The following is a 72,089-nucleotide window of genomic DNA, read 5'->3' as shown; positions in this document are numbered from 1 at the left end:
AGAATGACCATTCCCTCAAATGGGGAGAATGCCATTCCACCAGAAATGAGAATAAGATCCCGATTCCACCCAACCAAACAATTGGACTCATTTCAATTCCGATTCTAGACCCCTATTCCCACAAATCAAATGGGCCCTTAAAATAGTAAGAATTTGAAAATATGGCTGTAAAATTAAAGAACCGAAAATCATGAAAGATGATATATGTAGCCGACCCCATATAATTTGATTTGGGACAAAGCTTAGATGATTCACAATGATATTTTGAATGTGAATACTTTGAATTGAATGATATCTTCACTGATTTTCTTGATGAGAAATAATAATATTAAATAATATTGGAAGGAAGTTTTCTAGTTAACGATTTTATCAATGTATATATGTAATAGCTAAATCGAATCCAAGTATGTCCCATCACATACTCTCATCCAAATAGTGATCAGATAAAGCTCGGATGCAGATGTCTATCCATTCCAACTCCTGAGACCTTCAACATATATACATAAAAGTCTAAAACAAATCTTGGTAAGAAATCACAGAGGGGCCTCTAATTGAATCAAAATTCAAAAAGGATTTAGACACTCAGTTCAATCAAATATGCTTGAGCCAAAAGGGATCATAATTAGTCAAAAGTCATAGAGCAATGGAAGACTGACCAATACAAGGTCGTTTCGGAATAAACCATAGTATGTCAAGCTGATGAAATAATTTGACAAACTGGAAATGAAAATGCTGACTATACAAGCTCAGTTTACACATTACTGGCTTGAAAGCTCACTAAGAACCCGATCGAATCCAGAGTCTGCTAAAAAAGGGTCCAAAACTGTTTGATTAACAAGGAAATACAAATTGCGAGTGCAAATTTTGCATAGATATGCACCACTTTCCTTCTACCTTAGTTATCTTCCATGGGGCCACATCAATTTGCTTCCTACCTCATTCGTCCAAAACAAATTACTTTCCCCCAGCCGATATTGCATAATTTTATTTCCCTTTTTAACTTTACAAAACAAATTTGAGTCCGAAAGAAAAGTAAATCAGGATTTACAATTTACTCAGTTCATTTGCACTATGAAAATCTCTAGATCTGCATTTGCATCGACCCATTTATCATGTCGGATTTTGGATCAGATTTGGATTTAATCCACAACTATTTTATTGTGTTTAAAATGATAAAAAATTAATTATTTTTAATTTATATATGCATGATAAATGTATATAATTATAAACCATTAAATTTATCAATTATAAATTTTATATAATTATACATAATATCTTTATATATACATAATTATATTTCATATATACATAAAATAATAATTTTTTATCGAACTTGATTTTAGTAAGAAGGAATTAAATTCGCAGCCGATCCAATTATTAATGGAATGCAAGTTCTAACATTCAAATCCAGGACAATTGGATTCGGAGTTGAATTGGGTATAGGCCTTAGAAATCCATTGATAACCGGCCCCATGTGCATTTGCACCAGTGCAAATGAAATTTGATCTATAAACAAAAGAAAAGCCAAGAAGAATTAAACAAACGGATTCAGACTTCAGGGTGAAATAGTGTTGAATGACGCCCTTGACTCACCAAACAAGTCATTGAACCTGTTAAACAAGGGCTTATCTTGCTGACAAAACAAAGGTGCTTTGGATTGATGGACTTGAATTTTAAGTGTTTGTTAAATTAACTATAAACAATTTTTATACACACGTTATAGGGATTTGTATGGAATTGTATTTGGAAATATGCTTATTCAGCTGGACCCAGGCCAAAGACAACTCTCCCATTATCAAAATACAAAGATTCAAATAAACCAAATACTAACGAATAGAAGCGTAAATCGGCACCATTGATGGGTAACATCATCTTATGTTCTAAGCAAGAAGCAATAATACACAAAAAGGGTATCTATTTATTTGTTCAATGGTGAGAGAACTCCAATTGGTATTGTATTCCTATTTGTTTAGATTAATCTTTGGCATGTAGTAGTAATTTTCTGAGGCTTGTCTTGGTCGAGACATAGCCTCCGCTTTAGGGATGTTAATTTCTACCTTATTCGGTCGGCAGGCTCGAAGGGATGGGTTGCCCCTACTCACTCAAAGGGATGGATTTTTTTATTTCAATGATGGATTTTGGGGCAGAAATGGGGTTTTGTGTTCTAGAACCCACACAGGTACAAGTAGAATATGTGGTATTAAGCTAAATCTAACTTTTTCCGCTTGCATATTGTGGGAAAGCATATGAATTTTATGTACTAGATGTTAAATTTTATGTAAAAAAATAATTGATAGTTTATGTGTTTTTTATATTTTAATCAAATAATTAAAAATGTGGTTGTTTGTTCATGTTGTTTTACTTTTTTATTATTTATATACAACAAGAAATAATGGGAAATTAGATGCAAATTTAAATCCAACCTGTCCTATAGGGAGGGGAGCATTGGATCCTCAAAATCCAACCTACTATGGATTTTGGCATTGTGGGGCATTGTATGGGTTAGGAGGTTTAGGGAGGCAGGTCGGGTGTAAAATTTATAAAACCCTTGCCCTAGCTATGTTTTCCAGCCTATTATATATTGGAAGAAGAATGTTATCAAGAGTTTAAGACCCAGACTTTAGGCACCTCCCTCAGCGCCCAACAGGGATGTGAGGTGGCAGTGATGTGGCACTGGATAATGGGTATTAGTGCTGAAAACGTTTCTTGAAGCATTGGTAATAAATAGAAAAAGTTGTTGCTCTAGGAAATGTCCTACCTATCGGCAACGATTCCAAATTAAAAAAAGACACCATTTTCTCAGAAAATGATGCTTCCAACCCACACATCAGCAACACCATTTTCTGATCAACAGCATCGATGCCAAACATATACTTGGTTTAAAGACAATTTTTTTTCTAAAACCACGATAACTATATTATTTTACACATAATAATTAATTCTAACATTGAATTAAGATGAGCCCTTAGAATCTAAGAAATAAGTATATTTGACAAAAGTAGAAAAGTCAGGCCAATCCGAACCTAACTTGAACCCAATCCGATCCTAACCTAAACTTGAAATTTGAGGATTATACTAGATTAGGATTGACCTCAACGTAACCTAACCCAGCCCGGCCTGCACTCTTAAATAGGACAGCAAAGGCCGGGACAGGACCCACCAGACTCACGCAGCAGGCCCATATTGTCTTTTGTTAACAAACAGGAATCTGTTGGACCTCCAAATCACAGCTCACTGAGCCTGAGCTTGTACTGAAGGCCTGGGTACCTCAGGGGAAAAAACTTTCGAGTGAAACATGAAACCTCCTCCAAATGGGTTGAAGTTGAAATAATAATCTTCCTTGAGTCTGAGTCTTGTCTTTCATCTTCTTCCTTCCAGGTATTCTCAATCCATACTGTTTTCCCAATTCGCATCTAGGCTTGTTGGGCCTATTTATTTTATACAAGCCATGGGCTTCGGGGATAATCTATTCTGCCATTTGAGGCCTAGGCCGCGCTTGGGGCTTGTAAACTATGCCAGGCTCGATGAATATGCTGGACCTGGTTTAATCACCTCTCTCTCTCTACTACTATTTTCAAAAGTTGTAACTTTTCCTCCTGCAACAGATTCATGGTATGAAGCTTCAAAGTCCATTCCCTAATAAAAGCGTGTTTGGACCTTTAAAAGATTATTTGCTTCTGCATCATTACGAATTTCGATCCCTTGTTCTTTGAATTATTACCTATTGGGCTCATCTGCTACAAACTTAATTTGGGTTTTGCCTGTGGCCGTTACCTTTTGATTATGTTAGTATAACTAGCGGTGTCAATGAATCGGTTTTGGATTGAACCCCATCCAAACCAAAATCAAATTGGATGGAATGGATGAACCAACAAGACATATTGAATTGGACTAGCACAGACTTAATGGTGCAAAGTATTTACTGAATTGGATTGAACCCGGTCTACCATAATAAATTTATATTGGATTAGGTTGAATTGAGACAATATTTGATCAATTGCTAAAAGATAAGAATATAGGTGTCAATGGACCAGGTTTGAATTAAAACCGGTCTAAATTAAAATCAATTTGAACAGATGGGACGTTGCAGACATTGATTTGAACTAGTCCAAAATAATCTAAAATATTCATTGGATTGGATTGAACATGACCCATTTGTAATGAACTTACATTAGACTGGATTGGATTGGACCAAATCTAGTCCAATTGTCACCCCTAAAAATAACTAAGTTAGGGTGGATTGGATTTGTATAAATAGATAGTCATTTTGCATGCTAGGCTAATGACTGATAGTCATTCACTCATCATCTCCAAATTAACAGAAGCATTTCAATTTTTCCCTGCAACCTTCTTTTGCTACAATGTCTCTTCCTTCTTTTCACTTTTTCCTTCTTTACTCGGTGACAATTTAACTAAAAGAATGGAATCAGGGCAGTGAGACATTAACCATATCATTTTATCTTCTATCTTTTATCTTGCTTATGTTGAAGTCTTCATATATGGTCCTTCTCTTCCTCTCATCAGCTACCCTGTGACAACCCAAGAGTTCTTCTATTATAATATTTCTGCGGTTTAAAGACTTTGCCCTCCTTACTCCTAACACAGCCCATAATCCTGCCCTTGTTGAATCACTATACTGTTTGCACTCTGGATCTGCTATCCACAAATTGTTCCCATCTCTACCTACAAAACACCATCGCCATATATTGGGAGCATATCCCTGTGAATGAAATGGTAGTTATTCTCAATATGCAGCTGTAATGTAACATGGGTAAGGATATGGGAATAACTAGTGGGCAGAAAATCCAAATCCGTTTGTTTGCCTAGTTAATAAGGCTAAAATATTCCTAACAAGTAGGACTCTGGATCTCATACCTATGAAAACTCTACTCACGCCTACCCAGAACACACTATCCCCGTGAATTGGGAACATCTCCCCCTGCATAATATTATGCAGAGGATGAGATGTTCTCCATGTATGACAGCGATAAAAAGTGGGCAGAATTCTCGTGAATAAGAAATCCGGACTCAACAAATAGCACTTATTCTTAGTCCTCCTCTAGCCATCATGATAAATTTCTTTACTCTTTGTAGTGTATAATTATTCTGGTAATGTAAATTGCTGGATGTTGACCAGAGTTCTATGTTGCAGTCAAGCTTAATATGAACCGAGTTGTGATTGGGACACTTCGTGGGTTCGACCAGTTTATGAATCTGGTGGTTGACAACATTGTAGAAATGAATGCCAATGAAAAAGATGATATAGCCATATAGGCATATGGTGGTGTGTCTCAATCAAAGATAAGCTTATTTTTTTCTTTCTATCTTTAATGCTTGAGCATGAGTGGATGATATATTCATGCTTGTGCAAATTATCAGGAGAAAATAGTGTGGTTATGATTGACGCTCTAGATCCAGTGGAGGGGTGCTCATAAAAAACCGAAAATTAAATCGAATCGACAAAATTAAATTGAAAAATCTGGCTGTCGAATTAATTAGTTCATTATTTTTGAAAAATCAAGGACCAGTTTGATTTATGGTTAATCTAAAAAATCAACGGTTAATATATATATAATAGTGAATATTATTAATTATTTATATTATTATTTATTAAAATATATATTATGAATATAAAAAACTGAGAAATTAAAGAATTAAACTGATCAAAAACTAAAACCGGTCAATCAGTTAATTTGATTTAATTTCAATTTGAGGATTTTTCAAAAACTGATAGTATCAGTTAGATTTTAAAAAATACCTTATGGCTGAACCGTGAGCACCCCTACACTGTATCATGCAATGTTTTCAAAACCGAACAGGATCAGAAAAACTAGGAACCAATCACTTGACTGGTTCCATTTTACCCCAAAACCACTATTTGGCCAAAAGCCATTGATTTGGTAAAAAAATCACTGGCTTAGGTGGTCGAACCGTCGAACTGTTTGACCCAAGAAAGGTTTTTGGCCATTTTTTAGGTTTTCTTTTATTTTTATTTTTTTGAGTTTTTGTCAGAGCAAACCGTCCATTTGAACCAAACGGCTGGACCATTCAACCTGAAAACTGCTGGACTCAGAACGATTCCCTATCCGGTCTGGTTTAAAAACCTTGGTATGATGAAGTAAGTATTGGTTTTAAATTAGATGGCTGGCTTTCCATTGATACATTCTGTGGCTCTTGCTGGCGTGATATGAGACGAAAGCATATTGCTTAAGACTATCCATTAGTTGCAGGTGCAGCCATGGGCTAAGGTTTGGAAGGAAATATGGTGAATGGTCCAAGCCTAATTAATTACTGGGACCTCTTTGGTTGCTTCTTCCATGGCCTGACTTTGTGGTTCTTGTTCAACCATTGGCCTTAAACTCTTTAGTATCGTTGTGTGACCAGCTGATATGTTTACACACTGTGCTATTCAACTTAGGAACCATATGATATAAATATAATATGGAAAATATATATTAAATGTTTGAGTATAGTGTGTTTGATTATGATATATAAACGAGTATTAATACATTAAATATATGTATATGAAAATATAAATAGAATTTAATTTTCAAAAACAATAAAGTGTAAAATTAAATGTTACTGAATTTGTGACCTATATTTGAGAGATGATTAGGCTTTAAATAGAGGATTGGCAAAACAGAGGATTCATGTACCAACCATATATAATTGGTACAAGACATGGATGATGATTATGATGATAATTTGAGGGATGGGGTACATCGGTTGTAACAAGACAAAAGGTACAGCCAGGAATTGGGGTCAAGGGTTTTTTTTTTTTTTTTTATTCAGAAGGTATGTGGGCAATTTCAATGGAATGGGATTTCCTCAAAGCAAAAACCCTCAAAACACTTTGAAAGTGGGGGCATTTAGTTGTATATTGGAAATATCGCCACTATAAATTTAAGATTATATGTATATATATATATATATATATGTATATATAAGAGATATTCCCGATGTGCAGCTGGGTGTAATTACCAATCAACTTAAGAAATGTTCACAGGGTTACATCCAGCTGAGTGATCCCTAGAAGGCTTGATGAATACATTCAGGATAAGAGTATAACCAAGAAGACTTCAACAAGGCTTGTAATTACTATTGCACCTCCTTCCACAATACGTTTGTAAAATTTGGGAGTGTTTTCCTTTTGAAAACATCACCTCTGTAAAATGAGATATGCTCTAATCACAACAGCCACAACACTTTAGGGTAAAAGACTTAAACTTCCCCTAATATTCTACTTAAATACTAAAAACCCCTCACATTTCAAATTAGACTTAGACCTCTCCACTTAGATTTATAAACCACTATCTCTAATAGAGAAAGAAAAATAACTAATATACCCTGGGTTTAATTTGGGATTAAATTGATTTGTAATTAATTTAGGAAAAAACCCATCGTCTTCAACCTTGGAACAGTGAAAAGGTTGATTGCCAATGGAGCTTCATTTCATTAGTCTATGCCTTCCTGCCTGTAAATTAATTAAACGTAATAATCAGAAATTTAGCTGTAAAAGGGTACATTTGACATTCACATTTGTTTGTGTATATTTAAACAAAATGTTTGCAAAAAAGAAAAAACAGATTTTTTTATAAACAAGGCCCTTTATTCAAGGTTGCCTTTCTCATTGGGGGAGGTTTTGTCCATGTAAGACGCCAATTAAGCAAAGAGGTAATGAAGGGCAAAGTTGGGATTTTAAAAAAATTAAGCCACACATGATGTCATGTGAAAAGTGAGAGGATGTTTGTGAAATATTAGGGAAGGTTTTAGTCTTTTACCCTATTTTTTTAAATCTAAATTATGCGTATTATATGCTTTTTCATTATTTCCATTTTCATATGTTTGAAAAACTTGTAACTTGAGATGTATATTTCTTTAAAAATGATGAATATAATTACCGTACAATGCCAATACTTGCCTTGGCCTTGGATTTGATCTTAGTCCACTTGTTTTCCCATCTGGCTCCAAGGGCTACACAGCAGGGAGTACCCATCTGGTAAGTACACTCAATGAGAGCACTGAGTAAGCACTCAATTCGTATGTTGACAGTTGTCCCACCCGCAGCCCACCCATGTGATGATTTAAGCGCACTTGCGGGGTAGGTGTCAACATAAACATACTTGTTGATGGCATACTCAGGCTGTATTTAGTGTCATTGCAGTTTCTAGCTGAGATAGGTGTTGTTGAATCATATATGAGAGTTACTTCAGCTAGAATGATTAGTACTTTGGACCTAATATTTTTACAAACAACCTTGCACACATGCATTTCAAAGTATAAACAACCTCGAATAACCTATTAGCTGGCATAAAGGATCCATTGCTGCTTGTCCAATCCACAATTCCAAGTTTTGGAATATGACAACGCCCAATTAAATAATATATCCTAAGCTTGGAAGGACTCATATGCACTATTTAGCAAAATCTGAGGTTGTACTATTTACTTTTATTTGTTAATGTTGTCTTCTTACTTAAAGCCTTGCACATTTAACATACTCTCAAGGTCTGATTTTTCTATTCATATTTGCTGTCTACTTCTGAGAGATGGAGAGAACTTAATGTCAAGAAGTTGAAGAGAGAGAGAGAAAGAAAGAGAGAGACTAGTGTCAAGAAGTTGACACCAAAGTCATGGCGTTTTCTCTTTCTTGCTGGGTCCTTAGTGAGGGCGATGACAAAGGCTATCAACTCAATGATTCCAGGATGCAAAACTAAGACAAACACCCCGTTGGAGTTCAAATTGTCTACTGTTCTACTCGTAATACTGGGCCAATTACTTGCAACACACCACATTGACGTGGGTCTTACGTTTCAGATGTGTCATATCATGATTGGCTCAGTATCCATGTGTCCTTGGGTTGAAGTAGACATGTCACATGTTTACGGATTGGCCTCCATGAACATATTACTCTGTTCTGGGCATGGGCTTCGGACTGGGCCCATTCTGATTTTGACAAAAGCTCAATCCGAGCGGCCCATGAACAGGTCTAGTTGCAGCAGAGGATTTCAAGTACAGCTGTTGGGAACAGAATGAGAGATTGGCTTAATCTGTGAGTAATTTTTGAGATTAGGAGGGCTTTTCGTAAGAGCTGAAGTGGCTGAACTAAGCAATAGTGATTTCTGTTTGCATATAGGAGATTTAGCAAATAATCACGGGCGTTTATTACAAAATACAGATTAGGGTTTATTAGGACATTAGGTAACTTTTGTGGACAGGAAAAAGAAAAGCCAAAAAAATAAAAATACATTAGGTAACTGTGAATCTGTCTATGAGCTATGTGAAGGCCAAAGCCAAGGTCTGGAACACAGGTAGCAAAGACCCAGAAAACATGCTGGGCCACATATGTAACTTGTCCATTGTCCCATATTGGGATGATTGAGATCAGCCACTCAGTGGATCCCATTGTGGATATGGAATCAGTTGGTTAAAGCTGATCTGATCTTTCTTTATTAGGTACCTAGCATGTGGGTCTGCCCATGGGTACATCATGGTTGTCTGAATATATATAGAACTTGATGAAGGAAGATTTGGCCCGACCTCACAGTTATGTGATACGTGGCAGAAGCGACAGCTTGGCAAAAGGGCCAAGCTTAGGCGTAAACAAGGGGACACCAGCGGACCGAACTCCCTACGGGGGGCCCGAACTCACCCTTGGCCCAAAACCAGAGTAATCCGAACTGGCCAACCTTATAATAGCTCGGGATATACCTCGTCGAACTGACCAACCTTGTAACATCTCGGGATATACCTCGCCGAGCTGGCCAACCTTGTAACAGTTCGGGATTCACCTCGCCGAACTGACCAACCTTGTAACAGCTCGGGATATACCTCGCCGAGCTGGCCAACCTTATAACAGTTCGGGATTCACCTCGCCGAACTGACCAACCTTGTAACAGCTCGGGATATACCTCACCGAGCTGGCCAACCTTGTAACAGTTCGGGATTCACCTCGCCGAACTGACCAACCTTGTAACAGCTCGGGATATACCTCGCCGAGCTGGCCAACCTTATAACAGTTCAGGATTCACCTCACCGAACTGACCAACCTTGTAACAGCTCGGGATATACCTCGCCGCGCTGGCCAACCTTGTGACAGTTCGGGATTCACCTCGCCAAACTGACCTGCCCTATAGATACCACCGAACTCAAGACTTTGCCTCGCTCACCACTCCGCATCACCTTCTGGGCACCAAAACCAAACAAGTCGTACCATGCCTGACACTGAGGAAGTCCGTGCCCGAGGGCGCCGCATCTGACTGACTTGGGATCTGACGCTTGGCGGCCGCACTTTAAACGGCCACCTGCCACCGCCACTGACACCGCCATCTCCAGTTAGAAAGACGGTTAGGCAGTGACGGTTCTGTCCCAGCAGAAAGGACGACGGGAAAATTGACAAGCGCAAGGGTAATCATACCCGACGTGACAAGGGCCTCGGAACGAGTGCGCGAAGTGATTATAAGAGCCCCCTGCCCCCCAACAAAGAAGGTATGCAAACTTTGCGCTATCTAGTATTATCTTGCTTTTGAAGGATTCTAACTTGAGATTCGGAGCCGCTACACCGAGTTCCCCCCCGGAGCTTCCTCATCTCCTCCGTTTCAGGTTCCCTGCTACCCCGTTCAGAAGCAAGGTCGTTGACAGCTAAGACCGGCCGGATCGCGCTCCATCAATTGGCGTCGTCTGTGGGAATGCTTCAAAAAGCCTCCCTCCAAACTTCCATAACCCCTTTTCTTCAAAAAACCCAACACTCATGGCCTCCTCCAGCAACGCCGGACGTGGCACGGAGACAAACACCACCAGGGAACAACTTCAAGTCCCCGTGGTGTGCGTTGGATAGTTCACCATCCCCTTTCGGTGGATGGGATCCCCAGCTTGAACGCGCCACAAGCAGTGGCGCCCGTAAACCTTCCTACCACAAATATCCCCTTTCCTCTCCCCATTGAGACAACCTTCACTGAACCAACTGCCATCCCCCTGGTAGCTAGCCAAAACCGATTGGAGGACCTGATGCAGTGCATGCGGGCAATGCAAGCCCAAATGCAACAATTCTACCAACACCAGCTTCACCAGCACCAAGTGCTGCACAACATCTCCCAGTATCACTATCAATAGCAGTTCCCCCAACTGCCACTGAACCAACCACTACTTCCACCTCGCCACCCCGCTCCGAGGCCAGTCAAGGCCTCCCCGCAGGATGGGCGCCCCCACCAGGCGAAGGCCTCCCGGCCCTAGAACCACCCCAATAGCCAGGCCTCGTCCCCAGGCCGAAGAGAGAAAAATGTCATCCCCGCCTCGCAACCTACATGCGGGTCGGGAACCTCGCCCGCGAGGTCGGCACCCTGGCGCTCCAAGCCCGAGCTCCCGCTCACCGAAAACCGATTCGGCGCCCTGTCGGCAGACTACCAGCATCCCGGGCCCATCGAGCTCGGTAACACGGAGGCCAGCAGCGCCAGAACAAGGCCCGCTCAACGGCAAAGGCGCCGGCGAAGTCGCAGAACCGCCACCCGCGCCTTGTCGGAATTCAGAGGCAAAGACACGAGCTCGGATGAGGTAGGGGCTGCCCCTGTTCTCTCGGTTCCTTCCCCCCTCGCATCGGAACTCCTGGCGGTCCCCTTACCTAGAGACTTCAACCTCCCACCTCTGGATAGGTACGACGGGTCCTTCGACCCCAACGACCACGTTGACGCATTTCAGTCCCAAATGCACCTCGCCAGGGCTAGCGAATCGTGCATGTGCGTGGCCTTTACCACTACCCTCAGGGGGGTAACCCGCACTTGGTACAGGAACCTGGCCCCCGGGTCGATAAAGTGCTGGGCCTAGTTCATGCAGGTCTTCACCGCACACTTTGTCACTAGCCAACGGTGCCCCAAAATAGAGGAAAGCATCTTCGGAGTAGTCCAAAGAGAAGGAGAATCCATCCGGGGCTACATCAAGCAATTCAACGAAGCATGCTTGCAGATACCGCGGTTGGACCCCGTAGTGCAACTCGTGGCGGCCAAAAGAGGGGTGACGCACAAAGAATTCAAATGGCACATGGTGGCTAACCAGCCCGCAACCGTGGCCGAATTCCTCAAGCTCGTGGATAAGTTCATGAGGACAGAGGAAGAAATCAACCAACGAACCGAAGGCGGGAACGAGAAAAGAAAGAGGGAAGGCGAGCTCTCCAACCCAGTCGACAGAAAAAACCCGGCCCGGGAGCCGAAGCTGAACCAGTCGTTCCGAGCCCCTCTAGCAGTTCGGACGGACTACACGCCGTTAAACACAAGGCGGACCGAGATCTTAATGACGATCAAAGACGCCCCGTACGTGAAGTGGCCACCTCGCCTAAAGGGAAATCCGAATGAGAGAAATAAGAATTTGTATTGTAGTTTCCATAGAGACCATGGTCATAGTACCGAGCAGCGTAATAACCTCCGGGACGAGATAGAGGGGCTCATCCGTCGCGGATACTTGAGAAACTTTGTACAGCACAACAATAATAACAATAAGGCAGGTCGGCAAGGGGAGCACGAAAAGGATGCCCCCGAGTCTAGCAGCAGACCTGTCGAACCGTTGCAACGACAGCCTCCGAAAGAGAGGCCAGTTCGGGGAACCATCCATGTAATTGTGGGAGGTTCGGTGGTAGCGGGGTGTACCTCAGTAGTGGCCCGGACTTCAGTTCGCGAAGCGACCCTCGAAGAACGGAACCCCCCAAAGAGACCAAAGACCGAAGAACCAATCTTCTTCACGGAGGACGACGCGCGAGGGGTCCGCTACCCCCATGATGACGCGCTTGTCATTAAGCTAAGGATCAGCGACTTCGAGGTCAGACGCGTACTTGTAGATTCGGACAGCTCAGCGGACATCCTCTTTAAATCAGCATTTGACCAGCTACAGCTACAGAGGAGCGAGCTGAAGCCCGCGAGCACTCCCCTGGTGGGTTTCAGTGGAGAGGAAGTCAAGCCCCTCGGAAAAATAACGGTACCTGTGGAAGTCAGCACATGGCCTTGTGCGGTCAGACTCAACCATGATTTCCTGGTGGTCGCGACCCCCTCCCCATACAATGCCATAATAGGGCGGCCGATCACGCATATTCTACGAGCGGTGGTCTCCACCTACTATTTGGCCATGAAGTTCCCTACGGACTTCGGTGTGGGGGTAGCGCGGGGCGACAAGCTCGAGTCCCGCAAGTGTTATGTTGCCGCCCTAAAGGGAAAAACCAAGGCGGCCGACGACCTCAAACTGGAGCGGCCTGCGGAGCAAGGTGAGGAACGAACTTCGCCCACGGAGGAAATAGTCGCAATCCCGACTTCAGCTACGGACCCGGCTCGCATAGTTCAGATCATAGCTTCCGTCGAGGAACCCCTACGAACCGAACTGGTGAGTTTTTTACTTCAAAATTTAGATATTTTCGCCTGGTCTGCGGCCGACATGCCCGGCATTAGCCCTGGCCTGATAACTCACAAACTTAATACTGACCTTGTAGTCAGACCCGTTAGACAGAAGAAACGCAACTTAGCCCCAGAACGCTGGAGTCAGACCCGTTAGACAGAAGAAACGCAAACTTCATAAGGGAAGTCCATTACCCGAGCTGGGTGGCCAACCCGGTGTTGGTAAAAAAGGCAAACGCAAGTGGCGCATGTGCGTCGACTACACCGACCTGAACCGAGCTTGTCCGAAAGATTGCTTCCCCCTCCCCAATATTGACCGCCTAGTGGACACGACCTCAGGAAATGAGTTGCTAAGCTTCCTGGACGCCTACTCGGGCTACAACCAAATCCGGATGGACCCATCCGATGAGGAAAAAACCAGCTTCATAACCGAGTTTGGCCTATATTGCTACAAGGTCATGCCCTTCGGACTAAAAAATGCCAGGGCGACTTTCCAAAGACTTGTAAATAGGCTGTTTCGGCCCCTGATTGGCACGAAGATAGAGTGCTATGTAGACGACATGGTCGTCAAGACTCAGTTTTCACAAGAATTAATACAAGACTTAGATTCTGTTTTCCAAGTCCTGCATCAGTTTAGCATGAAATTGAACCCCAACAAATGTGTCTTCGGCGTCACCTCGGGCAAATTTCTAGGGTACATTGTCAATCGGCGCGGTATTGAGGCCAACCCGAACAAGATAAAATCCATTCTAGATATGAGACCACCTTGGAAAGTAAAAGAAGTTCAGAGGCTAAACGGCCGCATAGCCGCTCTAAGCCGCTTCATGTCCAAATCGGCAGACCGCTGCCTACCTTTCTTCAAAGCAATCAAAGGCAAAGGGTTCGAGTGGACCCAAGACTGCCAGCTCGCATTTGACGAGCTGAAAGGTTACCTCGCTAGTGTGCCAACCTTAGCCCGGCCCGAGGAGGGCGAGGTCTTAGAACTGTACCTCTTGGCAAGCGACGAGGTGGTCAGTTCGGTACTAATAAAAGAAACAGACCGGGTCCAGCGACCCATCTATTATGTTAGTAAAATTTTGCAGGGAGCAGAGACAAGGTACCCGCAGATAGAAAAGCTAGCATACGCACTAGTGACAGCAGCTCAGAAACTCCGCCCATACTTCCAGGCTCACCCCGTCATCGTCCTGACTGAAAAACCTCTAAGACATGTTTTACTCAAACTTGAGGTTTCCGGTCGACTGACGAAATGGGCCATCGAACTCAGCGAGTACGACCTCCAGTACAAGCCAAGAACCGCTATTAAGGCCCAAGCTTTGATAGATTTCATCGCCGAGTGCACTTTCAGCCATGAAGCCCCACAGGTCGAGCCCGAGGTCCCCAGTTCGGGCAAACCCGGAGCTCCCGAGCCAATAGAGTCTGAACCCCGCGAAGTAGCAGCCAGTGTGGCATCTCTCCTGGTCAGGCGAAACGCGAACTGGGATGAGGAGCCCTGGATCCTTCACGTAGATGGTTCCTCGAACCGGAAAGGCAGCGGAACTGGAATAGTCTTATGCGGCCCGGGCGGCACGAAATTAGAATACGCACTACGCTTTGAGTTCGCAGCATCCAACAACGAGGCAGAGTACGAAGCACTGATAGCTGGGCTGGACCTAGCGCGAAAGGTAAAGGCAAAACACTTGGTCATCTGCAGCGATTCCCAGCTCGTGGTAAACCAAGTTACGGGCGAGTATGAAGCACGCGAGCTCTCCATGATCGCATATTTGGCCAAAGTAAAAGAAGCCCAGATCAACTTCCAGTCACATTTCATCAGGCAAATCCTGAGGTCAGAGAACACTGAGGCCGACACTCTATCCCGGTTAGCCAGCACAAGTCACAACAACATGAGAACTATTTACATAGAGGACCTACCTCGGCCTAGTCTTCTCAAGGGGACAAAGGAGGTCGCTCCCGTCTGGGAAGTAGAGCCGAGCTGGGTCGACCCACTCGCGAGCTTCTTGATAGACGAAACCCTCCCTGCAGAACGCAATGCGGCCAAGAGGGTGCAGCGCCAGGCAGCCAAATACGTCATAATAGATGAACGGTTATACCGACGGTCCTACACGCTCCCCTACTTGCGTTGCCTGCGACCTGCCGAAGCTGAGTTCGTACTCCGCGACACTCATGAAGGCCTGTGCGGTGGACACTTGGGGGGCAGAGCACTCGCCCAAAAAGCACTTCGACAAGGATACTACTAGCCAACGATGAAGGCAGAAGTTGTCGAGCTCGTCAGAAAATGCGACAAGTGTCAGAAGCACGCCAATATCTACCATCAACCTGCCTCCGACCTCAAATACCTCACCAGCCCGTGGCCCTTTGCACAATGGGGCATCGACCTCCTGGGGCCATTCCCACCAGCAACAAGTGGAAGAAAATTCCTAGTTGTTGCAGTAGATTACTTTACGAAGTGGATAGAAGCCGAACCTTTGGCAACTGTCACGGCCCAAAACATACAGAACTTCTTTTGGAAGAACATAGTATGTCGCTTCGGGTTACCTCGGGTACTAATCTCCGACAACGCCAAGCAGTTCTAGGATATCAAGTTCCAAGAGTGGTGCCAGAACATGGGGATTCGGCAAAACTTCACGTCAGTCGCGCACCCGCAGGCAAACGGTCAGACGGAAGTAATGAACAGAGCCATCCTGCGCGGACTGAAAGCACGTCTAGATCGAGCTAAGGGATTGTGGGCCGAAGAGCTACCAAGTGTCTTATGGGCTCACCGAACTACAGAAAAAACCGCCACGGGAGAAACCCCCTTCAACCTCACCTACGACACTGAAGTAGTGATCCCGGCGGAAATCGAAGTACCAACATTGCGACTAGAAACATACGATGATCGGACGAACGGAGACGAGTTACGTACCAACCTTGACCTATTGGACGAGGTAAGGGACCTCGCGCACATCCGAACAGTGGCATACCAGCAGCAGGTAGCTCGCTACTACAACACCAGAGTAAAGCGACGAAGCTTCCGAGTCAGTGACCTGGTCCTTCGTAAGATTATGATGCCCGAACCCGGCGTAGGCAAACTTGGACCAAACTGGGAAGGGCCCTATAAAGTAAAAAGAGCGCTCAGGGGGGCATACGAACTCGAAACCTTGGAAGGCAAACAAATACCTCGAGCGTGGAACATCGTGAACTTAAGGTGATACTACCTATAAACTGCCAAGCGAAGTGGACGAAATCAGGTCCTATGTGCCACGATGCAGAGCCAAGAAGAACCTCGGTGTAAACAAGCAAAGAAGAGCATATTATCAGGTCAACAAAAAATCAGTTCGCAGCAAAACAGGTCGCGGAAGTATAATAACCCGGGCAAGAAAGTTGCATATTCAGTTCGAAGAATCAGTTCGGGAAAAAGGAACACTTGGGCAAAAAGATTATCTATTCCGTTGCAAGAAACATGAGTACATTGGCCATTAGAAGGCGCTTAAAAAAAATTGTTACATGCCCGGAGCTACTTCTTCGCCATTAGAAGGCACTTCAACAACACCCGAAGGCCCTGCCTCTCCTTCAGAGTCCGGCTCGCCATCGGCAGCATTGGCCATCTCTTGAGTTATACGCGAAGTGGATATGGCTCTAACGTCGAGGTCGGGGTACGTATTCCAGATCATCCACCTGCTCAGTTTGAACCCCCTCCTGTAAGAATCCACCATCAGATCGTCAAAACGCGGAGAAGCAATGTTGTCTTCAACGGCCTTCTTCTTGGCGTCTTCAATGCCTTGGGAAAAAATCTGTGTTCTCTCCCTGATGTCCTCTTGAAGATATTCGACTTGATGCTGCAAATCCAACTTCAAGTCTGCCATATGCTTGACAACTACCCCCATGGCCTCGGCGTCACGCTGAGACCTTGCCTGCCTAGCCATCGCGACGCGAGCAGCCTCTTCGGCAGCATAAGCGGCCGCCTCAGCAGCCCGGGTATTCGCCTTTGCAGCGCGGAAAGCTTCTTTAGCAGCATGAGCGGCAGCCTCAGCAGCTCGCGCCTGTCGCGAGCTCCTCTCCAGTTGGGCCGCTAAGGCATGAATTGAAGAATTCACCTACCAAAAGAAACAAGTGAGCAATAACAGCAAAAGCGACAGGAAATGAAAAAGGCAGACGAAATCTAACTTACCACCATAGCATGTGTCACGATGCAGCAGGCAACCCGATTCAAAGGAAGATCGGTCCACGCCGCGATCTCCTCAGGGAAAGTAGCCTCCGTACTCTTCTGAAGAGCGTAGTTCAGCGTCAACATGCTCCTGAACTCCCCTTGAGCTCCCGAACCCGAGGGCCCAGAGTGTGCAGGAGCACTTGAGTATGCATGAGCGCCCGTATGAGTGGTCTCAGCGTAAGGCGCCCTGGCAGTTTCGTGCATCGGTGGAGTCACCACGGGCTCCCTGGGCAGATCCTCCGGCATGTGGTCTGGAACTTGGGGCTCCTCGTCCAGGGGCAGCTCGGTATGAGTTCGCTTGCCGACCCGCTTCCTCCTCTTCGTACCTTGGAACAGACGCCCCCCACGAGTTCTCTCCGCATCCATCACACTTGCAGAAATGAGTTCGACATCAGAAAAAAAAAATGAAAGAACAAAGCAAGCAAGAAACTGCATAGCTAGAAACCTACCCGAACTCAGGCCGGCCGCAATAAGCTTGGCCTCCGTTAAGTAGTGATGGCACTTTAAACCCTGCCATGCCCATTGTCGGAGGCCCTTCACCGTCTCTTTATCGAGAGTAACACCTGAATCGGGAGCAGCCTCACCCCACCCGGTCTGAAAGGGCCATCCTTGTGCACTTCGCACACCGAAGTAGTCTCGCTTCCACGCCGAGACCTTATTAGGAAGATCGTGCAGAAGCTTAAAACCCTGGCGAGGAGAAAGGTAATACGCCCGTCTTCCCCCAGGAAGAGAACCCACCTGTCTCTTGAGCATCAAGATGGAGGAGAATATCTCTAAGTCCAAGGGGAAGTTCTGCTCGCAAAAAAGGGAAACTGTCCCCACTAGGTTCCGAATAGAGTTCGGATGAAGTTGGCCAATGGTGACACCGAAATGGTTTATGACTTCGACGAGAAGGGGGTGGAAAGGAAGTCGCAACCCCGTAGCGAGCTGCTCTTGAAAAATCACGATCTCATCAGGACCGTGTTCCCAAGGAAAGCTACCCGAAGGAATAAAATATGTATACCCCCCGGGAAGGTTGTAAGACATAAGTATGGATTGAAGCCCCTCAGGCGTCATGGTCGAGGGACCAAACCTATCTAGCATCCGACCTCGACGGGAGGTAGATGCCAAACTGCCCGAGGCGGCTCGGCCTACCAGTTCATAGTCCTCGAGTTCCACCTCAGGATCACTGAGGCAATCGGGGGACACGGCTTGGTTGGTAGAACCTATGTCGGCCCTACTTGAAGAGTCGTCTAAGCTATCAAAGCTAGACATTGAGGAAAAGGTGGATTCAGGAAGGTACTCACCGGAAGAAAGTTTTGAAGGCTCTGGAGACGGGAACAAGCCAAAGAACATTGAAGGCTATGTAACCAGCCTTGACGCGAGCTGAAAATTTGGACGCGAGCTCAGTAGACACCGCAGAAGTGACAAATCGACTAGGGTCCCCCACTATTTATAGCTACAGTAACCAAGGATCAACCGTGCAGATCAAAGACGATCCGATGACCCACGTTTTCGCTGACCGCACGTCCCGTAAGGTTGAGACGTGATTGGCGCACGTCTTTCCAAAAAGAGCGAAACGTCAGCGCACGCCTTTTTGAAACCGATGTCGCGCCAACATGCGTCTTTTCCGAAACTGACCGCGCCGCACGTCTCCCTGACATCCGCCCGCGCACGTACAGTAGTGGCGCGCCTTTTTGAATGACCCGCTGTCACGTCCCAGCGGCGCAAATTTTTGAAATTTAAAATGCGCGTTGTCGCAACCATCAGCATTTATGAGTAGGCACATTTCCAGCTTTCACAAAAACCGAAGAACCCTGGCAAAAGCAACTCGCACAGTCAAGATCCAAGGGACGGGGCAAATCCACCTACTACCTCGCGAAACTCCCCGCACCAGGGGAAGACCCTTGGCGCGAGGAGTGGGGGCAATTGATGAAGGAAGATTTGGCCCGACCTCACAGTTATTAGACATGTGGCAGAAACGACAGCTCGGCAAAAGGGCCAAGCCTAGGCGTGAACAAGGGGACACCAGCGGACCGAACTCCCTACGGGGGGCCCGAACTCACCCTTGGCCCAAAACCAGAGTAATCCGAACTGGCCAACCTTATAACAGCTCGGGATATACCTCGCCGAACTGACCAACCTTGTAACAGCTCGGGATATACCTCGCCGAGCTGGCCAACCTTGTAACAGTTCGGGATTCACCTCGCCGAACTAACCAACCTTGTAACAGCTCGGGATATACCTCGCCGAGCTGGCCAACCTTATAACAGTTCGGGATTCACCTCGCCGAACTGACCAACCTTGTAACAGCTCGGGATATACCTCGCCGAGTTGGCCAACCTTGTAACAGTTCGGGATTCACCTCGCCGAACTGACCAACCTTGTAACAGCTCGGGATATACCTCGCCAAGCTGACCAACGTTGTAACAGTTCGGGATTCACCTCGCCGAACTGACCAACCTTGTAACAGCTCGGGATATACCTCACCGAGCTGGCCAACCTTGTGACAGTTCAGGATTCACCTCGCCGAACTGACCTGCCCTATAGATACCTCCGAACTCAAGACTTCGCCTCGCTCACCACTCCGCATCACCTTCTGGGCACCAAAACCAAACAAGTCGTACCATGCCTGACACTGAGGAAGTCCGTGCCCGAGGGCGCCGCACCTGACTGACTTGGGATCTGACGCTTGGCGGCCGCACTTTAAACGGCCACCTGCCATCGCCACTGACACCGCCATCTCCAGTTAGAAAGACGGTTAGGCAGTGACGGTTCTGTCCCAGCAGAAAGGACGATAGCCGAATTGACAAGTGCAAGGGTAATCATACCCGACCTGACAAGGGCCTTGGAACGAGTGTGCGAAGTGATTATAAGAGCCCCCTGCCCCCCAGCAAAGAAGGTATGCAAACTTTGCGCTATCTGGTATTATCTTGCTTTTGAAGGATTCTAACTTGAGCTTCGGAGCCGCTACACCGGGTTCCCCCCCGGAGCTTCCTCATCTCCTCCGTTTCAGGTTCCCTGCTACCCCGTTCAGAAGCAAGGTCGTTGACAGCTAAGACCGGTCGGATCGCGCTCCATCAGAACTCAATGGTTGTAAGGGTTCCCTACCCACAGACAGCCATGGGTTCTGTTCTTCTATCTCCAATTGAAGGCATTGGAAGGATTTTTGGTGAGGAAGAGGGATAATATGCAAATTTAATCCCTCAATTTGATGTGGGATCCTGTAAATCATCTATGTCCTTGCTACATAAGCCCTGAATTCCACCTTGTTTTGTACTTTTTCCTATTATTATTATTATTATAATTGAATCAATTCCCATTGCCATCAGGGTTGGAGAGTTATGGGTATGGAAATGGACTGCCACCTCCCTCCCCCGCATGGTTCAACGAACCAAGAAAACAAAAATGCAAAGATCAGAACAACGATTTTAAGAGACTTATTGGGAGTAAGGATACACATTAGATACATGTGGATATAAGGGGTGGGTATAGAGTAGGATGGATGTGAGGAGTCCGGATGGAGAACATTTCAACCTCTGTATAGTATTATAGAGGGGGAAATATTCCCAATTCACAGGGATAGTGTGTTGTGGATAGTCATGTGAGGTCCATTCACCTCACCACTGAGAACCTGCAGCCAGCCATATGGGTTTGTTCTCGCACCTCCATATTATGAGGGGTGCTGAGTGACCATCTTAATTACAGAATCATCATCCTAAATATTAGTTATAAATACATAAAAATATATATGAAGAAATAGTAAAATAAGTAAAATAATTAATCATACCTTAGCAAACTCATAAATCTCATTAATGCTAACAAAATGACTTATTTTAATAATTAAGTATCTTAAAAGTTATAAAACTTAAAAACCCTGCCTAAATTCAAAAACCATACATATCATATAATATGCGCCAATAAATTGCAATATTTTTTAACTTGTGTTCATGTTTTAACGAAATTCTTTGCCACATTAGTCGTTTGCCTTTTTATTTTTATTTTTGGATAAGATACCCTAACTGGGTCAAGTAGGAAGCTTTCCTCTACCTAACCTACCATATTTTTATTTCATGTGAGAGAATTAAATGGTCGATCAAATCCATCTATCAAGTATAGAGGATCATTTTGGTTGCTGGTCATTTGTGCAATCTTCCAGCCCCCACACTCCATGAGTCTATGACCCACCTTTTATCACTGTCTTCCACAAAGTAATATTGGTTGATGCAAATTTTAATATTTTAATATTAAATTCGTCTAAAATGGGAATTTATTGTGACCATAAGTCAATGATTTTTTGTCATATTCACCTCGTTTATAGGGAATAGAGAGGAATATTGGGGGGGCGGCAATTTTGGGCCCCAAGGTCTGGACGATTCCTTCTTGTTCAGCCTATTTCCCTAAACAAAGCAGATACCCTTTTATGTGAGAAATAACTCCAGTTACTAGTGTTTTCAAAACTCGAATCACCGGAAAAAATTGGGAATATTGGTTGATTTTATTTCATCCCAAAAACGTTTTTTGGTCAAAAACTATTGATTTAGTCAATAAATTGTTAATTTAGGTGGTCAAACCATCAATCCAAGTAATAATTTTTAGCTTTTTTCTGTTTTTTTTGTCAGAATGGGCAATTCATTCGGACCAAACAGTTAGACCATTCGACCTGTGAACTGATCCCCAGAACCACTCCCTGTCCGATCTGATTTTAAAAACCTTGCCAATTACTAACCCACTCCAACTGACTGAGTTGTGTAGCTTTGTAAGTTGAGGGCTTGAAGATTGACCCCCTAGACCCTGATAGAGTGATGGTTGTTTGACAAACCAGTTCATGCTAGGGATGAGCAAACGTTTTGTTTTGTTTAAAACCAAACCGAATAAATCTAACTTTTCAAAACCGAATTAATATAATTGAAAACTAAACCGAAACCAAAATTTGGTTAAAAAACAAACAAAACCAAATTTTTTTCGGTTAATTCGATTGTTTCAATTAAACCGAACTTCAAATAGGTGAGTCATTTACAAAGACCTGTTATATATAACTTTAAAAAATTAAACATAAATATCGATTTGCAAAGAACTATTATCATACATTACTTCATAATTTCTATAATTTCTATGATATGAGGAAACAATTACAAATTTAGGAAATTATTAATATCAATTTTTCGATTAATTCCCAGTTCGGAGAGGAAGATGAACCGACGAAGGAGAAGGGGATTTGCGTTTTTTTGAATATCCTAGTGCACCCATTCTATTGAGATTTAGGAAATTACTAATTTACCTATAGAAGTTCGGTTTTTTTTGTTAGCCGAACTGCTAAATACAATAACTGAAACTGAAACCCGAACATCGGACCAAATACCCGATTTAACCGACCCGAAAGCACCGAACCCGAAATTTCAGTTCGGTTATTCGGTTTTAATTGAAGTATGCTCACCCAAGTTCATGCATCTGTCTCTTCCCAGTTTTCAGCCTATTTCATTATCCATCTCTCTCTCTCCCTCTGCAGAAAGTAACTGACATTTGAAAGAGAGAGAGAGCCCGCCATTCTGGGTTCAAATTTGAACAGTTAAAAACCATCTAATAGTACCCACCTGAGCTGCTTTTGCAGGTTCCTGCAAAAAGAGTAAAAAGAGAACTATTTACTGAGCCTTTCCTTTCTCTGACTCAGAGAAGTTTTGAAAACTTAACACCACTTTATGATGCAAAAGCCCTAAAAATGAGCAGAACATAGAAAAAGTTGGAAAAAATATCCTTTTCCTTACCAAAACACAGAAAACCAGAGCAGAGGTGATTGATCCACATGAACATCATCTCTTCTCTTCTTCTACCCATGTCACCAGGAGAATTGAGAAATGAATAGGATTAGTTGGTGGATGCCACACACATAACCATCATCCCTTCCTCTACCCATTCCCTTGTTGGGACATTACAATTTAAAACACAATTATGATTGAGAGCTTAAGAGGAAACGTAATGAGGTTGTTTGATGGGGGCCAGAATGAACATTGACAAGTGGTTTGATACCCTTGGACTAGACAAGCCCACCTAACGCCACAAAAGGAGAGAATGTCTTTGTCTTTCTAAAATGTAGAATCTGAGTAGTCAAGTGCTTCTCTCTCTCTCCTTTTTCTCTAAAAGGGTTGATCTTATCTCTAGTAAGGACAACAGAGAATGAAATTATGATGCAATGCATCTTGTGTTATTAATTCATGTCTTGTTTTGCCTAACTACTCCATTGTCTTGGCCCCATCTCACATCATCTACTTGTTCTTCCTCTCACGTTGTCAAAAGTGGCAAGCGTCAGCTTAAAGGAATTGTTTAGAGAAATTTTTGTAAGCCAAGAATCTTACAAGTGACAGCACAGTTGGTACCAGGAAAAGAGGTTGAATCAGTTTGGAAAAAAGCTCAAGTAGTAGCTATTGAGCTGATGTGGATTGAGGAATGAGGTACACAACATGGCCAACTCAAATTGTCTCAAGGAGAAGGTGAAGAGACCTGTTTGTAAGTTGTTTTTCTTTCAATTAGGAAAATGGGTTATTTACGCTGCATTTGTTTGCGGTGTAAATATTTGTAGCCATTTGGATTTGGATGGAGTATAATTAAACACCAAAAACCAATGTAAAGCTCCACTTACATCAAGTTTTATATCAATAATTAATGTAAATTATAACTTCCATAAAAAACAATGTAAACACTTACATCAATAATCCCACTTTCCATTTACAGCGATCCATAACTTTAAACCGATCGATATACAATTTAACCGGTTTAATTGTACTTTTACACTGCATTCAAACGCAACCTTAGTGTTTGTCTAATTAATACTGGTAGTGAAAGAGAGGACAAATTGGAGATGTCATGTATTTAGAGATCTTAGCCTACATTAGTTCTATATTATACTTAATAATACTACATCTGAAATTTTCCATTGATATAGAGGATTTGTTTATCTTGATACAAATATATCATGTCTAACAAACCAGTTCATAGTATGTACCAATCAAGAGGCCTAATAATAAGAAACCAAAGATGAATTTGGCAATTGGCCCAAGACTAAGAAGCAAATTGTGTACAAAGAGATAAACCCCACCCTCCAAAACAATAAAGAAAAGGAAGAAAAAGACTTGTAATTAGAGAGTTTAAATACTTATCCTAGCTTGCCAATTTCATACATGGAATTCTTCGAATTGACTGCCCATCTCACCAATGATCATTTGGGCTTTAGAGTTCTGGTTCAAACGGTCTAACCATCCGATCAGACCGAGTGGGACATCATTACTTAGGTAGTTAATGTACTTGTATTAGTCCTATATCGCCTTAATATGGGCATTTAAATACTTTTTAACTAATCAAATTAAATATTAATAAACTATATTTAACAAAATAAAATAATATAAATAAATGAAAAAAAAAAAGCTGAAAAAGTCGCAAGGGGAACGGTTTTTGTTGACATGTTCCTTGAAATAAGTGTTTGGTTAAATTAAGGTTAATTGGTTTAAACTTTAGGGTTTAGACATTCATTCCCCTAGAAAGAATTTCCACATCCAATAGTTAAGATTTGAGAGCAGTACTTTGGGCCCCAATGACATGTCAGTCGGGTCGGATAAACGGGTAACCGGAAGGGACGTTGTTTGGTCCAGATTCCCGATTCCAGAATCCAATTGTGAAAGAAAGAAAAAGGTCAAGCTGGTCTTCAGTAGCATTGAATCGAAGGGGGCTCTTTAAGTCTTCTTATCCCTTCTTTTTGTCTTTTTTTTTACCATTTCTGGGCTGAAGTCTTCTATGCATGGTGTAAACTGAAGATGATCTACTCCACTAAAACATCAATCAAGTAAAATCCCTAGATATCAGGTGGTTAGCCACGTCAGGAGGTGGGACCCAGGGTTCTATCCATTGTCTAACTGCCACATGTACAATCTCCCCTTGGGATTTGTTTGTTTGTTGCCTCGGTAAACTGTTAAAAAGAGGAACGTTTGAATCACGCAGAGGGAAACACCTGGTTTTCAAATGAAGTAGAGAGAGAGAGAGAGAGGGTGGGAGAGGAGAGAGAGGAAAAATCCGTAGTCCGTATAAGAAGGATGAGAATTGAGAAGGAATGAGATGAAATGAAGGCGTCTCATTGAAGCAGACAAAGCACTTCACTTCATACCTTCCATGTCTATATCTACCCAACCTTCTCTCTCTACATTTTATATACACGCAGAGATAATTAAATATTGAATTTATTTCCAACAAGGCTACAAGTCTACAACTACAACTCTCTCTCTCTCTCTCTCTCAAACACATCCCCCCCCCCCCCCTCTCTCTCTCTTGCTTCTTTAAACATCCAAATCGAAGCGAGAGAGGAGAAAAAGATAAAGTAATCGTTAATGATGCTCACGTCCCACCACCCAAAACCCTTCCTTCAATCCAACTCTACTAAATTTTCAAAACCCATTTCCTCAATCTTATTGTTTCTCTAGTTCTCCCAAAAGCCCCTGCATTTCTAGTGGTTTCTAGCTGCATAATTTCTTTTTTTTTTTTATGTTTTTTTCTTATTTTTTGTTGAATTTTTTCTCCCGAGCTCCTTTTCATTTCCAGCCATGACGGAAGTCCTCCACTCCCCATCACACTTCCCTTCATCTCCAAGCTCCCTGTCTTGCGTACCCACACCCAATGATGGCGCACGCCAGACCCATCAGATGCAGACCCAGTCTCAGTCCCTTATTAACAGCAGCAGCAACAACGACCATAGCTCTTCTCCTGTAGCCGAAGACGAAGGCGACGACGGTTCGGGTACCGACGAGGACGGGGAGCGGAAGGAAAGAGACAAGGAGGGAGATCAGTTGTCTCTGTTGGCCCTTTTGGTAACTGCTTTTCGCAAGTCTTTGATTGCTTGTAGGACTGAGAGGGAGGAGCTTTGCTCGATGGAGATCGGCTGGCCGACTAACGTTCGCCATGTTGCACATGTCACCTTCGATCGGTTTAATGGGTTCCTCGGGCTGCCGGTGGAGTTCGAACCTGAGGTTCCCAGGAGGCCTCCTAGTGCCAGGTTAGCTGAATTTGTTCAACATCCTCCTTTTGACGCTTTTCTATTTGAATTTGGTAATCTTCTAATGATTTTATATGGTGGGTATGAGTTTTTTTTTTTTTTTTTAATCAGTGATTTTCTGGCGGATTCATTAGATTTTTGTTGAAATTGTTTTTGCTGAGTTCAATGGAAGGTTTAAGAATCATATTCTTTGTTGAAACTTTCTGGAATGAAAGAACAATATACATTCTTAATTATATGGAATTGCAATTTTCTTAAGAGTGGTTTGGCTGATACAAACGACTGGCCAAACAAATATTCGGTTATCTTATTTTAAAACTTTGGCCTCAGAGGAATCCTAGTGTTCATGAACTTAAATTGGTTTCATCACATATGGAATTCGTCATTACAACCTTCAATGCCTCATTACCCCATGAGTAAAAACTGCCAGATTTATTGAATTGTAATTCCGATATGTTTTTACTGAATGGAGTTAACCAGAAAATATTCTTGCATGCACAATAACTATGAATAAAATCTACCTGATATTGATAAAATGAAAAACAATTGATAGAGTCTCTGTATACCAAAGGTGGAAATCGGGAGCTTAATAGCTAAAATTTGAATTTCTGGATTGGCTTTGGATCAATGTTTTAAAACGCGGAGGCATGACGCGAGGCGTTCCACTACCTAGAGGCGTGAGGCATAGTTCAGAATGCAAGAGGCGTAAGCCTCCCGAACACAAGGAGGCGTAAGCCTCCTTAAGAGGAGGGGGTTAGGAGGAGGATGAAGAGTTAGGGGGGATCTCGTTTTTTCTTTATTTTTAATGAAAATCTTTTATATTAAAAAGAATAAAGATGCATAACATTAGTTGAAGGGGGGGTCTTGTCGAACCACTTTCTTTCCCCTTATCTTTTCTTCCCTTCCCTTTCCTTTTCTCTTTTTTTCTTCTCTTTCTTTTTCTTTCCCTTCCCTTTCTTTTCTTTTCCTTTCCTTTACTTTTTTTTTTTTTTGTCTTTTTATATAAGATGTGCATGAGGCGTATGCCTCTAGCACGCCTCAAGAAAAAGTGCAAGAGGCATCCTGAGGCATACGTCTCAGAGGTGTCAATGCCTCTGGCATATGCCTCAGGACGTTTTGGGAGCACCTCGCCTGGAGGGCCTCCCACGCCTTTTAAAACACTGCTCTGGATCTTGCTATCATCAAGCCTCACCCTTCCCTAAACCATTGAGTTTATTAAAATCTTTTCAAAATCGTGTATCATCTTAACATTAATATTTGAAGAAGGTCAAAATCATGTGTTATCTTAAAGCTACTAATAATATGAAGAAGGTTCAATTAAGAAGATTACAGTGATCCTCATGGATTTTTAATCTTTTCCCAAGATGTTCTTCATATTAAGGAAAACTTTATGGGTCAATTTGGATGATAAGAAGAATTATGGGATTGATAGATTGCATTTCATAGATTTGCAATAACTTTCGCTCTTTAGACATGGAACAGTATTTGTAATGAGCAAACTTCCCGTTGTCTTCTGTACCTGCTGAGTTTTAGAGTACCCGAAATTGACTGCTTCTTTGCTAATTGATTTTTCCAATTCTTTATCGTTGAGAACATTGCTTAAATTTCTACTCATCTGGTTGTATTGGAGGTAAAAATTTTGATGCTTCTGGTATGAGACTGAATTCTGTAGCAGGCAAATAATGTTTTCTCTTACCTTGGTTGGGTCAAAACTTTTTAGGTCTATCACTTGTTTTTGAGTTCAAGCCGTTATTGTCAGAGCCTTATGATTTATAATAAATTTCACAATTTCCAAGGTTCCTGGTTCAAGTCCTATGGTTGAACCCCTTCCTGGAAAAAAATAGGATTATTATTTGAATCTTATGATTTGCGAATCTTACAATTTATACAATTCGTGCGTATGAATCAATTGGATGGAACTTGGTTCTATACTTTTTCATTTATTTATTTTCTTAGTTTTCTTTCAAGGGATTTATGGTTTGAAATTGTTTCATGCTTGAAACCACAATCACAGGTCTTTAGATATAATTTAATGATAGTTCTAGTGGGGTCTTGAGAATTGTAGAAGGTTCAACATGCTTTGATGTGCATTTGGCTTTTGTTGTTATTTCTAATACTGAAGCAAATGCACTTCCTGTGCTGTATCTATTTAGAGCAGTACTAGGCAGAGTTTCAGGTATTCTAGTTGACCACTTTTACCACATATAACCACCTGGCAATGGAAAATTAGGAATTTTCTTTTCCCTTTTCTTTATTCTTTCTCTCTTAAATTTTTTATTAGTATAAAATTATAGCCTTTGCTTGGTGTAGGAATGCAGGTTTGAGTCTGAGAGCGGCCAGCTTTTTTCTGCTTTTAAGAATAAATTGTTACAGAATCATGGAGATCTAGGTCCATTCCAATTCTGCCATGAGTCCTGAGCATTGACTGTGGGCAATGTCTGCCCAATCACACCTTGCTATCTTTTTTTGGTCCAAAGTGGGAGGAAGACATGAAATTCTGGATTGTTTATTATAGTTGTTTCTATCTTTTTTTCTTTAACTGGGCCAGATCTTAGCTCACTTGGAGTTCAAGAGTATACGGAGAGCTTCTTTTGGTAGTGAATTTTGGGCATGTTTGGATTTATTTAATAAGGATGTCTAGGAAATAGGGAGTGTGTACTTTGCATAGTCTCTTTTGAAGAGACTCTCTTTTCTTTCCTTTTTTTTTAATTTCTGAGTGTTATCTTAACACTCTTCTTCATTTAATATTCCTCTTCTTCTTTATTGAAAATTTACGATTGAAGATTGATACTATAAAAATAATCTATAAAGATAATAAAGACTATTTTTTTTTGTGTGTGTGAAACCCAGATGTTTGGATTACCTTTGAATCAGTTCCCTCCTTGCAATGGTTGGGTTGCTCTCCATTGCGACCTGGGTGACTAGGGTCCAAACCTTCGAAACAGCCTCTCTGTATGTGCAGGGGTAAGGCTGCATATATCTGTCCCTCCCCAGACCCCCATTGACAGGACCCTCAGGCACTAGTCTGCCCTTTTTCTCTAAATGAGGGAACTGACCCATGTAGAATTAGAAAAGTAGAAGACAAGCATGTTTCCTCTGAATAGGGTACTTGGATTTTGACAACCTCATTCTTGTTTCATATGTCTCCTTATTTCAGATATATTTGCTAAGTAAAGAATATTTGTCAAGAAAATTTTCAAGCTGATTAACGAGGGACTGTATCATTACAATGGTAAATCCTTTAACAATCTAAGCATACTAGAGAAATCTACTAGTGTGATGTCTTCTCCTTGTGGAGTATCCATCCAGGAAAATTACTTAATTATCTTGTTTTTCTTTTGTTTTCAATAATCTTACACCTTATTTAATACTAAATTAGCAAAAAACCATTCAAATAATAAAATATAACAAAATTGACCATAATCGTGAGTAACAAAATATAGAATTTTGTGCCATATACAGAAAATGACAGGAAAAGGAGATATCCGATGTTTCTTCATTACGATATAGTTGTCTACAATGAGCAGCTCTAGCAGCATAGTACTCTTAATTGCAAGAGAAAAAGTCTAAATAAGCATGAAGCCCTGTTTAATTTTTGAACTTTTTGCAAATTAGAAGAGTAAACCATCACATTATAGCGCTACACTGCTAGGCCCTAGCATGGCTAAGTATATAATTTGCATACTGAATATGTTTTGCAACTTATCCAAGACAATGATAATAAAATCTGATCTAACCTTTTTGTGTTTTGGTGTCTTTATATACTTGCTATGTGTATGTTTACATATCATATTTTTGCACATTATGTGGTCTATGTATAATGTCTTTACATATGTTGGTTTATTTGCATTTACATGTAAGTTGCATCTTCAAATCACAAAATTATCTGCATGGGCTTGTAGGTTATATTAGGTACTTGGGCTATCATCAAGGGTTAGGGTCTCAATTATCATATTGAACTCATCCAACACTTAGACTGACAGAATACATTTTTTATAAGTAATAATTATAGATGCACGCATTAATGGTGAATAGAAAAATACCCTGTCATAAGGTTCTAGTAGCAGGGTAACAAGACAATAAATGGTGTTACAACATTTAGCTGGTCAGGGAACAAAAAATGAGTACAAGAAGTCAGATCTGAGTTTCAAACCCTGGGTCCAAAGCTCCCCAGTACAAGCATACAGGAATTGATCTCACCACCCAATAGATTCTAAGTTGACTTTTTCTAAATCATTATTACACTTATATGAGATCTGTTATTTACTTGGCTTAGTTTCTTACATTATCGAATGCCAACTCATACTGCAACCAATATGGATTCAATGATAGGATCAAAAGTTTTTAAGTTGCGGTTATTATGTATTAAAAATCATGTAGATAGCCATTGAGTATCTAGTCCATACCCAGGAGCTGAACAGCATTGGGTAATGGCCCTTGAAGATGGTCATCATATCCATATCCAGTCCACCCTTTCCAATATCCTGGATGGCTTCTCTTGGAAAAAGGGTCATTGCTTGGTGCAATGTTAAAATCTTGGGCTTACAACTATGAGAACAGGGGTTGTCAAGTCTACCTCTCCCATGTCCCTGGATAGCTGGGACCAACATTGATTGGGTAATGGCTCTTTACATAGATAGCTATAGCACCAGCATTTGTGTGAATCTTTTGACTTGGATTTGCTTCTTCTGTAGTACAAGTGTCTTTGGGGTTTCAACAGAATCCATGCAGTTATCATATGATTCTAGAGGAAATAGTGTACCAACAATACTTCTGCTGATGCAAAGACGCTTGTACTCTCAGGGGGGGTTGCAGGTATGCCACCATACTTGTGTTTTCCTTTGCCTTTCCCTTGTTATGATACACCTTCTACTTGAAATGAAGGACTTTTACACTATCTGGTCCTTTGTATACATGGTTTTCCTATTATCTTTTTTGGCTTTTAGGTTTCATTACTCCATTGGGCTTAAATGTGCAGGCAGAAGGGATATTCAGAATTAATGCAGAAAATAGTCAAGAGGAGTATGTCAGAGATCAAATAAATAGGGGAATTGTGCCTGATGGAATTGATGTTCACTGTCTCGCAGGTCTTATTAAGGTATTATTGCAATTTGATCATGATCTGCTTTTAATGACCTAATATTTCTTCATTTCTTGTAATGATTGGACTATTTTGGACTCTGGAAGACATCCATTCATTTTGTTAGTTCTCATCTGAAAGTAATGATGTTATATTCTTCTCCCTTTTAATGTTCTGCCTAGGAGCATGTGTGGTGAGTGTACATGGTTGTCAATGGGAACTCACCATCCATAGATATCAGTTAGGAGATTGCATAGCCAGCACCTGGCTCCCCTCCGTGATCTTGCTTGTAGATCTATTTCATTCTTTCAAAGTTTGTAAGTGCAGTGATCTGCTTAAGTGGTTACGATATCAATTAGTCTACCATGGGCTTAGGTGTTCCCTAAAGTGAGCCAATATGGTCATATTCTGGAAGCATTGGTTCCTGATTACTCATGTATTTTGGTAGTTCTTTCTTTTTTAAATTTAGTTGTTATATATTTTTTTCTTCTTAAAACCAAAGTGTCTCTTGTATCTTCACATTCTAGATTGAATGTTTTTTATATGGGCATCGACTCACACTTTTCTCTCATAGAACAAGACAAACGGAAAAAAAACATGTCATTTCTTTGCACAAAAATACCTTTCGTATTGAGGGTGATTTCAATTTTGAAGTTTGAACCTTGTTGCTTTGTGCCTATATGGCTATATTAATATTGATATGTTGATGCTTTTGTAGGCTTGGTTTAGAGAACTGCCTAGTGGAGTGTTGGATTCACTTTCACCAGAGCAGGTAATGCAATGCCAGTCAGAAGATGAATGTGCACAGCTTGTGAGGCTTCTACCCCCAACAGAAGCTGCTCTGCTGGATTGGGCCATCAACCTGATGGCTGATGTTGTCCAGCAGGAACATATAAACAAGATGAATGCACGCAATGTTGCAATGGTGTTTGCTCCAAACATGACTCAAGTGAGTAAGAAATATTTAAATCTCCATGCATGTTATTGTAGTCACATATTTGGATTGTTTTGAAATAGTAATTTCTTGAAGTTTACATCCACTTGGTTGTATGCTTTGGTCCTCAAACTTGATTTCCCCAACCTCGAAGGAGAAGAAAGAAAAAAGAAATCTCATTTCTCATTTCTTGAATCATTTAGTTGGGGAAGATCAAGGGTACTTTTAACCAATCCAAACCATCCATTTCTCTCTGGATCAGCCATCTCCTCATTCTTCCAATTCACATATATCCAACCCTATTGCAATTTTCCTTGAATTATATAATCTATCCATTTATTTAAAATTTCCCCAAAGAGGGTCTTATTTTGGCCAGGTGGCTAAGAGTTTTAAGCTGAAATTTGCCCTATGATTGGAAAATGGAAAGAGGGAAATGAAGGTCCCTTCTGAGCACCTTGTCAGATAGCCAAGCCGAAGTCCTAGGTCGTTTAGATTCCTTTGTTAAATGACACAACTAGTAGACCAATCCCTATTTTAAACAGGCACACGTGTGCAAGCACACACACACACACACAAGATGATGTGCATCCAAAGGATTGGGTTCCACTTTTAACCAGGACCATTATGGAGATTGATGTGGATGCAGAGAACAAGGATCCGATTCTCTATTTCCTTATTGCTGAATCCATGGCGTATAGATTTGGGCATCTGATCCAATTGTAAGAGGGTGGACTCCACAGAGGTGGTGATCAAGCCTCCAAAGGTCCAAGGAAATGGTGGTGGTTTGATGGAGGGGAGATTGAGAAATTGAAGTTGGTGGGAGGCAGGAGAAGGTCTCTGATCCAAGAGAGAGGAAGTTGGTGGGAAGAAGAAGAAGAGGGTCTGAGTCCATTCAGAGAGAGAAATTCAGGTCTGGGTCCAAGAATGAGAAAGAGGATCTGGGGCTCCATTTGGACGTGAATTCCGTATTTATGTTTTTCTTTTTCCTTTCCTAATACTGGACTTTCTAGGAATCTTCAGGAACTATGCTAAGTTGGCATAAGTGGTCATGTGTTAACAGCTAATAGTCACTTAGTCAAAGCTTCCCTTGGACTGGGCTCGCTTGGTTTGGGTTCAAGTCAGGCTAACCAGGTGTTTCCTTTTATATGTCTATGCTCTCACACACAATAATAGTGTTCCATTTTTTGTCCTTTCAAGACCATTAATAAAACAGTGTTCATGCCAAAATGAATGAAACTTACAAAACTTCTTGTATTTTAATAATATAATTCTTTGTTCTTTGTGTGTTTTTGATAAAACAAACACTTGTAGGAGCTAAAGAATAATAAATATTAGTGCACCTGGAAAAGAAGTCACTTTCTGACCTGTCTATGTGCAATGAAGTAGTACCTTAAGTATATGTGGTTATATTGGTGGATTAAACATTAGGAAGTATCATGAAATCATGGCTGGTTTTACCAAGGACGTTTTCATATGCCAAAAGTTGATCCGCCTGATAATTGTCATGATCTGTAACAATACACTTTTATATTGCCATTGAAAGTCTGGTGAATGGAAAGGCACATATACACAAATAGACACACACAAATCAATCAAATATTCTAGGTTTTCTCTTATTCAACTTCTCCCCACATGGACAATGGAGCATAACATAATTCTTATTAACATTCTATTTTGCAGATGGCAGATCCTTTGACTGCATTGATGTATGCAGTGCAAGTGATGAATTTCCTTAAAACACTGATAATAAGGACTCTCAAAGAAAGAGAGGATTCAGTGATAGAAACAGATGCCGATTCATGCCAAGAGCCTTTTGATGAGAATGGTCACCACAGCCCTTCTCAGACCTGCTTGGAGGATGTGACCTCTGCTAAAGAAGAGACAGAGCATATGTTTGTTAGCAAGGAACCAGTTTCAGAAAGCCCCACTCAACTTGCTGAAGATGCTTCCACTTTCGATGATGGAGCCCAGTGTTTTCAACCTTCTGTTGACAAAGCCAACCTTGATGACAACAACTCTCCAGTTGATGATTGCCCCTGTGAAGTTCCAACTCAAGTTGACACCTTAACAAATGGACCAGAGACTGGTATTGCTAATGGTCACAAGTCAGGTGTTCCAGCAAACAACCGTAAGAACAAGACTGGTCAATCTAGTAATTCTAATCTCAAGAAGGGAACCAGAAAAGTAAATGGGCATACCGTAGTTCGGGTGGGAGGACCTGTTGAGAAGTCAAAAGGAATCAGTATTGTTAGCCGTATAAATTCTAGGGCAGAGAGGGTTGAAGCCTGGCGCTGATGGTGGCAAAGTCCAGTTGGAGGGATGATTAATATGATCACAAGTTGGCACTGAATGTTCTATTTGGAGCTTGAGAAAGAGATTGTCATGTATGTTTCATATCTTTGTGGTGGAGTTTCTTAACCTTTTCTGTTTCATTTATAACATTTCCATGTTATCCCACACTAACATCTTTTGGTTTCCCAAAACTACCTCCATCCAGTATCCACATGAAAAGTCCATATCAGTGGTTTTGTGCTTTTACCTTAACAATTTCTTAATATTTTATTTATTTCAACTGACTACGTCTAGGCTACCTTAAGAGGATCTCTTTGGCAATTTGCAACAAGTCAATAACAATTATCTGAAGTATAAATTTACTGGGTTCTAGAATGTGCTTTCCAAATGGCAATGACATCTTTTGGAAATTGAGATTATTCTTATTAATTACAGTACATAAATTCCCAATAATGTGCAGAACAAGCCAAACCTGTTTTTTTGCAAGGTTGTTATTGTGTTTTTATTGGGTAAAACCATAAAGGTGCAGTTGAACCAGTAATTTCCTTGATAATAAACTACCCCCCAGGTTGTAAACTCTGTACAGGATGTTGATCCATTTTTTATGACTACTGGATATTGATCCTTGCCCTCTAATTCTTGGATGAGATCATGATGGAGAACTGGACAACCTCAATCAGTGAGCATTACAGAGAAAAAGAAGGATCCTTCTGCATTGCAGTCTTCTGTAACAGACTTTACCATCTATATATGCCAGAAAAGTCGGCATCATTATCATTTCATTTCTTTTCTTTTCTTTTATTGAGAGACTATTGACATTGGACATTAGCAGTAATAGTAGCCAATCATTTGTCTCAGAAGGATACAAAGCTTCATGGAATATTCCATGATGCTTGCTCCAGAAGTGAGGCAGCAGACGCCGGCCACGTTGTTGAATCAAACATGCCAGCTAGGCCATAGGGCATATGATTAGAGGTTCAATGGCGTTCGAGAAAGCACCATGTGTTATAATTTCCCTGGAAATCAAATCAGACAGGTTATCAATCTGGAATCTTGATTTATATGAATTTTAAACAGTCTTTGATAGGGCAAAAGACGAGGCAAATGACAGAAAAGCACATATGAAGGGAACTCACTTTTTTGGTCTACTGTAGCCCATTTCTAACCTGTAGGCTTTCATTTGTTTCATTTCCAGAATGAACCAAGATTGAATTTGGTTTCACTGATTTGAAAATGGAGATCAGAATGCATTGTCAGATTAACAGAGATGGATTTTTTGGAAGATAAAAAACTATTTTGTTTTCTCCTCTAGTTTTAAGTAGTTAATAAACTTCTATTAGATTTCCTATTATTGAACCAAAATGGGTTGGTTTCTCGAGTTTGAATTCAAAAGGGGGGGGGGGGGGGGGTGTCTGGTTCTCTGCTACTAATTCGTTGAGTTAAATAGGCTCGCCAGACCATTTCTAAGATAACAACTAGAAATGCATAATGACCTTAGGAAACTTCTGAAATTTGCTAAAAGGATGATGGGCTTGATGAAATTGAAAATTTTCATAAATTCATATTAACAAAATATAGAAAAGAAAATCATAATTTCTGATTACTTTAAGAGCTCTGACTTTTGTGTGCAGACGAGGAAGATGACTGTGAAAGTTAGCTAGATCAGACTAAGTTTCATTTTGGAGTGCTTTCAGTTTCAGCGGCTTCTAGCTTTGCAAGGTAGGCCCTACATGGAAAGCCTAGAAGCTATGTTTGGTGGAAAATCCAGAAAGCCCAAAAATGCTTTTATTGAGCCCAAAAGTGACTTTTTGGTAAATCCATTTTTAATAGATTCTTCAAGGTGGAAAGCTGCTCAATCAAAGCTAAAGACTAAAGTCCTCCCAAATGGGCCCTAAAAGAGAGGCTATTGCATTCAAAGCCACCTGAGAGGCCCTAATAGTACATTGTATTCATCCACACATCGAGAGATTACAAATTACAATAAAGCAGTGGCAATTCTAATGATAATATGAATTTATCATAAAACTTTTCCAATAATCACTTTCCAAATTTGTCCATCATACCTAAAAATAGTTTTAATTTATCCAACTAATTGAGTGACAACTCTAATGCAGAACATCGCAAATTCTTTCAATTTATAGAATACACCCTTACAAAATCCAACTCTTATTCCAATTTCAGATGACAGCTCATGGTTTAACAAACACCTATTCAAAACAAAGAAGCCCATTATGAAGCTTTGTCAGTTCCAAAGAGTAAATGATATGTAGTCTTCATATCTATTTATTTTATAAAAATAAATTACCATCATCATCCATGCCTGTAACAATTTAGAGATGAATAATTTGCTTTCTGAAAGCAAATCCGAATCCAGGAGTGGGTTGAATAATTGAATTACGTGAATTCTCAGCCAGTCAAAGTATAGTTACAATGTGAAGAATGCTTGGTTTTTCACAGCCCAAATGTTTCTCACCAACTTGAATTCTCAACTCCAGATCCCCTACCTACGAGAATTCTGCCCACACATACCCACAATACACTACCCTCCGTGAATTGAGAACATCTTCCCCGGCATAATACTATGCAGAGGATAAGATGTTCTCCATGTATGACTTCAATAAACGTGGGCAGAATTCTCATGGGCAGGAGATCTGGACTCGAACTGACCCACTTAAAGTTGAGAGTATATAAGAGAGTTTTTCTCTTTGTTTCTTTGAAAACAGCTTTGCATGGGAGTTAAAACCTCATCACGTTGGGGCAGTTGTGCACAGTTCCATAACTACACAACTCCTCCCACTCCCTCTAATTCTGGATCAGGTCGGATCAGCTATCAAGAGCGCCCCAGATCTAAATCCGATTTCCGAAACAGCCTTATCCCAATTATATGGGGCTCTACTTATTGAATCCTATTTCGCCATTTGGTTCTGTTTAATGTCATATTTACTGTTAAATTATCATTTCTTACTATAACCCATGTCCTTTTTGGTCTACCCCTAACTCTTCTAGTCAGTTCTTATTATGGATGTTAACTATCCCTATCATGGAAATTTAAAAAAATCATAGATACAGATGTAATAGAATTAACTATCCCATATTAATTATTTGTGGGGAATCAGGTTCTTGAAAATGAATTAACAGACATGAAGAGATGGAACCCTACTTGTTAATTGTACAAAATATACGTTCTACAAGTTGCAAATTGGTGACATAAGAATATATGCTAACGAACTGAGAAATCATGCTCATGCTCCCTTAATAAACAACTCTTTCTTTTAGTCCTTTTTACTGTGCTATTGTTATTAAAATTTAAAGCATAATAGAAGCAAAGACTTGTTTTGAGGTGCTGAAGAAGTAAATCTGTGGTCACGAGTCTTTCAACTACTAAAGAGATATTTGAATGAGGAAGTTGTACTAGATTAGTAGATTTTCTTTTCTCTCTCTCTCTTTAAAGCGTTGCACATAACAACATCTATAAATAGGGAGAGATTACGATGTAGAGGCTGTGGTGCAGTAAAACAAACACGTCAGCCAAGTCTCTCTCCCTCTCTCTCTCTCCACCAATCCCGAATTCACTCCAAATTGAGAGACCCGGAACAAAACAGTATCCCAATAATGGTGCTCTACCTTTATTTCACCACCACTCCATGCCAACCCCGTGTGTCTCCTCATTGACATCATAATCAACACCCCCCCCCCCTCTCTCTGTATTTCTGTTATATTCATCCATCTGATGTATTAAAGTTTTTTCCTTTAACCTCCCACCACTCATAAACAGAACCAGATTGTCTTTCTCTGATCTCTTTCTTTTATTGTTTTCTCTGTTCTCATCACTTCTGAACAGATTAGTCATGGCTGCCTGTGGTAGCCTTGAACACATGTTTGAGAATCCAATACCTGAAAATCAAACGCTCATAGAATCCTTGTCCCCGTGGAACCAGATCAAATCCATGGACCCCATGGATCTCTCATCTTTCACTGAGATTTTTGGCGAACTTCACTTCAAAGAGAACCCCAAATCACCATCTTTGCCTTCTCTTGCTTCATCGTTATCAACATCACCATCATCATCATCGCTCTCCTCATCATCTTCCTTCATGGATCCAAACCCATTGCCTGAGATAGGATTCCTCAACTTCAACAACAATGGCAATCTTATCACTGAGGAGAGAAATAACGACGAGAACCATCCATCAATGGATTCTTTGTTGGATACCCAGAAGAAAAATCCATACACGGGACCTTCTTCCAATAACGCTGATGGGTTCTCGTCCAAGAATTCAGAGAGTCTGCAGCACTGCACGGAAGGACTTGGGTCTGAGAGTTCCGATGATGTGGAGGACCCAAAGAATGAAAATAGCGATCAGTTGAAAGGAACAGAAAAAGAGAAATCGAGTATTTCAAGATATTCAGTGTGGGAAAATACATCTGGAGAATTCAAGAGATCGAGGACAACTGGTAGGCCCTTTCCCCCACCCATTTCTTGCATTGGTAGGAGCGGGAAGCCATGGATTTGCTTCAAGTCTTACAGATATGATGGGAGATTTATTCTTAAGGAAATCAGAATCCCCACCAGGGAATTCCTCCATGCACGTAGGGAAAATGGTCGTCTGAAACTTCACTTTGTCCAACCAGAAGGAATCTTGGACGAAAATGAAGAAGAAGATGAGGAAGAAGAAGGTGAAGGTGAAACAGAAGGAACGGAGGAAGAAATAGGAGATGAAACAGTGAGCACAGAGAAAGAACAAGAGCATAGAGAAGAAATAGCCAAAAAACTTGGCAAAGACAACGTCCACGATAATTAGCATCACGAAGATAAAAACTTAAAGGTATAAATATCTTCAAGGTCTGGTGTTTTAATTCAACTTGATAGATATGACAGAGAAAAAGAAGTGATGGGTTTCTGTTGCAGCTTCAAAGTTAGATTTATTTTGTAGAGAGGTTTATAGGCTTCTATTTCCTTTTGTTTTTTTACTTTTCGGACTGTTAGATTGTTTTAGATAATAGTCCCCCAGAATGCTAAAAAATATGGGATACCCAATTAATCATCAAAGGCTTTGACATAAACAAAGGGGAGAGAGAGAGAGAGAGGATTATCAGAAAACTGTACTCATCTAAGCAAATCATTATTGTTAATTTAATAATGGTTTATTCTCTTGATGCAATTTTTTCCCACTTTTTGCAGAATAATTCCATCTGTTAGATGAGTAGATGGGCTGAACACAGATTAGATTAGCTGTGATGGATGGTAATTGTAGGTTACTGGGCACAGACTACTGTGAACTTGGGAGATAAAAGCCTTTCCGATGGCAAAAGTAAATGCAAATTCGATGATTTCCCAATTTATTGGTCTGATATTCCAGGATGCAATAATTGAAACTAAATCATTAAAGTTTAAAAGCTATTCTCAGAATAGCTTTTACACATACTGAAGAAACTCTATTCTGAGAATAGAAGCTTCACCTGCTCACTCAAAAGTTTAAAAGCTCCATTGCTTTTGGCTTTTAGGTGTAGATTCACTGGAGGGTCCAGGGTATCTCCATGGTTGTCCTCTCATAGCTGGAGATACATCTCTGCTCTCTCCCTTAATGATACATAATGATATTCGTAACCTATTCTATGTTGTGGTAAAGAAAGAATTGATAGCTACAAGTAGCATCACTTGGCTAAAAACCCTTCTAATGCCAAGAAATTATGACACCACCTGTTTGCACATTTGTGTTTATTCAGTTGCTTCTTTGAAGCTACAGGTTTGCAGTCCTGACAAGTAAGTAGTCAGTTAAACCAAACTTTCTGGCTAATTTGTTCTCTTTCCTTTTAACTTTTAGTTGTCATTGCATGAACCAGAATTTAAAGAAATGTTGCTAACAAGTTGATGAACCAGGACCAAGTTATTTGTGGATTCCAGAGTGTGTTTCAGAAGCCAGATATCATTCAAGTACTATTATAGTCCCTGCAATGGTTTGCTGATCTGCAATTAATTCAATATTTACAGTGTTCGGAGGCTCGGAGCAAGTTGAGTTTTGGCTAATTGGTCAGTTTTCCGTAAATTTGATCGATTAGTGTTAATAAAACCGGCATATGTTCATCATAGTTTTAAAGGCGTCGAGGTCAGGCTAGAGCGGTGGATTTAAAAAAAATAAAAAATAAAAACCATGAAGCTAGGGCAATTCCCTGGTTCCATAGCTATCAGAGACCATTTTTCACCAGTAATCACCTATAATTTTCATAAATAGTATAACTCCATATGAAAACGTAAAAAATTCACCTGAAGAAAAAGAAAAAAAAGGTTAAAATTTTCAGAAAATATAAAGACTTAGCCCCCGTTTTTTGTGCTACGAAAAGAAGAAAAGAAAGGGTGAAAGAATAAGGATAAGAATGTGTTCATTGGACAATTTTTCATTTTTTCTTGCTAATAAAACTGTTTATAAGACTGATCAAACCAACCAAACTGATCCAACTCAACCCAAGTTAGCCAGTTTTTAACTATTTCCAGTCAGTTTCGCTTTGGTCGTGTAAACTGACCAAAACCAACCCGACCCAAATATCATTTAAAATATGATTTTTACCTGGTGAAAACATAGTAAAAACTACTTCTGGGCAGCTATTTAAACCAATCCACCAAACCGATAAATCAACCCAAAATATTACGCTTGGATTGATTTCCACTGGCCAATTTCCCAACCCAACCAGATTGGCTCAGTTGGCCAAAGAGCCTGCAACCAAACTGATCCGACACATAAACACCTTTACTTGCTAAGGCCCCGTTCATTTGATGGTAAGTTACTTAACTGGGTAAATGCATTTTTACCCATGTTCTTTTGCAGAGAAAGTTAGTCAACTTCCTCCCCAAACTAACCACCAAACAAACCAGTCGCTTAAGTTTTTTAAGTCTTCAAAGATTCAATAGATTAACATGTGTATTGATTGAACCCTACTAAATAACAAAATAATAGAAAGAAATTAATATATAAACACAAAAATGGATAATTTAATCTAGTAATATCTATTTTATTATTATGACATCCAAAGTCAAATAATATAAAAACATCTCACAGCAAAAGTGGGCCTTAGCACAACAGTAGGATTCCTCCATTGTGACCTGGATGACCAGAGTTCAAATCTTGAAAACAGCCTCTGTGCAGGGATAAGGCTGCATACATCTGTTGCTCCCCAGACCCTGCATTGGTGGGAGCCTCTTGCATTGGACTGCCCTTTAGACAAGGAATCCTACTGTTGTGCTAATGAGGCGGCCTCTAGGGCAACTTCTCACGTTGACAACAACCATGATGCTCATGCCTCGAATCAATTATATTCTGTGATTAACCATAAAAAGACATTTTGATCCCACTGTATAAGACATCTAGGAAAATTGAACTGCAGCAACAGCACAGATTACAAATCATCAAGATTTCTCTCTTGTTGAACTGTTGCACAAAGTGAATAGTGTTTCACCCGGGGAATCTTGCCTATCCCAGGTGACTTTAAACGATAAAAGGGCTGAACAAGAATTTGTTAAGTATCATAGAGCCCAAATTCTCCAGGAGGACCCGCTGAATAATCATGTATCTAGTCAGTCTTGCAATTATTGAGGGAAAAAGTTAAGAAAAGAAAACTGAACCACCCGTGGTGCAAATTATATAAGGTCCTTTAGAGGCCACCTATGGCTGGGAAGTTTATGTAGAAATGCTGAGTCAAGGATTCTGGCATGTTGAGAGAGGAAAAAATCAAGAGAACCTTTCTTACAAAAGCGTAACTGAAACAGACAACATACCGGTATCCTCTAAGGGAAATAAATGGTTTTGAAGCCATTTTTAAATATTTCAGGAAATAGAGGTGCTTTTTGACTGCAAAGTTACAGTTCAAGCACTACTCCATTGATTGGTTTAAGTACTCACCAGTAAGCCACAACAAATGTGTATGCCATTCTTTGCTAAAGACCAATCTAGATCCACCTATGCGCATATAGGTCAGACCCACATGACACTTCTAGCTCCAACATGAAAAACAAGCATCCAAGCAATATAAAGAAAGAGAAAAATAAGGAAAAGAAAAATAGGAATAAAATGACATCAGAAGCATGATACCAAAGCTCTTGGGACCAAACCTTTTGCAGAAACTGATGAATGCTTGACTTGAGAATAGATTCTTCAAGGAAAAAGGCTTGTCCAGTAATGAAAGCTTTGAAAATCTTGGGATATCATACAAACAATGACGTTTTATTCCCTTCATCATATGCAAAGAAAAGGTGAATGGTCTTAGTTCTCTGATTTCACAAAGCTTTCCTACACTGGAAGAATGTTCTTATTGCCTAGTGGTGTTGAAATCAAGCATGCTGCAGGGCGACAAACTTAAATCTGTGCCTGATGTTGCATCTGAAAGCTCTGCTAATCTGCTTCCCTACCCTTGTGTAGATATAAATGGTATGACAAAGAAAGATTGGAATCAAAGATACCCTAGTATCTCCACTATATTCCTGTTTCCACGTTGTAAAGAGACTAGGCCGAATGGGCCCTAACAGCCTCTCTTGTAATATCTTTTATTTTATGTTGATGGGCCACACTTACTGGGCCTGTTATTTATTCTTGTTTTATTTTTCTTTATGTAACTGCCAAGCTGGCCGCCCACTTAAGGGCATTATTGTCATCATCAAATTTTTAGATATTAATAAAATAGGGTTAGAGGAGAATGGAGAATTATTCGACTCCTTCTCTTACCTCTTCTCTTCGCCATCTTCTTCTCTTGTACAGTTATTCAGACCTGTTTTATTCTGCTAATCACTAAGTTTAATCTTGATATTAAAGGACTGATTTACATCTCACGTCATAGGCTGTGTTTATAGGCTATCTAAATATGATTATCAATATGCTTTGGGGAGAGTCATATGATGCTGTGAGATCTCAAATGCAAAGAAATTCACCACACTAGCTAGGTCTAGACATTTGACTTCACAAATTATTGTCTACTGATGGGCCCTGCTTGGAGTAAATTTACCACTGTCAACTACAATTGGATGATTACCATATTCAGATTTAAGCAACAATTTAGTGTGCGAATAATCCTAGATGGAACCCATTGAAAGCCAGCTCACTGGCACAACCATGTGCGCTCATGATTTTATTTGCATTCTACTGAGATAGGATTGTAGAATTTCTTTATTAAGGTAAACAATATTTTATATAATGTCTTTCTTTATATCAGCATATGGTTTCCTTCCAAAAAAAAAAAGCAATTTTACATAATGGAAGGTGATTCAAAGAATTCTATCGAAAACAGGTAAACCCACCTAACAATAGAAAAAAACTATTTCCAAGGAAGAAAAACTGCTTTAGTACACAAGGGGAATTAGTGAAGATGAACATGAAGCATCATTGTTCTGAACTTGATAACAAGTATCTGCAATACTTAATTCTTTTCCTTTGATATAATTTACCTCTTATTAAAAGAACTCTGTTGATTACCTACCGTACTGAACTAAAATGGAAGGCATAGTGACTGGCATCACAGTGAAGAACTATTGCCATCTAATGTCATCAGAACCTTGTAAAGGTCTGGCCGTCGATCCCGAAATACTCCCCAGCTATGTCTCTTGGATTTGATTTTATCCAGATCAAATTCTGCAACGAGTATGGCTTCATCCTTATCATTTGCAGCTGTGACAATTTCTCCCGTGGGTCCTGTTTATTGTTATTCAATATTAACTATAAAATTCGAAGGATCACATATAATCAGCCCTCTATTATACATAAAATCAATATTAACTTTTCTTGTACCACATGCAAATGCATCTTACATGACACATATGGGTATTGCATACGTGGGACACACTCAAACTAACGAATTGGGGACTTACAAGTGAATAGTGTATGATGCATTTGTATGCAGTACAAAATTAAAAAAAGGAACTTGTAATCCTTAGAATCACTCAATTTAATTTGCTAATAATCACCAATGCTAAATAAATTTTGTACTCAGTAGCGCAGTGCATAATTAATAACCTATAATATGTAATAAGCCATACTTATTTCTAGATGTTCTAGTATATATTATTACTTATGAGAACAGAAATGTCCATATATTAGCTTACCAAAAAACTTCTATATATGCTAGTATTAATATGTAGGGGAATCTCTTAAACTACCCCTAAGTTTTAGAAAATTGACTTTTTTTATCAACAGAAGATTCCTTAATTGTTTAAGAAAAAGATAATACAAGAGAGGGGAGCTAAAATATCTTAACTCCCCACAACTGTCAATGTACACCAAAAAATACAAGAGCTATTACAATTTACAACTGGGACCAAAAAACAGAACTCCTATTCACCCCTTGCTTAGCTAATCCATCTGCAAATGAATTTGCATATCTCTTTACCCATGTGCATAGAACTTCAATGTCCTTGGTAAGCCATTTAAATTTCCTCTTTTCATTGTTGTAGTTCGAAAACCTAGAGTTGTCTTCCTTTAGCCAGCTAAGTACACTCTCAGTCTCCTTCTGTGATCAGCTTGTTTATATGCAGGTCTTTGGCCCTTCGAACCCCTTCCAGAGCTGCTAATAACTCAGCCCCTCAATGAGTCTCCCACTCTAACTGGACCAGAATACATGGCCATCAAATTCCCTTTTTCAACCCTCATGAATCTCCCACTCCTACTGTTTGCAAAATCCCTTAAAGTAACCCCCCCCCAAGTTTTCTGACGATTGACCAACTCTACCCCTACTGTTATAATGCCATCACATTCCATCATTCCATCCACATGTGATTGCACATGACTGCTGTAACTTTTTAAAACCCAATTTTGCCCTTTTTCCCAAATCCCAAAACTAAATTGTCATTTTTTTATCAATAACTCATAGATTTTATTAAAATAAGAGAGAAAAAACACAGGTACAAGAAGAGGGAGATAAACTCTCTTATCTCACCTAACCAAAACAACAAGACACGAGAACAATTACAAGATAGCCCAGAACAAAGAGTCCCTAGATGCCCCTTGTTTAGCTAACCCATCAGCAAAGGAGTTAGCACTTCTTTTAACCCAATTCATCTTCACCTCAATGTTCTTGGTTAACCAATTAATTTTCCTCTTCTCGTTGTTGTAGTTGCAAAAATTAGCAGTATCATTTCTCACCCAATCCACTACCAGTTTAGAATCGCCTTCTATGACCAATTTGGTGATATTCAGTTCAATTGCCCTTTGAGTTCCTTTGATAACAGCTGAAATCTCAGCTTTAAGAGAATCACCCAATCCATCCAGTGTCTCATTTTTTTTTCTCTGCAACTTTGATGGGTAATGAAATTTTAAGTGTTAACTCAGGGCCAGTTCTTCTCAGCTCCTCTATGGCTGATGGGAATTGACAAATCAAAACATAGTCCAGGGATTTCTGGTACCTTTAGCATCCAGAAAGCAGCCACCAGTTGTATCATGTTTGATGGAAAGAGAGGATGTGTGTGGGAAACGTGGATGCATAGTTTTCAAGGCGCCAAGGCGAGGCTAGTCACCAGGGGGCGCCTTATTGCCTAGTTGCCTAGGTGATGGATTTTTTATGTAGAAAATGTAGATCCTAGTGTAGTTCCCTAGGTACCATAACCATATTTCCTTAATAATTATTCATAATTTTCATAAGAAAAGTATGGAGTTCATGTTAAAGTATAGAAAATCAACAAATTCATGAAAAGAAGAAAAAGAATGAAAAGAAAATTCAAAAAATATAAGGGGTGAACCCTTATTTTTGTTATAGGAAACGAAGAAAAGAAAATGTGTTATTAGTGTAGTTGTTCAAGACTGCTATCAGTCTTGATCACTCAGGAACTTCAGGTTCGAAGAGAAGAGAAAGTGAAGGAGGAGAAAGAGTGGTGAGAGAGCAGTAGAACACAGTTTTGAGGAGAAGAACAGAATCTCAATATTCTGCCGCCGCCACTTTAATTTAATATTTATATGTTATGCTAGTTACATGAAAGGACACATCTGCCCTTGGTGTTTACATCATAACACATAACAATATAAAACTGAAAAGTAAATAACAACTAAAATAACAGAATCATAAATTGACCACAACTGTGACTAGATACATTCTACCCTACAGACAGAGTGGGACCACAGCTGTGGGGCCCACATCAATGTTCTCTACACTCCCCCTCAAGTTGGGAGTAGATGTTTATCATTCCCAACTTGGATAGATCTCCTTCTAGCTTCTTTCTTGATACGGCTTTAGTGAGGATGTCCGCTAGTTGCATACTGGATGTGATGTAAGGGAGACATACTTCTTGAGATGAGACCCTCTCTCGTACAAAATGCCGGTCAACTTCAATGTGTTTGGTTCTGTCATGCTGCGTTGGATTATGTGCTATATTAATGGCTGCTTGATTATCACAATACAGCATCAAGGGCTTCTCATACTCAATGTCCAACTCCTCAAGTAGAGATCTTAGCCATAGGATTTCAGCCACTCCGTTGGCCATGGACCTGTATTCTGCTTCAGCACTTGCCCGGGAGACAACACTTTGTTTCTTACTTCTCCAGGAAACAAGGTTTCCTCCCACAAGGGCACAATATCCTGAGGTAGACTTTCTGTCATCAACACTCCCAACCCAATCAGCATCTGTATAGACCTCCACCTTCATGTGGTTGTTATTCTTGAACAGTATACCCCTACCCAGGCATCTCTTCAAGTAGGCTAAGATTCTTTCTGTTGCAAGAAGATATGTGGTTGTAGCAGAATGCATGTATTGGCTGACAACACTAACAGCATAAGTAATATCAAGCCGAGTGAGACAGAGATAATAGGATCTTTCCTACCAATTGCTGGAACATAACTTTGTCTTCAAGAAGCTCCCCACTCTCGGCATTAATCCTGTGGTTCTATTCAATTGGTGTTTCTGCAGGCTTGACACCTAACTTTCCAGTTTCTGCCAATAAGTCTAGGACATATTTCCTCTGAGAGATGAAGATCCCCTGTTTGGATCTAGCAACCTCAATACCCAAAAAATATCGGAGTACACCAAGGTCTTTCACCTCAAATTCTTGATGAAGGAGCTGTTTAAGGGACTCAATCTCATGGCTATCATTCCCTGTGACCACAATATCATCAACATATACTGCCAGTATTGTCAAGGAGGACTCCACCATCTTGATGAATAGGGTATGATCTGACTGAGCATATACATAACCAAACTTCACAAGGGCTAGTCTGAATCTATCGAACCAAGCCCTAGGTGACTGTTTCAAACCATACAAAGCCTTGTTGAGCCGGCAGACCTTCTTACCTATCTCTGCATCATAGAATCCAGGAGGCAAACGCATGTAAACTTCTTTCTACAGATCTCCATTCAGAAAGGCATTTTTCACGTCCATTTGGTATAAAGGCCAAGTGTGACTTGCTACAAGGGATAATAGGACTCGAATAGTGGTCATCTTATGCCATAAGTCTGTGTGAACCCTCTTGCAACTAACCGAACTTTATACCTCTCAATAGATCCATCTGCATTATGCTTCACCGTAAATACCCATCTGCATCCAACTGGTTTCTTTCCTTTGGACAGATCAACTACCTAACAGGTGTTGTTTTTCAACAGGGCATCCATCTCAGCTTGCACTGCATCTTTCCATTCCTGGACGGATAGGACTTCTTGCACTGTTCTTGGAATAGGGACATTGGAAATGGAGCTAAGGTAGGACCTATAGGTAGGAGATAGGCGATCATAGGATAAAAAATGGGAAATACAGTGGGCTGTAGATGTGGTACAATGTCGTTTCCCTTTACAGACTGCAATCGGAAGGTCAAGATCATCTGTGGGAGGTGAAATGGTTGGGATTGTAGTATCTAGACCTGGAGCTAGAGGTGAGATTGGAGCTGGCCTAGACTACTGATGATCAGAATCAACCTGCCTGCACCGCCTGTGATAGACCCTCAACTCCTGATCCCTCTAACCACCCTCACCATTGCAGCTCTCCCTCAACTCCTGATCCCTCTGACTACCCTCACCATTGCAGCTCTCATCACCCAATAAAATAGGTAAAGGAGCTGCACCACTCTCACTACTCTCCCCCTGAAGACAAGGACTCAACAAACCCCCACTCCCACTGCTCTCCCCCTGAGGGGAAACCTGAGGATAATAGGGTGTCCCCTCAAAGAAAGTAACATCCATGGAGACAAACTTCCTCCCCAAGACAGGATCATAGCAACAATAACCCTTTTGAGTTTGTGCATAACCAAGGAAGATGCATTTGGAGGCTTTGGGTTTGAACTTGGAGTGATGGGGTCCGAGAAGCTGAACAAAGCATGTACAACCGAATGTCTTAAGGGGAATAGAAAACAAGTCCTCACGTGGGTGTAGAAGGGAAAAAGGAGATATCATATCAAGGACCCTGGAAGGAATCCGATTAATAAGGTATACCGCCGTGAGGATAGCATCACCCCAGAAGCGGATAGGAACATTGGAAGTAAACATGAGACTTCCAGCCACTTCCAAAATGTGCCTATTCTTCCTTTCAAAAACTCCGTTCTGCTGAGGTGTATGAGGGCAAGAGCTCTGGTGGATAACCCCATGATGAAGAAGATAAGATGTCAATGATTTAGCAAAGTATTCCTTTGCGTTATCAAATCTAAGAACTTTGATCTTGGCATCAAACTGGGTTAGGATCATTTGGTGAAAATTTTGGGTTAGGGAAGATGCATGAGATAAACCCAAGAAAAACGGGTATGATCATCAACAAATAACAAGAAATATCTGTACCCACCCATGGAAGGGATATGATAAGGCCCCTAAATGTCAGTATGCACAATATCAAAAGAATTATCACTCCTTTTATTACTCAATAAATAAGGCTTTCTACAATGCTTAGCAAACTCACAACTTTCACACTGTAACTGAGACAACTCAATAGACTCAAATAAAGCAGGAAACAGACTCTATAAAAACCGAAAAGACAAATGACCTAATCGGTTATGGCACAGCATAACCAGACTCACTCTGAGAAACAAAAGACATCTTCTCAACCGACTCTCCCACTCAAGAGTCTCTAAGTGATCAATCTCACACCACAAGGATTGCAATGTAGAGAAATATACTGAAACCGGTTTCTCTCCTTGTTTAAGATTCTTCACTTCACATTTCAATTCATATGCTCTGGCAACATTAAGGGGTTGGGAATAAGTTTCTTTCATAACATCCCATATCTCCTTAACTGTCTTTGCCCACAAATAATTCCGGCTAATATGAGGTTGCATAGAATTACACAGTCATGTCATAACCAAGTAGTTTTCTTGAATCCACTTTGTATATGTCGGGTCTCCCTTGGGAGGTTCCTTCATATCTCCCAAGAGGTACCCTAATTTACCTCGTCCACCAATAGCCATCATGGCTGATTGGGCCCATTCCAAATAGTTTGATCCATCAAACTTTACAGTCGTAATCTGACCACCCATCTCAGAAACATTACCATAACTGATGTTCCCAAGGCTGCCTTCTGCCTGATTTTTAAACTCCATTTCTGTCAAGTCTCAAAAAGCACTTGGACTACCAATCACAATCAAAAACAATATGGGCCTGATCTGTCTTCACAGTATATGTGCACAAAACTGGGATAATTTTGATCTGAAACCAACTAGCCAACACAACAGTAGCTGTCCGTAGAGCTCTAACCCCTTAGGACTCTAAAAAACAGCTTAGAAGAGGTCTGATATGCTTGGGAGAGTTAGGGTTTTAATCAATCCTTAAAGTGAACAATTTAGTTGCACAATCCACTCAATACTGTGTATATAGACTTGCAATAGGGTTAATAAGAAACCCTAGAATCTGTGTATATAAATCTCAAGGTTCAATCAAACACTAGCGCTTGCCGCAAGGTTACTTTCAAACCCTAGAGTAGAGAGAAACACAGTTGAGATAGTTCGGCCTAGGGTTTGCTATAAAACCCTAGTGAATCGTAGAGAGGAAACCCTAGGATGGTTCGGCCTTCCCCTCCAGATAGGTCCAACCTATCTTCTCTGATCTAACTTCTCTTAGAAAGTAAATAACTTACAAGGAAAAACTGTTCGCTGCCTTCTAGGGTTACCCGAACCCTAGTCTTCTCTGATCCTTCCTGACCACCAACACTCTGCAACCCTAACAAGTTTCCAACAGCTGCTAGCACTTCTGGCGATCTCCAAGAATCAGCCTGCGAACTCCTTTTCAGCTCTCAGTCCTAGGAGATTCTCATGTGGTCGACTGGTATTAGATTCACATGAGAAACCCTAACTTGGGTCTAATACCATGTAGTTGTTCAAGACTGCTATCAGTCTTGATCACTCAGGAATTTCAGGTTCGAAGAGAAGAGAAAGTGAAGGAGGAGAAAGAGTGGTGAGAGAGCAGTAGAACACAGTTTTGAGGAGAAGAACAGAATCTCAATATTCTGCCGCCGCCACTTTAATTTAATATTTATATGTTATGCTAGTTACATGAAAGGACACATCTGCCCTTGGTGTTTACATCATAACACATAACAATATAAAACTGAAAAGTAAATAACAACTAGAATAACAGAATCATAAATCGACCACAGCTGTGACGAGATACATTCTACGACAGTGGGACCACAGCTGTGGGGCCCACATCAATGTTCTCTACAATTAGAAAATGTGTAGTAGAGAATGTGTTCATTAGACAAAATTTTAAGTTTTTCCTTACTTGTTGGTTCAGGTTTTTAAAGTCTTTTGGGGTTCAATACAAGATTTAGCAATGTTTATATTGATTAAGCCCTAACAAATAAGAAAATAATAAAAAGAAATTAGTATATAAACACACAAAATGAATATTTTAGTTTAGTAATGCCTATTTTACAATTATAATGTCAAAAAATAAAGAATAAAAAAGTATTTTATAATACATAATTCAAAACTGCTTGGCAATTAGGCGAGGCGAGCCTCAAAGGGCACCTTGTCGCCTAGGCGTTGCCTTGACAACTATGCGTGGATGTATGGTCCAAGGTTCAAAGTTCCTACATTTTGATGGACATTTTAGTAAGTTACAGTTGCAAACAGCATATTTCAGTTCAGGAGTGTGAGAACAGGGAAAAAAAGGTTGCAGAGGTCACCAAGATATTTTTCCCTCGACAATTTAACTTAATCCCGATTTATTTTGGATTTTCTCTACTTCTTTGTGTCGATTCTTTCATCAAAACCTCAAGCTGTTCTCAGAATTCACAAAGATCCAACGAATCAAAATCCACCAAAGGACTTTTATGAAAGAAATAAAACTGACTAAATCCCAAACCTCAATGCTCCTTAATCAAGTTAATAGCCCCCAGCGCATCCGACTCCACAACCAGACTCTGAATCTCCAGTCTTTAAGCCACCCAGACGCCAATTCTTTTTTCTTTTCTTTTTTTTTTTTTTTTTTTGAAAGGTAAGGCAAGATTTTATTAATTCAGATTGAACAAATTACAACAGGAGAGCTAGCCACTTAAGGACTAGACAGAGCACAGGCCAAGTTACAGATTCCAAATGGACTTAGATCTAAACAACTCAGGAACATTTCAGGTTCTTAAAGTCAGGAGTTATAGACACCCAAGAGATCAGCTTGCTAACCGCCAGATGTACTACCTCATCAGTGCTGTTTGTCTTATTACAAAAGGCTCTCCTGTTCCTTTCTGACCAGATTCCCCAAAGCACAGCTGCAGGAATTGTCTTCCATATTAATTTTCCTTTTTTCTTCAAGCCTGAAATCTCCCAGCAGAACAGAAGGCCTTTAACTGAATTTGGCATGACCCAGCAAAGACCAATAGCCCAAAGAAAATGATCCCATACTCTGGAGGAGATAGGACAGTGGATACACCCAGACACCAATTCTAATTGCAGCTAGTTCTGCATCTTCAACCAAGGCACACCAAACTCTAGAAGCTTGAATGTCAACCACCCTGCCTGAGAAGTCATGGATCACCACTCCAATGCCTGCTTGCTCTGCTGCCCTCCATGCCGCATCACAATTCAATTTCAGGAGACTCACCAATGGGGGAATCCACATTTCTCCAATCCAAATTGACCTGTGGATTGAAGAAGCACTGATTGGATCACCAACCATCTCCATTCCCCACCTCACCCAGGTCCTTCCAACTTCCTCAAAAAGGCTCTCTGGTGGGATATCCCAACCTGAAAAGGTTAGCTTATTCCTCAACTTCCAAGGAATCCAAATTACAATAGCCAACAAATAAGCCACTTACTCCCTCCCCCCAGCAGGGTCCAACAAGGCCACAGCCCAATCCCTAAAGGTTCTCCCCCGTGAAATGGCTGAAAGCTGAGATCCCAACCAAACTGGTCTACGATAAAGACGGTCAAGAAAAAGGTGATCCACCGACTCCTCCCCTGCAGACCTCGGACACTTGGGATTCTCCACAATTCTCCTCCTATAAAGGTTCTTGTTAACTTCCAATGCATTTTTACAGGCACGCCAGATTAGATTACAAATGCAAAGAGTAAATTTTCATCCTCCAGATTTGTTTCCACAGAGGATGAGCTTTACCCTCTGGGGAAGGGGATGGATTTCTGGAATTCTTCATCTTTTTTGCCACATAATAAGCCAATTTAACTCCAATTTGACTGTAACTTCCCCTGATCTGTGATATTCCCATATCCTGCGATCTGGAATAGCCTGCCAGCTCAAAGGAATACTCATTATTGCCACTACCTCCTGGTCCGAGAATAAAAATCGCAGCACCTCTTCATTCCACCTCCTAAATGCTGATATATAAGTTGATTCACCTTGGTCACAGAGCAATCATCCAGTTTAGGGGTCTGGATTCACAAGACCCGGGACCCACATGTCCTCCAAGATTCCTATCTCTTCCCTGCTACCCACCTCCACACACACCCTTCTTCCAAAACCTTCCTTCCCCATAACAGGCTACGCCATGCCCACAAAGCCTTAAATCCCACCTTTGCTTCCCAAAAATTGTTTCATGGAAAGTAACGACTTTTAAGAACCTTAAGTTCACTCTCCATTGCTACTCTCCAAGTTGATCTGGCCAACATTACCTAGTTGAAGGCTTCCACTGATCTATACCCCAACACTATAAACTAATACTTATTGGGTTGAGGATGAGGGGAGGATAGAAGAAACTATTCTAAATCATTTTTCATCCATTGATCTATTAGGTTATAGTGGATATACTTAAGTCTTATAGACCTTTACCCTAAAAAGAGTCATACAGACGAAGATATGCCACATAATGAAGTCATGAACTTGAGACTGAATCAAATACTGTGCATGCCAATGAGAAAAATGCATACCTGCTATAAAAGAGTTCCCGTAAAATGTAATCTCACTATTTCCATGTTCTGTCTCAATTATCTCCTTTCCTATCCGATTTGAAGCCACTAGAGGTACCTGAAGTTTCAAAAACAGATCAGTTCCGTTGAAGAGGAACCACAACAAAGTATATAATGCGTTGCTTAATGACATTTGGAGAAATTGGTCAGCAATAGCAAGGTGCTCATCTTTAAAGGCCAAATCAATTACAAGCTGGTCTCCTCCACCCGAAGGCTCAATTAAGTTGAACTTTGATGGAAGCAGCATGGGTAATCCAGGATTATCCGGAGTGGGGGGTGCTTTGAGAAATGAGAAGGGAGAGATTTTGTTGCTCTACTCAGGTCCTTTGGGAATTGGGAATTCCATCAGGGCAGAACTTTTAGCTGCTGTACAAGGGGTCCAATTTGCAAACCAGCTGGGGGTACAACAACTAATAATCGAGGGGGATTCCAAAGTGGTGGTGGGTTGGTTGAAAAATTCTGAAGAGGCTATGTGGCGATACAAGAATGAAATGAAGAAATTTAGTTGGTTGACAAGGAATATGTTGGTCACTGTACAGTGGGTGGGGAGATCAGCAAATACCTTGTCAGATGTGTTAGCTAAGCAAGGGGTAAATAGGGAAAAATTATTTTGGGCTCAGTTGTGATTCTTGTTTTTCTTTCCTAGTTTACTTGTAAGTTTCAAGGAGGGGCTGCAGCTCGCGCCTCTCACTGGGATGATGTATGAACTCACTCTAATTTGCTTCTGAATCAATAAACTTATTATTATTCATCAAAAATTATAAAAATTTCCTACTTCCCAATGCCCACTGAAAATCTTGGAACCAGGATTCAAGACTATCAATCAATTAGTGTGCAAAATAACAGTGGTATGAATTTTGATATTATCCAACACCAACTCTTTACATCTAGTATGATAGGCTCAGAAAGCCCAGAATGTAGGGATGAACAGATGACCATACAGTTCATCTCATGCAAGTGTGAAATACCACTGCTATTTGAATATAATTCAGCTAATTTAAAGTGTGAAATACAAAAAAGGACTCAGGGTAAGCTGATTATATCAGTGGTATGCAAGTAATAGTTGAAACTTGTTTCCTGTAATCTCCCTCAACAACCAAACTCATTTCCTGTAATCTCCCTCAACAACCAAACTTGTTTCCTGTTTCTGCCATGTGGAGAAACCCTCTGGGCTGTATTACGTTTTGCTGAAAGATGATGAAAGAAGTGGTATCAAGCTCTACTGAAGGAACTATCAAGCGACTAAAGCTCTTAAACAAATGCTTGGTTGGTTGTTTCGTCAACTCTGAACCAGATGTTGAAGTAGTTTGGAACTGGGCAGTGACTGAATGGAAGCCAAGTAGGCACTTCCAGGTGAGAAGACTCAGTGCAGGGTTCTTTCTTTTCTTCTTCAGTAGTGAAAAAGAAGCTTCGGATATTCTCGAGCGCGAGCAGGATCAAGTCTGGAGTCCAAAGTTAAGACTGGGGGGGGGGATGGAATCCTCTCGTTGGAGCGCTGAGAAACGTGGGGCCTTCAAGCTTTGTTTGGATTAACATGTTCAGCATTCCTCTTCATGCCTGGAGTTTCCAAACCTTCAGGGAGATCGGAGATGCTTGTGGGATTTTTAGGTTCGTTGACTCAAGAACTCTGGATTGGAAGAACCTAGTGAGTGTGTGTACCTTAATTGAGATGGAGGAAATTCAACTGGTTCCAGCATCCCTTTTGCTTCACTTTGGCGGAGAACTTTTCGATTTAAGAGTGGTAATAGAAGGAACTTACCCAGGCGATTGTCTTAATCTCCTAGTCTCGAGTAAGGAGGATAGAGGTGCTTCTCAAGTTCCCTCTGGTTCGAGAAGGCGGAAGTCAAAAAGACTATTCTTAGAGATAGTTTCGGAGGTTGAAGATGAGGGTAGTTTGGGAACAAAAAAAGATATCGGTTTTATTGGGGTTGATACATCGGCTTTGGTGGACTTTTGAGACTTTGGAAAAGGAAGGAGATATGATTTGGAGGTGAGATTGAATAAGGAAAAGGGGAGCGGGGGCCATTTGGTGCTATCTGTTGGGGAAGGTGGAAAGTCTCCATCTCGGCGTCTTCAAGGGGTGTCCTGCATCAGTGATGGAGATACCACTGGGGCCCACTCTCTAAATCCTTTATCAATTAGTGCGAGTAGGCTTTGTGTCCCACCCAAGGTAGGAGTTATTAAGAGGAGTGAAACTCTATTCAAGCGCATTGTCAAAGGTAGGCGTCCGAATAGTTTCATTTTGAACTTGTCTCAAAAACAAAGAAAGGTCAGACTGCTTAAGGGGTCGAAGCTGAATGTTGTTGAGAGACCTGCAATCAGGAGATCCTCTTCTAATGTGACCCATAGCCCTGGATACAGTGAAGTTGCTCCTGGTAGCTGCGATCAAAACAGGGGAAATCAATGATCTTAGTTACTGTAAGTCCAGTGGGGGACTACAGTGCGTCTCGAAGTTCTGGGATCAGCATGGGCGACTCTGGTCACTATGTTCAAAGCAGCAGATAGTCGGAAGAAGATCTCGAAGATGCTTCTCCAAAGCAAAACTCTGTTGCAACGCCCAAGGCCCCTTCCTCAACTGAATTGGATGTCACTAGTGCAGACAGGGAGGTCCACAAAGAAATGGAGATAGGCCTGATGAAGGAGGAAATTGCTACCAATGGGTCTGTTGTTGCCACCCTTGAAGGAAATGTTGTTGTTGGAGGGGGAGGAAGTGAAAGTGTTGGTGAGGAAATTTGTTCACCATCCCAGATCAATGACGATACTGATGATCTTCGTGTCTTCGGGGAGGTGGTGATTGGGAAATTAGGTGTGGATTTGGGTAGGAGGGGGGAAGATAAAGAAAGATTTTATTGGGATTGAATCTGTGACATCCAAAAAGTGTTGAGGAGCCTCTGGAGTAAGATACTCTCATACTGTACATGTAACCAAAATTTTCTCCCGTCTGAAGCTTGGTTTGGTTGGGTCTGGGTCTACAAAGAACTACAAAAGGGTGTACAGAAGAAGGAGAAGTAAGACCCTTAAAATTTCAAAGCAAGATCTGGATATTGAGAACTCTCAGAATACCTCTAACCCGGGTAAGCAGCTGGGGACTGGTAATATTGTTTGCGCCCCTGAAAAGGATTCTATTTCTGTCGTTAGAGAACTTGATAAAAGTCTCGAAAAGGAGAAAAAACCGGTTTTGTCTCATTCAAGGCAGCGTTTAGAAAGGATGTAGAAATTGGTAAAAGCTTGGGTTTGTTTTTCTGGGGAGGTGAGGAATTTGCCTTAAAAGCTTTTGAAGAGTTTGAGAGGAAGGAAGAAAGTTCGAGAAAAGGGTTAATTGGAAGAGGGAGATGGGATGAAGATGGCAACAACCAAGAGGAGGCTTTTGTTGGAAAAGATTAGCTTTTCTCTTCCATTAGTATTTTTTCCCGTTTTCAGTTGTCCTTTTGTTTTTGGTCTGGGCTTTCGTCTAGGCAACAACCAAGAGGAGGCTTTTGTTGGGTCACGAATTTGGAAGATCTGATGATCTAACCATTGGATAAATTGCATCTATTTGGACCTCCCTTGCCAATATGCAAACTCGATAACCGCCATTCAGAATGATGGGTTATTACATGGCTGGGATGATCATATTTTCTCATACCACTTGCTGGTCAATCAAAAAGGAATTCTGTATGTAAGGTAATCGGATTCAATGCCATGGCCCAAAAATAGAGTGGCAGATTGTGGAAGGATAATACAATTCTGAACTATTAACTCCACACCAAGTACATGAAAAATACAATTCATAAACAAACTCAAATGACTAGTTTACAGCACAAAAAGAATGAAGAATTACCAAATTAGCCCCAGCATGACCTTGCATCACCCGCTTCCAATGATCACGGGAATCAAGTCCTTCATCTTGTGGTTCAGAACCAATGGCAGTGGGGTAAAACAAAATTTCTGCTCCTTGAAGAACCATGGCACGTGCAGCCTCTGGAAACCACTGATCCCAGCAAATAGCTTGCATAAAAAGATTATGATATATTTTAGGTTATTCCATCACCATTCATTGCAGAAACATCCGGAAAAAAGACACCTCCTTAACAGTGAAGTATAAGAACTAGAAAAATCTTGACTTTGGTGAAATATTTTGAAGAGAGAGCCCTAGATACTCTTAAAATAGATCTTATGAATGGCTTATTAGAGATAAAATTGGCATGCATGTCACACCTAGTGAAGCTTACTAGACATGGAGGAATCTTACAGTTGATCCAAATTGTTCATTGAATAGGGGACCTTCAGGATCAACCAGATGTTCAGTCTCTAGGTCCATGACAAACCTATTTCCAACCTTGTAATAAAGCTATTAAAAGTTCCAATATTTAAATAATAAACCCAAACTAGATATCATTTCAACCACATTGCAACATGGTTTAAACTAAATGTTGGCCTGTGGAAAAAGGGAATGATAACATGTAAGGCCCTTCAGATCCAAATCATGTGGCCAGTGGCTACACCGAGTCCCAGGACATTTATACATATTTAGCAATCCAACTAACAGACCCTCTCCATATATGTAAAACAATATGTATGAAGGATTTTAAAGTCTAAGGCATGATTTATACAACAATGCACACTGGATAAAAGTTTTGGAGACTTTCAAAGTCTTTTCAGTCAATTATATAATCAGATCTTGGTCTGAAGTAGCACAAACAGGTCGTCACTCTGAAGAGGTGAGACTGGATTGGAAGCCACCACCTGAAAGTAAATTGAAATTAAATTTCATGGTAGCTCTATGGGTAACCGGGGAAGAGCAGGTGTCGGGGGAGTGATTAGAGACCGTCAAGGTTTGGTGGCCGTGATGTATTCAGGTCCAGCAGGCTTAGGAGTTTCAGTCAAGGCAGAAATCATGGCACTTCTACATGGTTTCAGATTAGCACAACAGCTTGGCCTCAGAGATTTGGAAGTTGAAGGTGATTCACAGCTAGTAATTCATTGGGCAAAGCAACTCAAAGAAGCACCTTGGAAATACAGACATGCATTTAAGGAGATTGATGTGATTGCAAAGAAATTAAACTCAAGCTTCAGCTGGGTGAGAAGAACTGCAAACGGGGTAGCAGATAATTAGCTAAACAGGGAGTAGATAGGCCAAGTCTTTTCTCAGAAAACTTGTAAACGGTGTTACTGATGGGTGTTCAAATCTTCCAACAGTTGTATTAAGTCTAAATCTTTAATTTTTAATGAAATCCTTTTTCTGATAAAAAAAAACAATGCACAGGCATTAAATACTTAATAAGATAACCATTGAAGTTCATAACAAAAAGAATCTTTAAAATTTTATACGGGAGAACAAGATAGAAGTTGAAAAAATAAGAGATGCAAATAGTAACACAGTTTCATGGCTCACCAAGTAGATGACCCGTATTATGGCCAGATGACCACTGACCAATATGATGTCCAGTAAATCTCTCCTATTTGGATTTGCCCCTCCCATGAATACATATTTTAACCTTTTTACACATAAGTTACATCTAATATAAGGATAATCCTTCGCACATTTAGGTCCTCCAATCTATATCCTCTAATTCCATGTGAGGTCTTCCTAATTCCCTCTGACCCTTTTCCACTTCTTGTCGTTTTCAAACAAGCAAATAAAAAAGGCAACTCACTTTAAGGGGGGAAGAAAGGACAATAAGAAATAAACCAACCTCAATATAATGCCTTATATATAATAATAAAAAAAAAAAAGCTTCCAGAATATGATTTCAATAGGATTTGTGAGCAGTGAGCAGGTTAATTAATGGTTTCATGGTCCCTCTCCAGAGAAAGCCTTTGTTGAGAGAAAGGAGAGATTATTTCACTCTAATTTGCATTTTATTTGCCAAATATTGACAGAATAACATTGTCCCAAAGGTTTAAACCTAAAAAAATTGAAAGAAAAATGAAAGTGGAGAGACAGAAATAAAACATGATGTTTTGTGACAGGTTCGAGGACCAATGGCTTATGACCATGACCAAGCCTCAAGACAAGAGACAGAAGTGAATGCTTCAGTCCCTGAAGCATAGGCCTCAGACTACATAGCTGAGGCTTAAACCTCAAGGCAGTTGGTCGTAATCTACTGATGAGTACCTTGGATTTCCTCCATATCAGATTCTGAGCTCTATTAATATTGTTTCTCAGATAAAGTTCTTGCTTACCAATTCCAATTTTGGCAAACTTTGTTCCAAAGACCTGTTTCCACAGAAATCATGGTTGCCATGAGTTTCTTGGGACAATAGATATCACCTATGAAATTAGGTTTTACTTACAGAAGCACACAATCAGATCAACCCACCTTGAAGCCTGTATCACCAGGATTAAAGTAGAACTTTTCCTGGTAGCCTGAAGAGAAAAAACAATTGTAGTAACTATATGAAAAATAAATAATACCAAACTTGATAAGAAGAATCCTTGAACACTTGCCTGGTCCATCTGGGATATGGGACTTTCTGTACAGACCAAGATCTGTCCCATCAGCATCAATTACTGCTACTGAATTGTAATGGGCATTGTTTGCCTCTTCAAAGAAGCTCACTGGTATTACAACTCCTAATTCTTTTGCTAGTTTTTGCATCCTGCGCAATATACACACATAATTTTGGTTTTCTGGATGGTTTTGCATTCATGCATTTGTTAAGTACAATTTCAGTGGACTAAAACACCAGTAAAAGGTATATCCTCTCTGAAGGCAACCCACATACAGCCCTAGTCAGAAGATTAAAAGGCATTACTAGTTTCTTTGTTTTTGTAACAGAATCATTAATAAGGCAATGGCAATGTTAATTTCAAGTCAGGAAGAGCCAAAGAACACAAAGGCAGTTGACTAGACACAAAGGTACACAATAGACGATACATTCAGGCAAGGGGTCTGAAGTATAGTGAGGGACTAAACAACTAATTCATTTTAATGACACTCTGTGGAAGTAGATATTTTGTTGACAGTATAGAATAATGATGATAGAATAAATCCTTGTGAATAATCTAACTTGTCAATACTCAGCCCTAGAACTCCCAGGTGGGGCATTTCAAATTATGGTTCTGACTTCTTCCTGCATGCAGTGCACACCACATTACATTATGTGGTTGATTTGGTAGGTGCCAAGGTGGTCCTTACAGCCACCCATCTTTTATATTATTTCACCTTGCAGAAGATTTGGAGCCCATTTCAGTATTTTGATATCCCTACCTTAGGATTGTAGGGTGTCCTTTGTAAGGCTTTGCTCGTTGAAAGAAATCCTCCCTTTGAGCTTGGCAGAAATAATATCCCTCAAATAGTTCCTGACAACATTTAAGATGTAAGAATGAAGGTAAAAGCAACATTCAGATGTTAAACTTAAAAAAGGCCAATTAAGTAGTTTCTTGTAGAAATGTCTTATGAAAGAAGTTTCTCAGTGAGCATACCACTGCTTAGTGCAACTGCAAGATCTTGGGCTGACAGGAATGAGAATGTAGGTTCAAGTCTGAGAGCAGCCACTTCATACTAAACTACTGAAGGTTAAGGTCGATATCCAATCTACCCCTCCCAAGACCCAAGACAGGCAGAACCAGAAATGGGTAATGGACTTTAGAGTTCTTTTCTGAAATGTTAAATGCTTAGTCACAAGCCAATCTATTAATGGACCCATTTCTCACAGGCCAAATCCCAGGGGAGACAAATTGGAAAATCTCGGTGCACATGTTAGAGGGAACTCCTTTCTATTAATATCCTCTGAATATGCTACATTCTAGAATTCCAGGATTCTATAGACTCTGTTGCCATGAGAACATCAAGACAAAGGGAAAATTCTAGATTGGGATTGATAAGGCATCAAGGTGACTGGATATGGAACCTACTGCACCCTGGTTGCCCCTTTACATTGTATATATTGAAGGATTACAAAGGAAGGAGAGGTCACTATTTCACAGAGCGATGATACAATAGATCACAAATACAGAGATGTCAGCATCTCAACGAATGGAAAGCTTCTGGTTAAATAGTATTTGAATTTTAAATCCCTGATATTGCTGCAGATGGGGATGGACTTCAGAGCATCTTGAACCCAAAAACCCCGAAACAGTATTACATCGACAATGAATTTGCGCTATAAAGAAAATTCCTCCCAAACCCTGATTTAGATTGGAAAGTATTCAGCTCCCTCAACAAAATAGATCTGCTGAAACAGATGCATCTTTAACAAGAGGGTTTGGTTATGTATGATGTGATTATTGATCAAACCACTGAAATTTCTGAAAATCAGGGGAGGTTGGATTCTGTGAAGAAGTTAAAGGGCACTTTGGATCTTCAGAGTTAAAACTTTAAGAGACCCTTTTGGTTTAAGGATTTAAAATTTTGTGTTGGGAATCAACAGCACAATGTGAATGAAGAGAAAGGTCTGGTGAATAGAGCATTGAAAAGGCTAAGGCAAGAGCAGGGTCCAGTGATACATCAAGAGGATAGAAGTATAGGATTAAGGATTTTGGTATTACCTTCAGAGATGACCAAGAAGAATTTTCTGGTGTGAAGGATAACCGTTAACCCTAGAGCTGTTGATCAAATAGAGAACTATCTAGATGTTGTCATGGAAAACAACCATGGATGAACTCAGGTAGAAATTCCCTTTTGCAAGCATATAAAGAGGCTGCTGAAAGAGCAAGGAGCTTGCTTTGATCACTTGCTTGGATGCAACAGAAGGATGTGTGCATGTTCAGACTTCAAAGTTTCTGTATCCAGACATCCCTCCTTTCCAATTATACTAGAGCTGAAGATAGTCAGCTGCATACAACTGCTTGGACTTTTTACTTTTTGACTTCCAAGAAGCTTGTTTTACAGTATTCATGTATCTCAATGGGCAACAACATGAATTCCATGTGTGAGTTTAAGAAAGTTGCACATCAAAACAAGTAGATACAATTCATCAAATAGATATTTCCATCCAATGTTTTAAAATGCAAATGCGTGACATGAGACGTTAGCCTCCCGAACACAATGAGGCATAAGCCTCCTTAAGAGGAGGGAGGTCAGGAGGAAGAAGGAGGAAAGGGAGGAGGCGCGCCTCCAGGTGTACGCCTCCCACGGCTTTTAAAGCATTGTTTCCATCCTTTTCATCTCTATAAACCGTCTGTTCCTTTCTTTATGCAGTAAGTATAATAATGAATAATCAAATAGGAATTAATCCAGAGAAAATACAAGACAGGGCAATTCATGATTGGTTTAGTTCTCTTCCAAAGCATATATCTAAGAAGGATAAATATTACTTTCTTTCTAAATTTCAAGAAATCAGAAGCTTTTTCATAGAACTCAATCAAGTCCAATCCAAGTAATCTCATATGTTCAAGATATTCTAAACTCCATGTCAAACACATTGCAAGACAAAGCACTGTTCAGCACAGTTCAGCCTCTCGGAATTCAGAATTTGCAATTCATCTGTATACAGATGGTTCATGCAATGCAGAGACTGTTTATGTCATCAACCAACTAACAATCTCATCATCACATCAGGAGGTGTAGCATGCAAAGCATATGGGAGCCATGATTTGGAAATCAGAGCTCTAACCAGATGCTGAAGCAACAAAAGATCATACATATTCTCAGTAAGCTCTTTTTTTTTATTTTTTGATAGCTCATCAGAGAGAAGCAGGCTTATAAAGTAAAAAGGAGGAAACAAGGAACTACAAAAACAGCCACAACCAGAAACTTTACAAATTACAGCCCGGGCTTGGGCAACCCCAATCTAATACCTCTTTCCCCACCCCTGCTCTTGCTAATGAATCTGCCAATATCCTACAGTAGGCTCACCTTTTAGCTTATCATGCTTGTAAATATCAAAAACCAATATCCTACAGTAGGCTAACCATTTCCAATGCTCCTTTTTCTGCTCAGTAATAGTAATGCTATTTTGCCGATAAAGGAAAATAAAAAAACAGCTACAATATGGTCTAATCAAGAAAATTCAGAATATAAGGAAGAAGGACCAAGAAAGTTGACCAATTCATGCTCAATTAAGAATTACCAACTCATGACAAAAGCTTTGCAGATTGGATTTGTCTTAAACTTCAGAGTTCAGATTGATCCTTCAACACTGGCATGTGACTAAATAGATCCTCATTTATCAAAAATTGAAGAGAGGCAACATCAAGCAGAATATCTTGAGGAATGCAGAAGGGAATTACAATAAGGACGCATCAACACACTAGTTCTATTTAACCAAGGATCTAAGAATAGTCCCCCAGCAACTTTTAGCAGACAAATGAAGGATTCAAGTGCATATTCATTCATACCTGAATGAGAATGATATTTGCACCCTTCTTATGAGCAGCTCTAACCAACCTGCATAAACAGGGAAGGTCACTCCGACTACTACAGAAAAAGAAGATCAGTAAAAAATAGAAAAAGAAAATTTTGAATTTGAAGTGCTCCTTCCACAGATATTCTCAAACAACTTTCACTCTATTTATCACTTAGGGGCTGTTTGATAACAGCTGAAGATGCTGAATTGAAAAGCTTATCACTTTGTCTTTTAGAGTAAGATTTTAAGGAGGTTGTGAGCTCCTTAATGGCTAAAATTGAAGTTGGGTGAACCACTAAATTCTTGAAAATTTTATTATTTAATTATTTTAACAACTAAAAGACAAAGCAATAAGTCTTTCAGTTGGGCAACTTCAGAAGTTATCAAACGGCCCCTTAGTCTATTAACAGCTGACTGAGTTTGCTGAAGTTGCGTCTGAAATAAAAATTAAAAACAAAAAAAAGACAGTCTTGCACAAACTAATTGGATATATTGCAAAATGATGCTAACAGAGGATGGCAAAATTTGTTAGTTAGCCCACTAAGTGGGAATGAACTAAAGCAGAGAAGGAAAAATAAATAAAGAACCGTTGAAATGATATGAAAAAAAGTCAAAAGTGAAGGGAGATCAACAACAATAACCATTTGTTGAAAAAAAAAAAAACACCAGCATCAGGAAAAGAGCCGAGGCCAGAAGGAAAAAAAAAAACATATTTTTACAGCATAAATTACATTTGAATGTCTAAGAAGGTCTTGACTTCATGCAAGTTCGGAAGTGTCTCCTTGACCTAATTAATCAGATAGTAGAGTTGAACAACGTGTACCCACCAGGGTTTGATTCTAAATTTCAACAAATCATGAGTAGTAGAAACACAACAAAGTTTGAAATCATAATAAAATATGCTTTTAATTCCAATCAATGCAAATTGAAAAGGTGATTACGCATCATTAGAAACTGATCAAAACGGCATTGAAACCTTGATTTACACATATCTTGGATTCTAGCTAGCTAAATCTTAGCTAGAACTCGTTTTCCAACGAAATATCAGTGGAAATGCTACTAAATTACGTTTTTCCCTTTCCTTTCAAGTTGGAAGAAGAAAGAAATTGAGAGAAGAAGACAGAAAGCAAAATTACCTTTCAGCAGTATCGACATTAGCTGAAACTTCATCGGAGCAACCAAACTGCAGAGTTGAAACCACCACTTTTCTCCCTTCCATTCTCCTTCTCCAGACCCAAGTCAACCGCCCGCGACTCGCTCGGACTCTGCTTCTATATCTCTGCTCTGCTCACTCAGTGTCTGCCTCTCCTCCCCCATTCCTTTATTAGGGTCATTAAGGGTGCAAATGGATCAGGTTATAATTCGATCCGATCCGAACTTCGATACTGTAGTCTTATTCGATATGTTTCTGATTTTTGGTTTCGAATCACCCCTATCCGATCGGATATATGTTATTATTTATTTATTTATATGTAATGTATATGTATATATGTTATTTATTTATAAATATATTATTTAAATTACATTTTTTATAAATTTTTATATTATTTTATTTTTTATAAAAACATATATATGTATATTTATTAATGAAGTAGTTGAAAAAATATTGATTATAGTTGATGTGGGAAACATTGCTCCTGAGTGCTGGTGAAATGTTGGATTCTAATCTTAGTTAGAAACCAAATATTTGCTTGCAGAACTAAACATGGTAAAATTGAATATGACGAGGGGTGATTTGGCCCAACCTAACTGACACGTGGATGCGGCTTGCCAGTTAGACGATAGATCAGCATGAGATGTGATGACAGCACTTCGGTATCAAAGCACCTCGGTAGTCACACACGCCAAGGTGTCACATAACCGAACCTAGAAGTTCACCAATTATCTCTGAACTTCCCGAGATCACATTGCGTAATTGTAGGCCTTATCTTCTCCCAGTCCGAATCAGAGGGAAACGATAAACCTCATTAATTGACATGTTACTCTCCTACCAAAGCGGAACGGATCCCAACATCATGGGCTGAAATTTCCAAGAATGTTTCGAGAGACCTACGGCATCTCAGCTATATAAGGGCATCAACCCCCAAGACTCAGGTACGTGCGATTACTTGCTCACTAGCATTCTAGCACTCAAGTTTTCAGCTTGCAACCATAATACAGTACTGACTTAAGCATCAGAGTGACCTTGTCGGGTTAGTCAGCACTACATTTCACCAACCACCACACTCTTTTTCAATGGCATCTTCCAGCAACACCGGTAAGGGCATTGACATGAACGTCACTGGGGAGTAGGATCATCAAACGTCACTCCCTCAAGGCCCCTCATTGACTATCGGGCAGTTTACCATTCCCCTAACTTCTTCAGGGATCCTCTCTCTATCAGTGCCTCAGACAACCCAACAGATAAATGTCTCGTTGCCCCAGGTGAACACCACCTTTTCAAAGCCTTCTGTGATTCCTCCTAGGGTCAAGCATTCTCAGTTTGACGAACTCATTCAAAGTGCCAGGATGATGCAGATCCAGATGCAGCAGATCCACCAATTCTAGTAGTTTTAACAATATTATTTCTACCAACAATACCAGCAGTAGTTTCCACCACTACAGCCAAGCTAACAGCAGATTCCACCCTAGCACATAGGTTAGTACCAAGGACAGAACCAACATAGGTCCCATCAAAAAGTCCGCCAATGTCCCCATTGGGGTGAGGGGACCTCGCAGGTACCGGTCCCCCACAAGGGTCGGACCCCACCTCTGGGTAGGACGGACAGGCAGCACACTCCCCCAATCTCTCAAAGGGGGAACTCGAAGGATAGGCCTGGAGCCAACCAGCTCGAGAGGGCCAGTCAACAACAAGATTCGCAGCTCGAGAACAATGGATCACAACGCAATGATTGCCAGCTCTAGGCCCAGGGTGTGGGCTCAAGACAGGACCCCCTGACACCCCACAGCAGCCAGCGCCAATCTCGAGATCAAGAAGAAGCAGCAAGAAGGAACCCTGATCCACCTCACGGTAGTGTTCGGGAGCGAGAGTGGACTAGAATCGAAGTGTCTAACCATACAGAAGTCAATAGCACCAACGTCGAGCCGGTAAAGAAGCAACAGTGGCAGCGGCACAAGACTCGTTGTTTCTCAGCCAAGAACAGTCTGCCAGCGAAGAACAACCAACCGTTGGAGCAGAGCAAGGAAAGGGAAGAGGTAAGTTTGGTGTCTACACGAGCAACTCCAACTTTGTTGAGCTAGCAATCCCCCTTGTCACCCGAGCTACTAGTAGTCCCGATACCGAAAGATTTCAAGATACCTCTGTTGGACAAGTACAACGGATCCTATGACCCAAATGGTCATGTAGACACGCTCCAGTCTCAAATGCATCTCGTCGGAGCCGATGAAGCGTGTATGTGTGTGTCTTTCTCCACCACTTTCAAAGGATCAGCCCGTGCTTGGTACAGGAACCCCATGCTAGGCTCCATCAAAAGTTGGAGATAGTTCATGGACATGTTCATAGCCCACTTCATCAATAGTAAGAAGTGTCCGATGTCACAAGAAAACCTTCTGAACATGGTGCAGAGGGAAGGCGAGCCGATCCAGAGCTACATCAAATCTTTCAATGAAACGTGCCTACAGATACCAGAGCTGACCCAACAGTACACCTCACCGCAACTCAGAAAGGAGTCACACATAAGGAGTTTAGGTGGTACGTCGGAGTGAATCGGTCGAAGACCATTACAGAGTTTCTCGCATTAGCTGAGAGATTCATAAGTATGAAAGAAGAGCTCAATCAGAAATCGGAAAACCAACAAGGCGAGAAGAGAAAAAGAGAAGAAGATACGAGCAGCAACAAACACAAATGGAAGAAGAGCAAGTCACCAAGGAGAAGAAGTAAGTCCCCCTCCCGAAGCCACAAGTCGAGTCGGCAATCTAAGACCCCTCCTGTAGAAAGAACCAACTACACTCCCCTCAACGTGAAGCGAAGAGAGATCCTAATGGCAATTAAGGACTCCTCTTTCGTCAAAATGGCCACCTAGGCTACGAGGAGACCCAATGACTAGGAACCCAAATGTGTACTGTCACTTTCATTGGGACCATGGCCGCAGCACAGAGATCTGTCAGAACCTCTACAATGAAATCGAAGAGCTCATTCATCGCGGATACCTAAAGAACTACATTTTGCACGAAGAGAAAGGACAAGGAGATCGGAGGAGAGACACTCCAAAGTCAAGCAGACAAAACGAGTAGCCATCTCGGTAGCTACCAGAAGAAAGACCAATCCTCGAGGTGATCAACATGATCACCGAAGGGTCCATTGTGGCGGGGTGCACTACAGCAACAGGGAAGACCTCATTCAGAGAGCTAAGGCATGAAGTAGAAAACCCACCAGAACATTAGATAGAAGAGCTTATCTATTTCACCGAGGACGACGTGCGTGGGATACAGTACCCTCATGACGATTCTCTTGTGGTGAAACTTGTCATCAATGACTTCGAAGTGAAGCGGATACTGGTAGACTTAGGCAGTTCAGCCGACATCCTATTTAAAGGGACTTTTGATAGGCCACAGCTGAAGCAAAGCGACTTGGAGCCAACACACACACCCTTGGTGGGATTCAGCGAATAAGAAGTTAGACCCCTTGGTCGGATCATAGTACCAGTAGATGTAGGAACATGGCCGAACATAGTACGATTCGAGCATGCCTTTTTGGGGGTCACGACTTCGTCCCCCTTGCAACGCGATCGTAGGTCGGCCCATCCAGCACGTCTTATGTGCAATAGTATCGACATACTACCTAGCGATAAAGTTCCCGACGGATTACGAAATAGGGGCTGTACGAGGTGACCAGCTCGAGTCCTGGAAGTACTATGTGGCTAGGGGTGTCCACGGTTCGGTTAACCGAACCATGGCCCCTTTTTGTAAACCGAACCGGTGGTATCGTTTTTTTTTTTATTTCACCAAAGCGAAACCGAACTAGTACCACCGGTTTCGGTTTTTTATATTTATAATATATATTATATAAATATATGTATAATATTATATTATAAATAATAAATGATATATAATATATTATAAATATTTTAAAAATATATAATATATTTGTAAATAGATCATTATAAATATAATATAAGTATATATTTATATATAATGAATATGTATTTATATAAAATACATACAAAATATGTGACATATATTAAAAATATATACAAAATATACATATAAATATATATACCGGCCAGTTTGGTTAACCGTCGGTTTTTTATAGGTTAATCGAAAATCGAACCGGTCCTTCGATTTTTCAAAAATTCCAAACTGAAACCAAATGACAGGTTCAATTAACCGCATTTTGTGGTTCGATTTTCTTGATTCAATTTGGTTTTTCAGTTTTTCATGGACACCCCTATACGTGGCTGCATTGAAAGGAAAGGCAAAACTGGCAGAGGATGTTGAGCTAGAGCAACCAATGAACTACATCGAGGAGCGAGGAGCGAGCTGCCCCGATGGAGGAGACAATTCACATACCGATTTCTAAGATTAAACCGATGAAGTCTCTCCAAATCGGTGCCCTGATAAGCGAACCACTCCAAACACAACTATCAGGCCAGTTAGACAAAGGAAACGCAACCTCGCCCCGGAGTAGTAAAGGGTAGTCGATGAGAAGATCGGGAAGCTCCTTGCTGCATACTTCGTTAGGGAAGTCCATTACCCGAGTTGGGTTGCTAACCCCATGCTGGTGAAGAAGTCCAACGGCAAGTGGTGCATGTGCATCAACTACACCGACTTGAATAGAGCCTGCCCAAAGGACTGCTTCACCCTTCCCATAATAGACCGCCTATTAGATGCGACCTCGGGGCACGAGTTGCTAACCTTCATGGATGCCTACTCTGGCTACAACCAGATTAGGATGGACTTAGCCGACCAAGACAAGATTGCCTTGCTCTTTGGTTTAAAATATGCTGGAGAACCTTTCCAGCGAATTGTAAATAAAATTTTTGAGCCTTTGATTGGCAATAAAATAGAGTGCTATGTTGATGACATGGTTGTGAAGACCCAGTTTTCCAATTCTTTAATCAATGACTTGAATTTGGTTTTTCAAATTCTTAGGAAATTTAACATGGAACTTAACCCGAACAAGTGTGTCTTTGAGGTCACATCAGGTAAGTTCCTCAATTACATAGTGAACCAACGTGGCATCGAAACCAACCCGGATAAAATCAAGGCCATTTTAGATATGAGACCGCCCCAAAAAATAAAGGAGGTTCAAAGACTCCCTAGCCAGGTAACCGCTCTCATCCAGTTCATGTCTAAATCGGCAGGTCGGTGCCTACCTTTCTTTAAGGCGATAAAAAAGAACAAAGACTTTGCATAGAATGAAGAGTGCTAGCTCGCATTTGATGAGTTGAAAAGGTACCTAAGTACCACCCCGATTTTGACACGACCTAAGGAAGGAGACGAACTGAAGCTGTACCTCTCCGTGAGTGACGAGGTGGTTAGCTCGGTACTAATCAGAGAAGTAGACCGGGTCCAACGACCAGTCTACTACATAAGTAAAGTTTTGTAGGACGTGGAACCAAACATCCCGACATTGAAAAACTAGCGTACGCTCTAGTAGTAGTAGCATGGAAACTATGTCCATACTTCCAAGCCCACACCATTGTCATCCTCACCAACGGACCTCTGAGACACATTTTGCTTAAGCTCGAGGTATCAGGGAGGTTGACGAAGTGGTCTGTCGAGCTAAGCAAATACGACATCTGGTTCGAGCCACGTCCAACGATCAAAGCCCAAGTCTTGGCGGACCTCATAGTAGAGTGTATGTTCAGCATGTCGACCCCTGAACTAACTGAGCCAGCTAACGCATCGGAGGCTTCAACCAGTGCCGCATCAGTCTTGGTCAAGGTAGGAATGACCTAGGACGAGGAGCCTTGGATCCTCCACGTAAACGACTCGTCTAACCAGCCAGGAACTAGTGCTGGACTGATATTGTACAGCTCGAGCGAGGTGAAGCTAGAGTATGCTCTCCTGTTCGGATTCGAGGCGTCGAACAACGAGGCGGAGTATGAGGCACTAATTTCCGGGCTAAACTTAGTAAAAGAAATGGGTGTCAAGCACTTTGTCATGTGCAACGACTCTCAACTGGTAGTAAACCAAGTTAACGGCGACTACAAAGCTCGCAATTAAACCATGGCAGCTTACCTGGCCAAGGTCAGAGAAATCCTATCAGGCAACAACTCTCAACTGGTAGTAAACCAAGTTAACGGCAACTACGAAGCTTGCAATTCAACCATGGCAGCTTACCTGGCCAAGGTCAGAGAAATCCTACTGGGCTTTCATTCTTGCTTCACCAGGTAGATTCTGAGGTCTGAGAACGCTGAGGTCGACGCCCTGTCATGATTGGCAAGTACCAGTGACAACACAATGCGAATTGTACATGTAGAAGACCTGTCTCGGCACAATATTCTCGAGGGGGCAAAAGAGGTCATTCCCGTGTTGCAAGCAAAACCGAGATGGATTAACCCGCTCATTGATTATCTGCTCCATGGGACCCTACCAGCAGAACACAATGCAGCTCGGAGGGTAGAGCTTCAATCAGCTCGGTACGTCCTCGTTGATTATCTCCCCTACCTATGTTGTTTGCGACCTTCAAAAGCTGAACTAGTACTTCATGA

At 41.0% G+C, this 72,089-nt stretch overlaps 3 protein-coding genes across 3 annotated transcripts; 2 read left to right on the top strand and 1 right to left on the bottom strand.

The window, feature by feature from the left end:
- The first annotated feature begins 25,519 nt into the window (after window positions 1–25,519).
- On the top strand, window positions 25,520–35,149 carry LOC148871245 (rho GTPase-activating protein 1-like). Its single transcript, XM_088971378.1, has 5 exons — window positions 25,520–26,563; window positions 31,258–31,378; window positions 31,542–31,661; window positions 32,362–32,592; window positions 34,258–35,149. The coding sequence occupies exons 1-5, from the start codon at window positions 26,115–26,117 to the stop codon at window positions 34,870–34,872; spliced, it is 1,536 nt and encodes a 511-aa protein (XP_088827504.1). The 5' UTR covers window positions 25,520–26,114; the 3' UTR covers window positions 34,873–35,149.
- Window positions 35,150–38,472: 3,323 nt separating this feature from the next.
- Window positions 38,473–40,208, top strand: LOC148871244 (FANTASTIC four-like protein (DUF3049)). Its single transcript, XM_088968298.1, has 2 exons — window positions 38,473–39,695; window positions 40,052–40,208. The coding sequence occupies exon 1, from the start codon at window positions 38,718–38,720 to the stop codon at window positions 39,669–39,671; it is 954 nt and encodes a 317-aa protein (XP_088824424.1). The 5' UTR covers window positions 38,473–38,717; the 3' UTR covers window positions 39,672–39,695; window positions 40,052–40,208.
- A 3,808-nt stretch (window positions 40,209–44,016) lies between these two features.
- Window positions 44,017–65,872, bottom strand: NLP1 (nitrilase-like protein 1). The gene is made up of 9 exons (XM_088968945.1): window positions 65,571–65,872; window positions 64,427–64,475; window positions 61,356–61,447; window positions 60,593–60,744; window positions 60,465–60,511; window positions 60,328–60,361; window positions 57,983–58,149; window positions 54,124–54,220; window positions 44,017–44,543 (listed from the first exon to the last, which is right to left on the bottom strand). Exons 1-9 carry the CDS (start codon window positions 65,651–65,653, stop codon window positions 44,368–44,370), a joined length of 897 nt encoding a protein of 298 aa, XP_088825071.1. The 5' UTR covers window positions 65,654–65,872; the 3' UTR covers window positions 44,017–44,367.
- Between the last annotated feature and the right edge of the window lie 6,217 nt (window positions 65,873–72,089).

The sequence above is a fragment of the Nelumbo lutea genome, chromosome 2, assembly GCF_056320005.1.
Source record: "Nelumbo lutea isolate HS-2025 chromosome 2, American lotus-T2T, whole genome shotgun sequence".
NCBI classification, from domain to species: Eukaryota; Viridiplantae; Streptophyta; class Magnoliopsida; order Proteales; family Nelumbonaceae; genus Nelumbo; species Nelumbo lutea.
The sequence above is the reverse complement of the archived record's forward strand: the minus strand, read 5'-3'. Positions and strand labels throughout refer to the sequence as shown.

Bases quoted from the DNA above. Each gene is read 5' to 3' on its own strand.
- LOC148871245 (XM_088971378.1), top strand. From the start codon at position 26,115: ATGACGGAAGTCCTCCACTCCCCATCACACTTCCCTTCATCTCCAAGC. The intron at 26,564-31,257 runs GTTAGCTGAATT...CTTCTTCTGTAG, and splicing joins AGGAGGCCTCCTAGTGCCAG to TACAAGTGTCTTTGGGGTTT. The intron at 32,593-34,257 runs GTGAGTAAGAAA...TCTATTTTGCAG, and splicing joins TTGCTCCAAACATGACTCAA to ATGGCAGATCCTTTGACTGC.
- LOC148871244 (XM_088968298.1), top strand. From the start codon at position 38,718: ATGGCTGCCTGTGGTAGCCTTGAACACATGTTTGAGAATCCAATACCT.
- NLP1 (XM_088968945.1), bottom strand. From the start codon at position 65,653: ATGGAAGGGAGAAAAGTGGTGGTTTCAACTCTGCAGTTTGGTTGCTCC. The intron at 58,150-60,327 runs GTAAGCAAGAAC...TTTTTATGCAAG, and splicing joins GTTTGCCAAAATTGGAATTG to CTATTTGCTGGGATCAGTGG. The intron at 54,221-57,982 runs GTAATTCTTCAT...TTGAAACTTCAG, and splicing joins GTCATGCTGGGGCTAATTTG to GTACCTCTAGTGGCTTCAAA.